Source organism: Labeo rohita, chromosome 11 (genome assembly GCF_022985175.1).
Source record: "Labeo rohita strain BAU-BD-2019 chromosome 11, IGBB_LRoh.1.0, whole genome shotgun sequence".
Lineage (NCBI taxonomy): Eukaryota > Metazoa > Chordata > Actinopteri > Cypriniformes > Cyprinidae > Labeo > Labeo rohita.
In genome coordinates, this window is record NC_066879.1 from 3797951 (window position 1) to 3870039 (window position 72089).

The 72089-nt window shown below is 33.3% G+C and overlaps 3 protein-coding genes across 6 annotated transcripts in view; 2 read left to right on the plus strand and 1 right to left on the minus strand.

Annotated features, from left to right (window-relative positions):
- Positions 1 to 3300, minus strand: part of magi1b (membrane associated guanylate kinase, WW and PDZ domain containing 1b) — a 181387-nt gene extending 178087 nt beyond the window's left edge. Inside the window, 1 exon segment of the mRNA XM_051122511.1 lies at positions 2452 to 3300. Within this exon segment, the coding sequence (XP_050978468.1) occupies positions 2452 to 2749 (298 nt within the window). The 5' untranslated portion in view covers positions 2750 to 3300.
- Positions 3301 to 21459: 18159 nt separating this feature from the next.
- On the plus strand, positions 21460 to 37426 carry phtf1 (putative homeodomain transcription factor 1). The gene is made up of 17 exons (XM_051122514.1): positions 21460 to 21795; positions 21992 to 22087; positions 22179 to 22235; positions 22341 to 22410; positions 25263 to 25421; positions 25630 to 25810; positions 27150 to 27273; positions 27359 to 27535; positions 27610 to 27858; positions 30362 to 30490; positions 30748 to 31017; positions 32510 to 32641; positions 33713 to 33799; positions 34351 to 34506; positions 36247 to 36342; positions 36424 to 36549; positions 36813 to 37426. The coding sequence occupies exons 2-17, from the start codon at positions 22058 to 22060 to the stop codon at positions 36831 to 36833; spliced, it is 2064 nt and encodes a 687-aa protein (XP_050978471.1). The 5' UTR covers positions 21460 to 21795; positions 21992 to 22057; the 3' UTR covers positions 36834 to 37426.
- A 2546-nt stretch (positions 37427 to 39972) lies between these two features.
- Positions 39973 to 58593, plus strand: pfkfb2b (6-phosphofructo-2-kinase/fructose-2,6-biphosphatase 2b). Of its 4 annotated transcripts, XM_051122515.1 has the most exons (17): positions 39973 to 40244; positions 40602 to 40748; positions 43180 to 43305; positions 43642 to 43738; positions 45599 to 45665; positions 46519 to 46593; positions 46689 to 46745; positions 47931 to 48055; positions 48193 to 48400; positions 48479 to 48625; positions 48712 to 48816; positions 48936 to 49065; positions 50152 to 50214; positions 50301 to 50365; positions 52889 to 53080; positions 54284 to 54306; positions 57094 to 58593. In XM_051122515.1, exons 2-17 carry the CDS (start codon positions 40661 to 40663, stop codon positions 57161 to 57163), a joined length of 1638 nt encoding a protein of 545 aa, XP_050978472.1. In that variant the 5' UTR covers positions 39973 to 40244; positions 40602 to 40660; the 3' UTR covers positions 57164 to 58593. The 4 variants fall into 4 exon arrangements, with proteins under 4 accessions (XP_050978472.1, XP_050978474.1, XP_050978475.1 ...); XM_051122517.1 differs by lacking the exon at positions 54284 to 54306; XM_051122518.1 differs by lacking the exon at positions 52889 to 53080.
- Positions 58594 to 72089: the final 13496 nt, after the last annotated feature.

Consider the following 72089-nt stretch of genomic DNA (forward strand, 5'->3'; position numbering starts at 1 on the left):
GTGCCACAACTTTGCTGACATTACCGATAACACTGTTTTCTCAGCTGAAGAATAAGAGGCTTATACCATCAATCAATACAACTGCGTTGAAAGGTATTCCTATTACATATTACCTCCAGAGAGAGCTGCCAGGGCACAGACTGTTAGTGAGGTCACCACAGGACTGAGCGTCTTAATGTAAAAATCAATGAAGATTAATGAGTGAATTTGTTGTGCGCTGCATTAACTGTGCCGAAGGTTATGGATGGGCTGTGTGCTCATTATTAGACAACGTATATAATAATGGCCCACACAAATTAAAAAGGCCACATGACTGGCGGCGTAAAGACCCACAGGTGCTTGTATGAACGAGAGCGTACGGACCACGCAAAATGCACTTCAAGCTCAGCTTAATGCATTTCATATCAATAATTCATCCTACAAGTCTGAAGCATGGGGAGCTTGAGATCATCAGCTTGTTCGAGACAAAAAAAAGGAAGACTTTGTTCACAAACTCAGAAACACAGATGGCATTTGTTGCCAAAAACATTTTCATAATTAAGACTGGTTACGACAAAAAAAATTCCCAGACAGCACGATAGATTATAAACAGTGAAACTCAACACCAGAATGTATATGCAGAGTGTACGAGAGAGAGAGAGAAAAAAAGAGAGAGAGCTGGAGCTGGGCCCAGTAGTGCTCTGGGAATGCAGTCCAAGTTGATTGGCTGGTTTCCTGATATTGTCTGAAGTCATTTGGTGAAATAGGCATAAGCATACAGAGCGGGGAGAGCGGCATAACTCAAACCATGTGATGAGGCAGAGCCCTGTGGGGAGTCACCACAGCTTCAGCACAATGGACAGTCTGTAGTGCCTTTACCTGGGAGTTACGGCTCACTCATCAACTCCTCATAAAGGATAAAAGCGAAATAAATGACGAACGGCCTTAGAAACGTGAAGAACAGCATCGCATGTGATTTTATTTAGGGAGTCGTGCTTTAAACTTATCAAAGAGCGTCTACAAAGGGTCTTCGGCATATCTGACCTTGCGTGAAATGGATTTTGTCAAATTACACTTATTTCAACTTGACCTAACCTGGGGTAAAAAGTTTCACAATGCTCACTCGTAACTGAGAAATGCATTACATGAAGTCCAAAACAAAGATGAAAATAAATGTGCAAAAACTTAAAAATAAAAAAATAAAACTTCTAGTACTGCTGCTTGGGCCCTTTTTTCAGGGACAGGTCCTGTGAATTGACCCATAATTTTTTTTTTTTTTTTTTTTTTTTTTTAATTATATATAACATATATAATTATATTATATATATAAACAAAATATAAAAAAGTTTTTGAACAGTAAGCTTTTTGCTAAATTTTCTTCCATCCACCAAGCCTGCATTCGAAATACAGCAAAAGCAGTAATATTGAATTTTGAAATATTTTTACTATTTAAAATAACTGCTTTCTATTTGAATACATTTTAAAATGTAATCATTTCTGTGATCAAACCTGAATTTTCAGCATCAGTACTCCAGTTTTTAGTGTCACATGATCCTTCAGAAATCATTCTAATATGCTGATTGGCTGTTTAGGAATTTTTATTATTATTATTATTATTATTATTATTATTATTATTATTATTATTATCAATATTTAAAACAGTTGAGTCAGTTGAGCTTGGAGTCTGTATAATTTATTTAAATAATGTATATAATAAATGCAATAATATAATAATGTATAATTTATAAATATAAAAATTAATACTTTTATTTAGCAAGGCTGCTTTAAATTGATTAAAAACAATGATAAATACATTTATAATGTTAAAAGATTTCTGTTTCAGATAAATGCTGTTCTTCTGAACTTTCTATTCATTAAAGGAACCATAAAAATTCTACTCAGCTGTTTTTAAAAAATGTTTTTTTGAGCAGCAAATCAGAATATCAGAATGATTTCTGAAGGATCATGTGACTAGAGTGACCATACTAAAAATCAGCTTTTAAATCCCAGGAATAAATTACATTCTAAAATACATTAAAATAAAAAACTGTTATTTTAAATAGTAAAAATATTTCAGATTTTTACTGTTTTTGCTGTACTTTGGATCAAATAAATGCAGGCTGGGTGAGCAAAAGAGACTTATTTTAAAAAAAAAAATAATCTTGCTGGTAGTTTACATGCATACTTTTGAGTTACTATTGTTGCAGTCTAATGTTTTTACAAGGAAACCATTTATAACGCAATAACTAAAAATCACTTCTGCATATCGGTTATCAGACACTTAAAAATCAGTGGGTCAAAAACCAGACAAATAATAGGCCTGTCTCTACTCAGCCAAGTCACCCAAGTGGTAGGCTAAATTATGCAATATTTCCATGCATAGCTAGCATTTGTTAAACAATGAGAATGATTTGTTTACAGGAAATACCTCACATGGGCAAAAGCAAGGTGGGATTAAAGCACTCTTCTTACCTTGCCTCACAGTTTTCAACCTTATAGGTCCCTTGCAGTTCTTGATCACTGTCAGCACATCATAGAGCGGCAATCCAGAAACAGAGAGCGTCTCCACTTCCAGCAGTAATTCCCCCTCGGACACTTTCCCGTGTCTGTACTGTACGGCATTCCCGTTAACGTGTCCGATATAGGCGAACTCCCCTTTCTCCGCGCCGCCGAGCAGCTGCACGTTGAGCTCGCCGCGGGCGTCCTTAGAGATCGCGCACTCGTTAACTTTGGTGGTCCAGTGATTCTTCTTCTGTACCACTTTGGACATGATGAATCAATAAAATCCGTCCAGAAACAGGTGGTTCCACTGACAGACGACAAAACGAAAGAGTTTCATAGAATGAAATATCCCACGCACACGCGGTAAAGTTTCTTTCCCGTCTCGTCGGTCATGAATGCAGCTTCTTCGCAGCCCAAAAAAGAAAGAAAAACCAAATCAAGCCATTGTCCGGCTGATCAGCAAAAGAAATTCCCACTCCGAGCGCTTCTCTAATTAGCCTGTATTGTTTTCCTCATCTTCTTAACATGTTTCCTCTTTAATCCTCTTGGTTGCGCTCATCTGCGCTTGTTTTAATTTCATAAACCTCCCTAACTACACTTCTTTAAGTCTTGAGCTGTTTCCAAAATAGTTAGTTTGTTCCTAAAACACTTCTAAGTAATTCCCCCAGCTTTCCTTTGGCAAAGACTGTGTTGGTGAAGCCTTTCTCCTGGTTCACGGCTCCTTTAAACAGGTACAGCGTTGACGTCTGTTTTGATACATTTCATCCTGTTCTGCCTGCTCGCAACCAGGGATGGAGCGAATGTAGCGTGCGCGCGTGCGCACTTTTTCCCTTCGGACTCTTGATGGGAATCCTCCCTGCGTCCGTCACCAGGTCCTAAAGTCCGTCATTTGGAGAATAACAATAATATTTACGAACCTAAGCCGATTTCTGGAAACTCCTGATTAAATGTCTCTCACATTCTAGTGCTGTAATAAATAAATGCAAACATAACCATGCATGAATAAGCGCACCTGGAATTTAAACGAGGCTATGGTCAGCGTCTAAAAACGGGTTAATTGTAATGAGATTAATTGAAAACATCTCCTGAATTACTATACTGGGCCTGGGCTGTTAATCATGAAAGATTTTCAAACGTAGTTTTGTCTTTGTTATGTTTAAGACTTGCTGTTTAAAAGACAGGAATTTGTTTCCTACGCTCTTGCACAACCAGTTTTATCTGTTTGCCAGGAGTGCTGGTCTGTGTAGAAATTTAGCCTAGCATAGGGGTTCATCCTTGTTATTCAGGCTCAGCCTGACTAACATGTCTGTTGTCCCATTCTTTTCCAAAATGCTGTTTATAGTGTCTGCGTATTTATGCAGTAGTAGTTCTCACATAATGTTCATATTACATTCGCAGATGAAGCAGTATTTAATACAAAATGTTTGTTAAATTTAATATTTTCACTTTATAAAATATTCTATACTTTTATGTATAATATATAATGTTATTGTTTTATAATTTATATATTTTATATAATATTTTTGTGTTTTGTTTTTCTGTTCTCTTAACTTATAATGAGTCAAATTAATTTAACTGATCAAGAAAAAACAGTATTGGTTTCGGATTGGCATTGATATCTGTATCAGACATAAAAAAGAAGCAGTGAGTTATATACTTATTTTTTATAAATGTCAATATCATCACGATCAACCATTACATTGCTATTTATTTGTAAATTGAAATATTTTAACATAATGTATGCTACCAGTCAAAAGTTTTTGAACATTTTTAATGTTTTTTAAAGAAGTTTCATCTGCTCAGCAAGGCTGCATTTATTTGGTCCAAAGTACAGCAAAAGCTGTAAAATTCTGAAATATTTTTACTATTTAAAATAACTCTTTTCTTTTTGAATATATTTTAAAATGTAATTTAAATCTTGTGATTTCAAAGCTGAATTTTTAATCTCATTACTCCAGTCATAAGATCCTTCTGAAATCATTCCAGTATATTATTATTATTATTATTATTATTATGTTAAAAACAGCTGAGTAGAATTCTTTCAGGTTTCTTTGATGAATAGAAAGTTCAGAAGAACAGCATTTATCTGAAATAGAAATCTTTTGTAACATTATAAATGTATTTATACTTTTGGTCAATTTAAAGCATCCTTGATAAATAAAAGTATTAATTTCTATAATTATACAGACCACAAGCTTTTGAATGGTATAGTGTATAATGTTACAAAAGCTTTTTATTTCAGAAAAAAATGCTTTAGATCTTTCTATTCATCATCAAATCCTTAAAATAAAATTACTTAACTGGTTTTGTACTACTACTACTACTACTAATTATAATAATAATGTTTCTTCTTGAACAGCAAATCAGCATATTAGAATGATTTCTGAAGGATCATGTGACTGGAGTAATGATGATGAAAATTTAGCTTTGATCACAGGAAAAAAATATTTTTTAAAATACATTTAAATAGTAAACATTATATATATACATATATATATATATATATATATATATTAATTGACTGTTTTTGCTGTACTTTTGATCAAATATAGTAAATGCAGGCTTGGTGAGCAGAAGAAAATTCTTTAAAAACATTAAAAATCTTACTGTTCAAAAACTTTTGACTGGTAGTATAAGTCTCTTTTCAATTATTTCCTCTGTCACTTTCTCACATGTGTCATTCATGTATATTTTTCCTGCATGTGTTTGTCAGACAGCATGTCACAGCCTGACACGTGAAGGGCCGTCGTCGGGATCAGATGGGCTTCGCTGTTCACCTTGGGAAAAGCAAATGAGCTCTCTGATCCTAAAAATAACATTCAAAGTACTCCTTCTCCCTGGAGACGCCAACCATTGGCCTGGATGGGACAGGAAACAGAGTGCTTTTAAGCTTAAACCGTGCAACTTCTCCTCCAATCGTCAGACGCTCGCTGCGTTCACGCCATGCCAGCCTGCTGCATCTGGGATCTTTGAATGGTGATGTAACATGTCTAACCCGATTTCACTCCTGGAATAATCATGAGCAATTTTGAAGTAGTAACTAAATGCTGTTTGGCTTCATCTAAAATCTGATGTCCCTCTTGTTGATGTCGCCAGCCTGTGCCAGCTGAGTCCCAAACCTCAATACGCTTGCGTGATACAAAATGCTTCAGTGCTGTAGTGAGCCTTCCTGTTTCAGAAAGAAAGTAAGGAAGGCATTCACCTGATGTGGAAGTAGACGTGTGCATATATTTGGGTGTGCAACAACGTCTCTCTCTCATTTTGCCAGTCAAATCCTCTGTGACCTGAGAGTGGGCAGGACTTTCTCACTGCTGGCCTTCTACCACAAACCTCCCTGCCAGAACACGTCATTTAAGTCCGAATGGCTGATGCACAGTGACTGTGACCCCTGTTTCTCCTTTTCATTTGATTCCATCTGCCTTTTCATTCCTTCCCGCAAGCAGCCCCTATTGCAGAGGGCAAACTATCTATATTTTTCTCTCCCATTCCTTCTTCGCTCTCAGTCGATGAACACACGATAAACACGTTGGCACATCACGCAATATGTCAGTCAAATGCATTTTTCATTCTATCTGAAATGCATTCATTTAGAAATCAGTATGTATGACTTTAAGCATTCTGAAAGCCTATGCAGATTTTGTAGCACATGCCATGATGTTGACTAGTTCAGTGCTTAAGGTTTTGGCATTGCAAGCAGTATGTCCTCATCTATAACAACGATATGACCTATTGACCTCTTTTTCCAAAGAGAGAGCGAGATAGAGTGAGGAAAAACATAAAACCGTGACCAGTTTTGTGTAATCTCCTTTTCCCCTGACTCAGTAAATCTCTCATAATATGCAGGGAAATACATATGTGGTATAGTGTAAGTGTAAGTATAAATTATATCAGCAAGTACAACAAATACAAAAAACATTTCATTAAATGAAATAAGGCAAATATAAATATTATAAATAAGGCAACATTAATGTAATACTTAGAGCCTCCAAGTAAACACATGAATTCAGTGATGTCAGCCTCACTCCTGCATAATCTTCATTTACTAAGTGTTACCAGCTGTCATCTGGGCGATATACTGGTTCAAGCGGTAAACCGGTTTGAATTATGCAAACCTTATGAATTAAAAACAAAAAAAATGCATAAGCAATGTACACAGTGTCATTAAAGGATTAGATCACTTCCAGAATAAAAATGTACAGATAATATACTCACCCCCTTGTCATCCAAGATGTTCATGTCTTTCTTTCTTCAGTCGCAAAGAAATTATGTCTTTTGAGGAAAGCATTATAGGATTTCTCCCCATGTAATGGACTTCTATGGTGCCCCCAAATTTGAACTTCCAAAATGCAGTTTTGCAGTTATGCTGTCTAACTGTTTTAGTTTAAATTACGTCAACACATAGAAAACCGCTGTGTGTTTCAAAGCACTTCAATGGACCTTTAAAGGCACTGCCTTGCTTTGTTTACAGCAGTAACCAAGGAAACACTGAGTAGCTGCTGTTCCATAAGTGCCACCTGCTGTCAGACAGTGAATTTGCGTCTCCTTCAGCCCATATGCTGTTTTTGTTTCATGCAGATAAATCTAATTTGACAATCTACTTTACATTAAAAACTGTTCATGCTATCGTGATTCAACTGCTGTGGTTCTGCAACTGTTTCATGCATTTTGATTAAAATAAATGCACATTCAGGGCTAAACCGTGAACCGCCAGAATCCTAAAAAAAGACGTGATACAGATTTTTGGTCAAACCGCCCAGCACTACCCATTGACTAGATGCTCAATTTGAAGCCCAATCTCTCTTTCTTTTTACTTCCTCTGTCTTGTTCTTTGTCTCTCTATCTCTGTGGCTGCAATCCTTTTTCATTATCTTAACATGAATGCATTCTGAGTGCTATCCAGTTGCTGGAAAGTACCATAAAACCCTTCAAACATCCTTTGGTCAGAATATGATCCTCTAAAGCTCTTCAGTGGGTGGATTAAAAGAATTAGCTTTTTTTAAAAAGTCCAGTTTGATTTTCGGATTAGTTTAAAATGTTTCACTGTAAAATCTGAAAATGTATCCTTCTTTGAAAGCACGGTTAAATCTAAAAATAAATTAATAAATAAATAAATCCCTATTGGAATTCATTGCCGACTAGATGAAAAGAGGTGCATGCAAAACTTTTCTATTAAACACAAATGGTCTCTTCACAGCGATGTGTGTGGTATTCTAAATAAACTTTCACTCAAAGAACAAATGGATATTGGAATCAGCCTTGATAAGCTACACCAGACAAACAAGATGAATAAAAGCCTTTTGTTCGGTTTTAATTTAACTGCTGTCCTTGACCATACTGTTTGAAGAGGAATGGTAAATGCCTATGAGAAATTTGTGACCTTGCTTAGCCTTTTGACCCTGAGAGTGTCTAATGTGCACAAAAAGTGAGAAGAATATTTTTGCCTGGTTTCCTGAAGCTTACACTATCAGAAAAAGGTACAAAATTGTCACTGGAATGGTGCTCTTAAAGGGATAGTTCACCCAAAAATCTAAATTCTGTCATTAATTACTCACCCTCATGTTGTTCCAAATCCTTAAGACCTTTGTTCATCTTCAGAACACAAATTAAGATGAATTCCAAGAGCTTTCTGACCCTGCATAGAGAGCAACGCAACTGACACGTTTAAGACCCAGAAAAGTAAGGACATCATTAAAATAGTCCATGTGACGTCAGTGTTTCAACCATAATGTTATGAAGCTACGAGAATTTATTTGTGTGCTAAGAAAACAAAAATAACACCTTTATTCAACAAGTTCTTCTCTTCCGTGTCAGTCTTCGACGCGTGTTCACGACAGTACCTTAAAGTTACATATAAAGTACACACAGTGGCATGCGAAAGTTTGGGAACTCCTTGCAGAATCTATGAAATTGTGAATAATTTTTTAAAAATAAGAGAGACCATATAAAATGCATGTTGTTTTTTATTTAGTGCTGTCCTGAGTAAGATATTTTACATAAAAGATGTTTACATATGGTCCAGAAGACAAAAAAATACCTGAAATTATTAAAATAACCCCCTTCAAAAGTTTGTGAGCCCTTGGGTCTTAATACTGTGTGGTTTCCTGGATGATCTACGATCATCTGTTTTTGTGATGGTTGTTCATGAATACCTTGTTTGTATTGAACAGTTAAACTGACCACTGTTCTTCAGAAAAATCCTCCAGGTCCTGCAGATTCTTCAGTTTTCCAGCATCTTTTGCACATTCGAAACCTTTCCAGCAGTGGCTGTATGATTTTGAGATGCATCTTTTCACACTGAGGACAATTGAGGGACTCAAACACAACTATTAAAAAAGGTTCAAACGTTCACTGATGCTCCAGAAGGAAACACAATGCATTAAAAGCCGGGGGGTGAAAACTTTTTGAATTTGAAGATCAAGGTAAATTGTACTTCATTTGTCTTCCGGGAAACATGCAAGTATCTTCTGTTGCTTCCGAAGGGCAGAACTAAATGGAAAAAAATGATATTTCAACAAAATAAGAAAAATCTGGACATTTTTTTTCATTCTGTTCAAAAGTTTTCACCCCCAGCTCTTAATGCATCGTGTTTCCTTCTAGAGCATCAGTGAACGTTTGAAACTTTTTTAATAGTTGTGTTTGAGTCCCTCAATTGTCCTCAGTGTGAAAAGATGGATCTCAAAACTATACAGTCACTGCTGGAAGGGGTTCAAATATGCAAAAGATGCTGGAAAACTGAAGAATCTGCAGGACCTGGAGGACTTTTCTGGAGAACAGTGCTCAGTTTAACTGTTCAGAACAAACAAGGTGTGGTGTTTTCACACTTTTAACAGAACACACTCCACACAGTGTCTCTCTAGATTCTCCCGTTTATTTTTTCTCGTTGCTCTCATTACTCAACACAATTTACCACTAGTGGTGTCCCTAGTGGTGCAATTCCACTTTACATGTATTATAGTAAACAATTACTATAAACTGAACGTAATGTATTGTATACTTCTCAACACAACACAAGGGACTCATGAACAACCATCACAAAACAAAAAAAACAGTCGTAGATCATCCAGGAAACCACACACAGTATGAAGGGTTCACAAACTTTTGAAGGGGGTTATTTTAATCATTTCAGCTATTTTTTGACTTTTGGACTATACGTAAACATCTTTTATGTAAAATATCTTACTCAGGACAGAATAAAAAATAACATGCATTTTGTATGATCTCTCTTTTATCACAGATTCTGCAAGGAGTTTCACTGTGTTACTACTGAAAGTGTTTATATTAGTACCTTTGGAAAAGGTTCCGCCACGCTGATAGTTTTGCATCTTTTTACGTGTAACTCGATCATGTGACATCCTCTATTTGCATATTTCTTTGATAATCAACTGTCAGGTTTTTCATACTATTTATGTATTAATTTATTCATGCTTCCATTTTGATGTTTTGCTTTGTACCTTTTGTCATCAGTATCAATGACGAATTCAATTTAACATGTGAAATTTGTTCCTGCATGTAAATGTTGACGGAATGTTAATTTGGGGGGGTAAACAGTTCTCCTTTTTGCTCCTCACCGCCCACTTTATGTGGCTTCATGTACAGATTCAGTAAACCACAGCTTTATAAGAGCACCTCCAGCTCTCTATGTGTGTCGTATGTCTACATGTGTGTTTCCATGTAACCAGCGAGCTCTTGGAACAGCTCCAAAACATACCATGCAGCGTGGCCTCTGTATCTCTTTATATGGTTCCAGTGTCAGCTTCCTCTGAGACTGCAGGAATGCTTTGAAAGTGATGTGGAAGGATGAGCTCCCTTCTGCTGTGATCAGTTTCAATAACAACATTACCCACAAATTATACTGCATTTTTGATCCTTTCCTCCTCTTTCGGAGCATGAGTGGGTGAATGGATTACAGTAAGCGCACAACCTTGACTGACTAGACACAATATGCTGAATGTGAAAATGCATGACGAGGACTTTGTACCCTTTAAATGCAAATTTTGCAACCTTATAAAAAATGATAGGGGAGATTTTAGGTGTGCCACACACACATAAAGTCAATATAGGCCACACTAAAGTAAATGTGACTATGAAACACATTTGTTGAAAAGAAACCTGAGATCAAAAATCCCACTCTGATCACTTGTTTTCCACACTTCTGCCCCTAGTGGCAAATCTCTTATTTTATGTTAAACAACAAGGGTGATTTGGTAAAAAAAAAAAAAAAAGGAAACTGTTTAGGTAGACTAACAATAGACAATATATAATCTTTTAAGAGTGACCCTATTGTTCATTTTGTAAAGAAATGGAAATGCTCTATGCGCCAAGGATTTCCGCTTGCGCTCATTGATTCTGGATCTGGATTTTATCATTTTGAAAATGATGGTATTGTTTCTGACATACTGTGTATAGAAACTTAAAGTCAACAAATGTGTTGTACTGACTATGGCTCAGTAAAATAAAAACAAGATATTTTATGTTTGATAGTTTTTATAAATAGTTGAGCAAAGGAAAAAGGAAAAAATCTAAAAGATTTACACACCGCATATGTATTTTAGGCTTTCAGTGACTCCTAGACTTACAAACTTAGTCATTATTTTCCAAATTATGACATTTTTTTCTTTAACTATACATATATATATATAGCAAAAGCAGTAAAATTTTGAAATATTTTTATTATTTAAAATAACTGCTATCTATTTGAATATTTTATAAAATTCAATTTACTCCTGTGATTTCAGTGCTGAATTTTTAGCATCATTACTCCAATCACAACATCCTTCAGAAATCATTTTAATATTCTGATTTGATGCTCAAACAAACATTTATTATTGATATACATTGAATATATATTTTTTTGTTTTCTTTGATGAATAGAATGTTTTTATTATAAATTATAAATGTCTTTATCATCACTTTTAATCAAAAGCATCCTTCCTAAAAGTTTTAATTTCTATAATTTCAGCATATTATTAAATCAGCATATGTGACACTAAAGACTGGAGTATCGATGCTGAAAATTTTGCTTTGATCACAGGAATAAATTACATTTTAAAATATATTCAAATAGAAAGCAGTTATTTTAAGTAGTAAAAATATTTCACAATATTACTGATTTTGTATTATATAAATATATAAGTATTCTGCAAAGACATTCAATTAATATTAAATGTATACAAAGTGTTAAAATAAATGCTGTTCTTTTGAACTATCAAAGAACGCTGAAAAAATATTAATATTAATAACTGTTTTCAACAGTCAAAATGTATTTATTTTTTTTCTTAAGCACAAATTCACCTTATTTAAAAGAATCTACATATTAAAATAAAAAAATAGATATTTTAAATTGTAATAATGTTTCAGAATATTACTGTTTTTACTGTGAGGCAACCTTCAAATGATAATATAATACAATATAATATAATATAATATAATATAATATTAGTATGTAACTCCACATACATGCTAAGAAAAACTGAGATAAAAAAGAGTTACGTGCTCTGTTCATAATCCATTAAAGGTCCGGATTGCCTCAAGAGAATAAGCTTTAAACTTTTTACGTAACTTTTGAAGATAACCTCTAATTGCTGGCCCACATTTATTAGGTCTTCCTGTACAAAAGAGACAGAGCCATTATAAGTGCTAATTCAGGATAAAGGATTAGCCAGCTAACGCTAGCACTCTAATTTATGCTAATGTCTCTTGCGTGTGTTAAAATGCACTTTGAGTCTCTGTGTGGCACAAAGTCTTTACGTTTTTTTTTTCGCATGTGCTGTGCTCAATGCAGTCTTGGCTGAAATCCAGATGGAAATAAGGAAAGTGAGCATGTATCACACGAATAAAGGGGCCGCATAGCTAATCGTTAGAGTGCCAACGAGCATATAGGTCAATTCAACATGTATAAAGTTTCAAGCAGGCCAAGCCCAGAATAATTCAATACAGTGCCTTTCCAAAATAACTTTCAGAAGATGCATGTGTTACGGGAATGTGGCTATATACGCACAAGGAAAATATTGTTGAAGTCCCTTTAGAGCCTTGCTCTCATTCTTTCTCTCGCTCTGCTTTGCTACATAACATTTGCTCTCTACCTCAGGCTTGACATGGCACATTCAATTACATCTCTCAGTCCACATGTATGTCAGTTTCTGCTCTGTGATGAGATTTGGGGAGCACAGAGTAAAATACAGGTTGTAAATATACATAGAGAGAGATTATATGTACATATATGCCATTCATTTTCAAACTAATTATGGAAAATACCATATGGACTTGAATAGATGTTTTTTTTTTTACTTGCTGAAGAAAACCGAGGAACAGGAATAGTTAAGGGAATAGTTCACTCAAAAATGAAAATTTGTTACAAAAATGTACTCACCTTCAGAGTCAGGCCATCCCATATGTGAGCACAAAACCAGTCATAGGTTGAAGATTCATACATCGCATGAAAGCTGCATAAATATGCTTTCCATTGATGTATGGTTTGTTAGGATATAGGGCAATATTTTGGAATCTGAGGGTGCAAAAATCTAAATATTGAGAAAATCCAAATGAAGTTCTTAGCAATGTATATTACTAATCAAAAATTAAGTTTTGATATATTTACGGTAGGAAATTTACAAAATATCTTCATGGAACATGATCTTTACTTAATATCCTGATGATTTTTAGCACAAAAGTAAAATAAATAATTTTGACCCATACAATGTATTTTGGCTATTGCTACAAATATACTTGTGCTACTTATGACTGGTTTTGTGGTCCAGAGTCACATATGTATATGAGTTTGTTTCTTCATCAGAGCAGATTTGGAGTAATTTAGCATTACATCACTTGCTCACCAATGGATCCTTTGCAGTCAATGGGTGCTGTCAGAATGAGAGTTTAAACAGCTGATATAAACATTACAATAATACACAACAAATCCACATGCTACCAGTCCTTCTGTAAAGTGAAAAGCTGCATGTTTGTGAAAAAACATTTTTTTTTTTTCATTTCAAACTCTTGCTCCCTGCTTATGAGTCATATTGCTTTATCCAATGAAAAAGTCTTCCCATCTGAATCAGGAGAGAAATATGCACATGTATCATTTGAATGCGTTTTAAAAGAATAGTATTTGTTTTTTGATATTGACACTGATGACAGGAATTTAGAAACTTTTATGGTGTCATCATAAAGACCTTATTTAAAGGAGAAATCCACTTCGAAAACAAAGATTCACATATAATGTACTCACCCCCTTGTCATCCAAGATGTTCGTGTCTTTTTTTCTTCAGCTGTAAAGAAATTATGTTTTCTGAGTTAAACATTTCAGAATTTTTCTCTATATAATGGTCTGATATGGTGCCTCAATTTTGAACTTCCAAAATGTAGTTTAAATGATTCAAATGATCACAAATGCGGTTGTAAACGATCCCAGTTGAGGAAGAAGGGTCTTATCTAGTGAAACAATCAGTTATTTTCATTTAAAAAAAATCATTTTAAATACTTTTTAATCTCAAACGCTCGTCTTGTCTTGCTCTGCCTGAACTCTGTGTATTCTGGCTCAAGACAGTTAGGGTATGTCGAAAAACTCCAATCGTATTTTCTCCCTCAACTTCAAAAATCATTTCAAAATCATCCTACATCGCTGCAGACCCAGTCTTTGCAAAGTGAACATGCAAAGAAGATCAAACACCCTTAACAAAAAAGGTAAAACAGTGATATAGGATGATTTTGAAGTTGAGGGAGAACATGAGACGGGAGTTTTTCGACATACCCTAACTGTCATTGAACCGGAACAAAAACAGTTCAGGCAGAGTAAGACAAGACGAGCGTTTGACATTAAAAAGTATATAAATTGTATTATTTTTATGAAAATAACTGATCGTTTTGCTAGGATCGTTTACAACTGCATTTGGGATCGTTTGAAGCCGCATTTAAACTACATTTTGGAAGTTCAACCTCGGGGCACCATATCAGTCCATTATACGGAGAAAAATGCTGAAATGTTTTCCTCAAAAAAACATAATTTCCTCTCCTTTAAAGCAAAAATATTGTGATACACACTGTTACCATGAAATTAAATGACTCACATCGTGATATAAGATTTTGGTCATATCGCCCACCCTATTTTAACAAGCATTTCTATTCCTATTGTAGATACACACATGTGCACACATTCCTAGTGTTTATGTAACTCCGGAAACAAAGTGATCCATTTCAGTGAGCAGCTAGCAAAGCGTGAGCTAGCTTTGTGGGCCAGGGTGTTGTCAGCACAAAACACTCCGTGAGTTGGATCATGTTTAAGAGAGAAAGAGAGCAAAGGGTGGCAGAACATTCATTTTTTCCTGTCTTCCTGTCTCATCCTCTGTATCATCTGTGAGTATATGTGTGTGTGTGTGTGTGTGTGTATATGTATGTGCCCGAGGCAAGTCAAGTCAGCTGTACCTGACAAGCAGATGTAGAAAATACTGAAATTAGGGAGGTGAAATACAGCACGCTAAACAAATCCGTACAGCCAGCTTGTCAAATTTGTTAAAGCAAGTAAACATATCATATCATTATTTCTGTGCGAACAAAAACTCCAGTCTCCAGCCTCAGTATGGTTGGCTACACCGTTTCTTTGTCTTGGACTGGGATGAGAGAGAGTTTAAGTGTGTACGTAACATACTTATGAGATGACCAGACCTGTGGTCGACCCACAGCTGACAGCCATGTTTAATTAATGTAAGAAAAGCACACTGAGTTTTAAAATCACTATTCCCACCTCTTACTTCACCGTGCCATGAATAATAAAAACCCCCTTTTGATGGTGAGGTCTAAAAGCACGGGGCAGATATACATGACAACTAGGACATGCAGTGAAATCATCTATCTTCTCCAAGCGCTGGAGGTGAGATCTGGCTTGCATATGAGTCTCATTAAGAGGGGTCTCGTAGGACAGATGAAGTTCCCCAGGTCCAGGTATTAGTGGACTGAAAAATCGACTGAGACGTTTCATATAATGCCAGTCAATAATAACCTCCTACTGAGGCAAGGGAAATCAGAGGGAAACCTCACAAAATGAAATCTATAAGCAGTATACACGTATACGCTCCCACAGAGGCCCGGGTAATTACTCCTGGACAAAATAGCAGGTGATCTATGGGTATATTCAAGGTAAGAAACCATTAGTGCATTCAAATGAGAAAGCGCATGTAAACAATCTGAGTTTCCCGCTTGGAACTTCCACTGTAAATTCATGACTAAATTTACATCAGTCGATTCAAATTACACAGATGAAAGAGCAGCATGTCATCAAGTAACAGTGGTAGACTGGTATATTTTAAAAATAATCATACTTTTCAGTTTAATTATCCTTTTTAAATGAAAAAATAATAACACGCATACTAATAAATGGCATAAATATACTATTATTAAAAATATTAATACTACTGGTAATAAAAAAGTGAAATACAAATAATACAATTAAATATGATATTTATAAATACAATAATTCTTAATAAATAAAATAAGAAGTACTTAGTATGAATAGTACTGTTAATACATAAAAATAACTATAAACATATTTATAAATATTGTACATATTAATAAATAAAATAATTCTTTATAAATAAAATGTTAATAATAATTTTAATAAAAAAATAATTTTAAAAAAGATTACACACATTACCAGTAAATGGCATATATATACTATAACTAAAAAATAAATAAAACAAAAAAAAACAAACAATACAAACAATAAAAAATAACAGTTATAAAAATACCAATACATTTTTATAAGTAAAATAATTCTTAATAAATGAAAAATTTATAATAATTGTAATACAAAAAAAAATGGCATGAATATACTATTACTAAAAGTATTAATACTATTGGTAATAATAAAAAAACAACAATACAAATAATGAAATTAAATATTATATTTGTAAATACAATAATTCTTAATAAATAAAATGTATAATACAATACTTCTTAATTAATAAAATAATAAGTACTTAGTATTAATAGTACTGCTAATACATAAAAATTATAATAATAATAACAAATATTTATAAATGAAATAATTCTTAACGAATAAAATATTTATAAGAATTTTAATGAATAAAATAATAATAGAATACACACATTACCAATAAATGGCATAAATATACTATTACTAAAAGTATTAATACTACTGGTAATAATAAAAACAACAACAATACAAATAAATAATTTGTTACAAATAAAAAATTTATAAATACAATAATTCTTAATAAATAAAATAATAAGTACTTAGTATTAATAGTACTGCTAATAAATAAATAATAACATTAAAAACATAATAATGATAACAAATATTTATCAATGAAATAATTCTTAATAAATAAAATATTTATAAAATTTTTAATGAAAAAATAGAATTACTACTACTACTAATAATAAAAGTGAAATACAAGTAATACAAATAACAAAATTAAATATAATATTTATAAATACAATAATTCTTAATAAATAAAATATATAAAACAATAATTATTAATAAATAAAATAATAAGTACTTAGTATTTATAGTACTGCTACTAAATAAAAATAACAATAAAAACATAATAATAATAATAATAATAATAACAAATATTTATAAATGAAATAATTCTTAATAAATAAAATGTTTATAATAATTTTAATGAAAAAAAAATCTAAATAGAATACACACATTACCAATAAATGGCATAAATATACTACTACTAAAAGTATTAATACTACTGGTAATAATAAAAAATAACAATACAAATAATACAATTAGATATGATATTTATAAATACAACAATTTTTAATAAATAAAATGTATAATGCAATCACTCTTAATAAGTAAAATGAGTAGTATTAATAGTACTGCTAATAAAAATAATAATAACAAATATTTATAAATAAAATATTTCTTAATCAATAAAATATTTATAAGAATTAAAAAAAAAAATAGAATACAAACACACACACACATATTACCAATAAATGGCATAAATATACAATTCCTTAAAGTATTAAAACCACTGGTAATAATAATAATAATAATAATAAAAACAAATAATACAAATAATAAAATTACATATGATATTTATAAACACGACCATTCTTAATAAATAAAATGTATAATATAATAATTCTTACATAAAATAATAAGTATTACTATTAATAGTACTGGTAATAAATAAAAATAACAATAATAAAAATAATAAAAAACATTCGTAGATAAAATAATTCCTAATAAATAAAATATTTATAATATTATATTAAAAGAAGCTGTGATTATTCTATTATGTTAATATCTTAAGGGTTACAAATGTTGTAAAATCTACTAATTAAGGATAAAAACTAATAGATTAACTTTAAATATAATAATATATAAATACCTTTGATTTGTCTTAGTGAAAACATGTAGCAAATCACAATAAACTGGCATTATAAATCTATGACAAGAATGAAAAAGTAATTATTATGATTTATGCTGACTCCATGCAGTAACCAACATGTCCATGATTTGGTCAAAGTCAAAGCCATTTCTGTTTAGTCTATTTGGTTAATCATTAAGTGTTGGCTTTTAGGCAGTGCAGCCCTGCAGTATGGTCCAGATAATAACCACTGTCAGTTATTTGTCTCAATCACAACTGCTTCATGCAATTTCTTTTTGTTCATATGGTGACATTATGATGTCAGACTAGCACTTGCACTGATTACTGTGATTATTCTGCATGTCCTTCATTACATGTGGCTGTGAAACTATTCAAAGCATTGTTCAAAGAAGGTGACATAACCCATCCAAAAGAGTGTGGGTGTGTTACAGGATATATATTTATACCGAAAGCTCTGTATCCAGTCATCTCAGTACCGCAGAACTTGCTGCAAGCAGCGAGTAACAAATATCATCATAAAATTATTGTTAGCAGCAAACATTTGTATCCAAAAAAGTTCAAGATCACAGTGACAAAGTGTGTTTGTCTTGATCACAGCCATATGGCTCAAATTTTATGCTGTAAACAAATAAAAGTCACAAAAGTCTACACACATCTAACGATTTATGGTGTTAATTAGGGTCATAAGATTGCGATTGATTACTGCAATCATTTTATTCTGTAAGAGAGGAGTAAGCATATGAATTCAATTATAGAAATGAGGGCTTTATTTTCTGCTTGAATAGTGAGAACAAATATTATATTAAAAAAGGGAATGGAATTTCAAATTACAGTTTCAGAAGTTCAACAGCTCTGTAAATAATCTGCTTTATTTCAGGCAAAGCCAAATGAATAAATAATGTAATGTGTTGGGATGCAATCTAATATAATTAAAATGCTGACATCTAGTGGTGAAAGTCTGGCAGTACGTTCTTGTGGCACTACGTTTTAGTGGCAGTAGAACTGTTACTTTTCTCAGCGATGATCACGATGGACCAATCACAGTCGTTGGTGAGTACCAGCGTTATCTCAAGCGAATACATATACAACAAATACGTAAATAAATACGATAATACATTTAATATAAAACGTCACCTAACATAGGTTTAAAACACAGAGTTAAACGGACTGTGAAAACCATGTGCCATTACGTTCATACCAAAAGGCCAAGCCAACATCTGTTAACTTTCTTCTAATTTAAATCATTAAAAAGTACCTAAAAAGTGCTACACATAAAGAAATTAAAAGCGCTTTTGGAAATACGTTTAAAAATACTCACATGAGCTAAAAACGTAATATTTATTATTGATTTACCGTTGATTCGAGGACCGCTTAAGTGAATCGGTTCAAGTGATTCATCGTAAAGATCCGACTCAAAAGAACGATTCATTTAAGAACCCATAAATCTAAGACAACATATATAAGTTATTCCCCATTTTTTCTCACTTTTAAAACGATTTAAGAATTTATATTAAATCTTTCCACCTCATGTAATAAAGCTTTGAATATACACTACCAGTCAAAAGTTTTTGATTTTCAATGTTTTAAAGAAGTCTCTTCTCCTCAACAAGCCTGTATTTATTTGATTCAAAGTACAGCGAAAGCTGTAATATTGTGAAATATTTTTACTATTTTAAATAACTGCTTTCTATTTGAATATATTTTAAAATGTAATTTATTCCATTGATCAAAGCTACATTTTTAGCATCAGTCTTCAGTGGCACATGATTCTTCAGAAATCATTCTAATATGCTGATTTGCTGTTCAAGAAACATTTATTATTTTTTTATTATTATCAGTATTTAAACAGTTGAGTACATTTTTTTCAGGATGAATTTTTCATCATTTTCATTGCTGAATAGAAAGATCCAAAGATCAGCATTTATCTGAAAATAAAGTGCTTTTGTAACACTATACACTATACCAAAAGCTTGAAGTAAGTATTTTTATTTATTTATTTATTTGGAAAAAATATGTAGAAATCAATACTTTTATTTTAGCAAGGATGCTTTAAATTGATCAATAGTGATGATAAACATTTATAATGTTACAAAAGATTTTTATTTCAGATAAATGCTGTTCTTCTGAACTTTCTATTCATTAAAGAAACCTGAAAAAATTATACTCAGCTGTTTTTAACATAATAATAATAATAATACATTTTTGAGAAGCAAATCAGAATATTAGAATGATTTCTGAAGGATCATGTGACTGGAGTAATGATGCTAAAAATTCAGCTTGAAATCACAGCAATAAATTTCATTTTAAAATATATTCAAATAGAAAACATTTTTTTAAATACTAAAAACATTTCAAAATTTGACTGTTTTTTACTGTACTTTGGATCAAATAAATGCAGGCTTAGTGAGCAGAAGAGACTTTTTTAAAAACATCTTTAAAAACAAAAAAATCTTACTGCTCAAAAACTGGTAGTGTATGCTCTCACTTTGATATTTTTATGTAAGTTTTCTTGTTTTTCTTAACCTTCCCACCTGGCTTTATATTAATGTTGTTGTTGTTGTTGTTGTTGTTGTTGTGTTTGTTTGTTTGTTTGTTTCTGTATTTTTGTCAGATCTACTATAGGTTTGTTTGTGTTTTGGCTCGGTTGTAATTGTTCCAGAAAAAATGATTAATAATAATAAAACAAATTAACAAATAAATAATAATAATTGCATAAACTTAACTGAAGCATTTTTTACTAACAATTATTTATTTATAAATTTATAAATATAATTTTTATTTATAAATTTATTATAGTCTCTTCTCCTCAACAAGCCTGTATTTATTTGATTCAAAGTACAGCGAAAGCTGTAATATTGTGAAATACTTTTACTATTTTAAATAACTGCTTTCTATTTGAATATATTTTAAAATGTAATTCATTCCATTGATCAAAGCTACATTTTTAGCATCAGTCTTCAGTGGTCATCTCCAATATTAGAATGATTTCTGAAGCATCATGTGACTGGAGCAATGATGCTAAAAATTCAGCTTGAAATCACAGGAATAAATTACATTTTTAAATATATTCAATTAGAAAACATTTTTTTTAAATAGTAAAAATATTTAAAAATTGTACTGTTTTTTGCTGTACTTTGGATCAAATAAATGCTTTTTTAAAAACATTAAAAATCCTACTGTTCAAAAACTGGTAGTGTATGCTCTCACTTTGATATTTTTATGTAAGTTTCTAGTTTTTCTTAGTCTTTTTCTTTCTTAGTTTCTAGACACTTTTCTTAACCTTCCAACCTGGCTTTATATTAATGTTGTTGTGTTGGTTTGTTTCTGTATTTTTGTCAAATTTACTATAGGTTTGTCTGTGTTTTGACTCGGTTGTAATTGTTCCAGAAAAAAATTATTAATAATAATAATAAAAAAAAAAAAATAAAATAAATAATAATAATTGCATAAACACATTATACTCAAACAAACATTTTCTCTATTTTTTTTTTTTTTTATGTTTTTTTTTTTTTTTTATTTTATGTTACTATTTTATTTTATTGTTGTTCTACACCAGTTACTGAAGTTTATTTTGTACGACATGTAGTTCCGCCTTTTACATTTGACGCGCCGCTGTCGTCGGTTGCTTCACGCACTTGTCGTTCCTGCCAGAAGGCGCTGATGAGAGTGGGAACTTTAACAATCACTTCTCTTTTACAACAACAACATTTTATCGTCGTTCAGATGTAACCGAATTAATGCCAGGGAGGTTTGACAGCAAATACAGTTAGCTCACAACTTCAGACGGCTGTTTTAACATCTTAATAAGATGTTTACGATGTAGCGTCAGATAGTTTTGCTGTGGGGGGCGAGGTTTGTTTCAGCTCCAACATAAACATCTGACAATGTTGACAAGAACCAACACGAAATTTTGAGGAATCGCAGCCAGATATCGTTTTTCGGTCTTCGGGTAAGTTTAATATTGTACTGTTGACTAACAGCGAGCAACTTTATCAAATGCAGTCTAGGTAGGCAGCTGACTAGGTTTTGAAACACAGCCGCTTTCTTTTATTTGTACTTGATGAGTCGCTTCCTACGTAAGTTACCTTCACCGTCTTGTTTTTACTGTAAGCGATGACATAACCTGTATTTCTGACTCTTTCGAGGAATGAACTCTTCTGGGATTGTCACTACCTATTGTCTGAGATGACCTGACCTACTGTATTTAAGACATGGCAGGAATAGCATGGTATCAGAAAAAGGTGAGCCTCACTAGATCTGTTTTACAGTAAATACAGATTGCGATTAGAAAGGGATTAGGGGTTGACAGTTCTCTCATGATCTTGTGTCAAGATTGGCGCTTATGATCAGCAGATTTGGGAAAAGTCACTGGAACAGACTGAGCTTAAGGTAATGTGGCACAAAGTGGCAGTTTGGGTTTGCAACACAGATGTGGTTTTTAACATTGTGTAAACTGTATGTAGTCAGACTTGTGAAACTGTTCTGTATGAACAGGGCTTTGGAAGCAAACCTAAGAGGACTGGCCATATCAAACCAGACCTCATTGATGTTGACCTAGTGAGAGGTGAGTTAAACATTCAGGTTTAGCATCTGCATCTGTTGTGTATCTATTGTTATAGGCAAAAAATAAATACATACATTTTTTTGTGCATGTGCACTGCTGTTTAAAAGTGGGATCAGTCTCTTATGCTCATCAAAGGTGCATTTATATGATCAAAAATACTGGTAAAATATTGCAAAATGTTATTACAATGTAAAATAATGGTTTATTTTTTAATATACTTTAAAATATAATTTATTCCTGTGATGCAATGCTGAATTTTCATCAGCAATGACTTCAGTCGTCACATGATCCTTCAGAAATTATTCTAATGTTGATTTATTATCAGTGTTGGAAACTATTGTGCTGCCAAATATTTTTTGCAACCTGTGATACTTTAATAAAAATTTAAAAAGAACAGCATTTATTTATAATATATCTTTTCTATCTATCTTTTTTAATATATATTAAAATCAAATTGAGTAAATTTGATTTTAATATATATTAAAATAGAAAAAAGTTATTTTATATCATAATATTTCACAAATTTTTTCCTGTATTTGTGATCAAATAAAAACAGCCTTGATGAGCATAAGAAACTTCTTTAAAAACATTAAAAATACAGGTAAAAAACTGTAATATTCCAAAATGTTATTACAATGTAAAATAATGGTTTATTTTTTAATATACTTTAAAATAGAATTTATTCCTGTGATGCAACGCTGAATTTTCATCAGCAATGACTCCAGTCGTCACATGATCCTTCAGAAATTATTCTAATATGTGACCCAGGACCACAAAACCAGTCATAAGTGTCAGTTTTTCAAAATTGAGCTTTATACATCATCTGAAAGCTGAATAAATAAGCTTTCCATTGATGTATGGTTTGTTAGGATAGAACAATATTTGGCCGAGATGCACCTATTTCAGTATATGGAAACTGAGGGTGCAAAAAATTCTAAATATTGAGAAAATCGCCTTTAAAGTTTTCCAATTTAAGTTCTTTGCAATGCATATTACTAATCAAAAATTAAGTTTTGATATATTTACAGTAGGAAATTTTACAAAATTTCTTCTTGGAACATGATCTTTACTTAATTTCCTAATGATTTTTGGCATAAAAGAAAAATCTACCATTTTGACCCATACAATGTATTTTTGGCTATTGCTACAAATATACCCCAGCGACTTAAGACTGGTTTTGTGGTCCAGGGTCACATATGTTGATTTATTATCAGTGTTGGAAACTATTGTGCTGCCAAATATTTTTTGCAACCTGTGATACTTTAATAAAAAGTTAAAAAGAACAGCGTTTATTTATAATATATGTTTTCTGAAAGTATTTTCTATCACTTTTAATCAATTTATCACATCCTTGCTGAATAAAAGTTTATTTTCTTTCAAAAAGGGAAAGAATAAAAATGTACTGACCACAAGATTTTGAACAGTATTGTATGTTAGAAAAGACTTATATTTTAAATAATTGCTTTTCTTTTGCACTTTTTATTCATCAAAGAATCCTGAAAAAAGCATCACAGGTTTCAACAAAATATTAAGCAGTGTAACTCTTATCAGCATTGATAATAAATCAGCATGTTAGAATGATTTCTGAAGGATCATGTGATACTGGAGTAATGATGCTGAAAATTCAGCTTTGATCACAGGAATAAATTTGAATGTATATTAAAATAGGAAAAAGTTATTTTACATCATAATATTTCACAATATTACATTTTCTGTATTTTTGATCAAATAAACACAGGCTTGATGAGCATAAGAAACTGAGAACTGATCCCAATCATTAAATTACATAATGTTACCTAAATCTGAATAAGAAATATGACTATAAGAAGCAACACGTACGTAAACTAAAGATAATCAAATGTGATGTGTCATACAGGAGCTACTATTTTCGCTATACATTACTCAGAAGCAAAATAAATAGCCAAATAAATGTGTATGGATTGTTAAGTATAGTTTTCCTCCAGAAATTTAGATTTCTTTACTTAACCTATAGTAAAATTACAATACTGTTTAAAAGTCTGAGGTCATTAAGTTTTTTTGAAGAAATTAATTGATTCAGCAAAGATACAGTTGATCAAAAAACATTTAGAAAGACACTAATAAATGCTGTTCTTCTCATCTTTCTATTTATCAAGGATTCATTAAAAATGTATCTCAGTTGTCAGTACAAATTTTCTTGCCTCAGTTATGTTATTTCTTTAGTTATTATAAAATAATAAAGGGGAACAGTTATTTTAAAAAGTCAATATTAGAATATTAATGTTTTTACTGTATTTTATTGATAGAATAAGATCTTTGTGAGCATAAGAGATTTTTTTTAAAAAACATTAAAAATCTTACTGACCCCAGACTTTTGGTAGTGTGCATATTTAAAAATGTCACTGTATAGGGTTATTTCACCCAAAAATGAAAATTTTGTCATTAATTACTCAACCTCATGTCGCTTCAAAACCATAAGACCTTCATTCATCTCAGAGCACAAATTAAGATGTTTTTGATGAAGTCTGAGAGCTTTCTGACCATGCATAGACAGCAACGCAAATGACTTGTTCAAGGCCCAGAAAGGTAGTAAGGACATCGTTAAAACAGTCATAAAATTATGGTTGAACCACTGATTGAATCACTGTCCTTTCTGGGTCTTAAACTTGTCAGTTGCGTTGCTGTCTATTCAGGGTCAGAAAGCTTTCAGATTTCATCAAAAATTTCTTAATTTATATTCTGAAGATGAACGAAGGTCTTACAGGTTTGGAACGACATAAGGGGGAGTAATTAATGACAGAATTTTAATTTCTGGGTGAACTATCTCTTAACAGCTTTTTTGAAAAATTAAAATAGCTTCTTTACAACTGCAGGTTCTACATTTAGCAAGGCCAAACCAGAGAGCCCATGGACCGCTCTGACTCGTAAAGGCTTGGTCAGGGTTCTTTTCTTTCCTTTCTTCTTTTATTGGTGGATCCAGGTTACATCTAAAAGCATTTCCACCCTCATCTTAATACTCTACTTTCTTCAAGGTATGCAGTTTTTCTTCTTTTCAACAAAGCACAGTCATGTGAACATGAATTATGCATTCAAGTGTTTAGAATAGTGATCATTCTTTGAATATTTCAGATTTTGCTGAGAGATACGGTTTAGTGATAATACCTTCTACCTCGTTTGAAAATGAATGAAAAGTCTCAGTGTGGGATGGATTTTGAGCTGATGGATTTGTGTTCATTGCAGTGGCTGGAGCTGTGTTGTATTTTGAGGTACCAGCAGCCTGTGCCAGTGAGGTTGTGGGTCCATTGTGTCTCATGCTGTTGTTGGGTACAGTGCACTGCCAAATAGTATCCACAGAATCCTCCAGAAGCCCAGACAACAGCCCTTTCCCCAGTCGGTCGGCCAGCCCTGTTCGCAGGAAAAGGTTAAGCAACTGCTGTGTCAGATTTGTGAGACAGACTAATCTGAGAGCCATAAAGGACCAAGTGTTTTTTTTTTTCTCTCTCTCTCATCAAATGGTCAGTACAGCTAATGTTCTGCAATGCTTGCAGTTTAATCAGTAGTGCCAGTGCTCAGCTGATACTAGTGAGTCAGCGACAAATAAATGAAGAGAAGGAAATAGCTAGCTTAAAACACATGTGACAAGTTTTTAGAAATGTACTTATTGTATTCATGTTGGTGTCATGTTTTTTGGAAAATGTGGAAAATGTAACTAAATTAAAACTTAAAAAAATGTTTGCTGTAAAAATATTTTTGTCATTAATCTTGTAAAAAAGGGTAATAACATGTTTGTCTTACACTTTGAGTAAACAGTTGTAAAAATAAATAAATAAAAATGTATTAAAATGTAATTAAAAAATAAAAACATGCTTATAATAGAAGAGCTGTATTCAAGTCATGGTATGTATTACATTTTAATGTGTTTTTGAATAAATTAATTGATTTAAAATAAAATTGATTGACCCTAATTGGCATCAAATTTAATCTATCATATTATAACAGATATACACGGATACGCTGCTGTTGAAAAGCTTGGGATCAGTAAGATTTTTTATATTTTTAAAGAAGTCTTTTCTGCTCATCAAGGCTGTGTTTACTGGATTAAAAATACAGAAAAAAACAGTAATATTTTGAAATATTATTGCAATTTAAAATAGGTTTGTTCTATTTTAATATACTTTAAAATATAATTTATTCCTCTGATGCAAATCTGTATTTTCTGTACAAAATATGTACAAAATGTTAAAAAGAACAGCATTTGAACATCAAGAGTGATATTAAAGACTTATATTGGTAAAAAAAAAAAATCTATTTTGAATAAATGCTGTTCTTTTAAACTTTTTATTCATCGAATAATCCTGAAAAAAGCCACAGGTTCCAAAAAAATATTAAGCAGCACAACTGGTTCTAACATTAGTTATAAATCAGAATATTAGAATGATTTTTGAAGGATCATGTAACACTGAAGACTAAAGTAATGGCTGATAAAAATTCAGCTTTGCATCACAGAAATAAATTATATTTTAAAGTATATTTAAAAAATAAAGATTTTAATTGAAATAATATTTCATAATATTACTTATTTTTCTGTATTTTTGATCAAATATTTGGAACTTTGATCAACATAATGCACATCTTTAAAAAACATTAAAAGCCTTACTGATCCCAATGTAGGTCCGGGCTTGTGATTGGTCAGTACTTCATTCTTTTGATGTGATTTGATTTTGTGTCATGTTTTAAATTATTTTGGTGTTTATTCATAGACAGAGGAAGAGTAGAAAATCAAAGAGGTCTGATGATGAGAGCAGCAGAGGGGGAGGGATAATAGAGCCCAACACCTGGCAACCTGAGGACAACCACCGACTCCACAGATCAGAGAAGAGACTGGTAAAACATTTTCATTAGAGCAGTACATTTTGAAGTGTCATGAACATTCATGGTTGTGTTGATCGAGTTCCTGTGGGCTTTGCAGAACTCCCCGAGGAGGCCTCTGTATGGAGCTTCTGAAGATCTCTCCAGTGAGGAAGAAGCTGATGAAGCAGAGTTGCAAAAAGAAAGACTCTTCTCATCAGCACCTCCCAAATACGCCCGTGCGCTCAGAAATAGACTTCACAACGTCCCCAAGAAAAATCTGCCATCCCAGATTCAGGTGAGTGTCTATGCAAAACCAAAGTAGATGTCTGTAAAATAATACTGAATATTTATACGTGTGAATGCATACAGGGAGACGGTAATGGCGAGCCAGCAGATCCCCCGATGCTGCCACGTGAAGTTGAGCTTCTGCGGCCTTCAGAGGGCTCACGTCCTGCCTCTGACACAGATGATATGTTATGGGAGGAGCTTCTACAGGATCCTGACTCCGCCTCCACAGGCAGCAGTGAAAGTGAAGAGGAGGAGCCTCACAGTCATAACCACTCCATCCCTCTGCCCAACATCAGTCTGACTAGTGATGAGGATGAAGCCTTGCCGCAGGTGGGTTGTGGCTTTGCTGTAATAAGTTTGATGTGAGTTTTTAATCTCTTTTAAAGAAATAGTTCACCCAAAAATGAAAATTTGCTGAACATTTGCTAACAACTTACTCTTAGGCCATCCAAGATGTAGATGAGTTTGTTTTTTCATCAGAACAGATTTGGAGTAATTTAGCATACACTTGCTTACTAGTGGATCCTTTGCAGTGAATGGGTGCCGTCATAATGAGAGTTCAAACAGCTGGTAAAAACATCACAACGAACAACGAACGGCTCCTTTGGACTACAATGTTTGTTTACCGCATGCAATGATGTCACAACGTGGTCCATTAGAACATCATTAAATTAAATCCCGCCCACGGAATTGTTGGAGGGAGGGTAGAGACAAGGTGGGGGATTAGCCTAACTTTAGCGATGCAGCGTGGAGAGCTGATTTAATGAGCCACAGCGCGGCGGGTATAAACACAAGCATTGACTATAGTGGCTGCTTTAGAGCAGTAACGCACCGCAGACATGTACAATGTGTGGTAAGAGATTTATTCATCATACAGTGTAGATAGCTTCACTTATGACGCAAGTGTTTTTTAAAATGCATAAACTTGCACTAGAATAGGCTAGGCTAATCAGTGATGATGTTCTGTGATAATGTTAGGCTGCTTTTAGCCTTATGCTGGAGCTGGTTTCAGGCAATGAAACTAAGTATGTAAATAATTAAATAAATTAGCAAGATAATATCATGTATTGGCGATCTCGCAGGCTGACGATAGAACCCAACACTACTGTAGCGCATTATTTACTCACCCTCCATGCATCCTAGATGTACATGACTTCCTTCTTTCAGACGAATGCAATCGGAGTTATATTAAAATTTATTCTGGCACTCCCAAGCTTTAGAACGGCATAGATGGGTGTTTCTCCTCATCAGTCCAAAACAAGTCTAATAATGTGCATCCATCCATAATAAAAAGTGCCTCACATAGCTCCGGGGGGTCCATAAATGCCTCCTGTAGCGAATTGATGCGTTTTTGTAAGAAAAATATCCATATTTAGAATCACTTGAATCTAGTTTGCGCTAACAGTTGTGCACAGAACTTGCTTCTTTGAAAAGGGGTGTGTCAGTACTGAATCTAATCTTATGTGCCAGGCTGGGAGAAATGTATTGTAATAATGTAAATTATGTTAAAAATAATGCATTTTTCGATCCACCAAGCATGAAAGCATGTTCTAGTACACCCCCAAAACAAAATCAAGACTTTGTAAAAGAGCATAATAGCACCCCTTTAATATATATGGGTATGTGTGTATATTATTATATATATATATATATATATATATATATATATATATATATATATATATATACATAATAAATATACACAGTACACACATATATAGTATGTAAACCATTTTTCATTTTAAATCGATTAACCGACTATAATCGATTAATCGCGACTAATCGTTTTGCAGCCCTAGTGTATTTATATATGCATATAAATATACACAGAACACACACATATTACGTAAACACAAACTTTGTTTGAAATGTGATTAAAATAAATTCATTGCATTGTTTTTTAATTCAAACCCTTGCTTCCAGCTAAAATACAAGTTCTCTATCCATAATAGTGAAAAATTTGTTTAGTCTGAATCAGGATAGAAATATGCACAATTTGGTATTTTGGCAGGAAACAACAGTTTAAGTTAAAACATCTTAATGATAGGATTGGTTTCATACAAACACAAAGCTTTTTATGTGGATTACATGCAAATTATTCTGATTTTTATCAGCTGTTTGGACTCTCATTCTGTCGGCACCCATTCACTGCAGAGGATCCGTTGGTGAGCAAGTGATGTAATGCTAAATTCTTTCAAATCTGTTCTTATAAAGTAACTCATCTACACCTTGGATGACCTGATGTTGAGTACACTTTGATTTTGGGTGAACTTCTTTCTTTTTTTTTTTTTTTTTTTTTTTTTTTTTTTTTTAAACCCCTAGTAAAGGCAAATTTAACTCCTCCAGTACAAATTAAGATTGCATTGTTAATTTAAGCTGCACTCGAATGTTGTACAGACAGACGACCAATCACAAACTAAGCGATAATTACCCTTTTAAATATTAATGTGCTTCAGTTTGTACAGATACTTTCAAAGTCTGTGTTTAAAAAAGAAAACTGTCAAACCGCAACAGCAGACTCATTATTTAATTTCCATCATGTCATTTCCATAGATTGATAAGCAGTTATAGCAAGTTGTGGGCTTTTTGCAGGTTGTGCTTAATTTGTATATTTTAGGAAATGTACTGAACTTGACACACAGTCATGCGGGTCTGCGGGTTTTGTCGCAATATTTAAAAAAAAAAACTAAAAACATGCTCATCACAGAATATGCTTGAGTAACCATTAAAAGTGTGAAACTCATCTCTTTCCTATGGTTAACAGACTCCCCAAACATGATAAAAGAACTATTACGCACTTTGAATGACACACATGACTTCTTTTTCCCTTCAGCACCAGTTTTCATGGCTGCAGGCTTGTCACCCCTCCAAAGATCGCGTCAGTGCCATTATCTGGGAGCAAGGAGAGTGTAAGAAAGCTGACATGTCCGTGCTGGAGATCAGTGGTATCATTCTCTCACGAGTAAAGTTCTTCTTTCTCTGCCCTGTTTGCCTCTACATTAGTGGTTTAAATTGCTTAAAACAAGAAGGGAACTGTTGACTTCCTCTTTAAACACAAATTATATTCAAATTCATTGTAAACTCCTCTGTAAGCATTTGAACACTGACTGTTTGGGATGTTTGCATTGATATTTGCCTTCGAGATAATTGTAACTGACCAGAAAGTAACAGGTCAGCGCTGTTGGTGTGAAATTATGCTGAAGGACTTCTGTTTTCCAGGTGAAGGTGGTCGAACAAGGGATGGGTTATCTGATCTTTGGCAGTCTGGTCACTGCCACGCTGGCTCTGCTGCCCTTCTGCTTCAGACTGGTACAGAAACTGGACGTTGGCAATATCAATTTGGTTTCGCTTGAGGAACTGCCCGCCATGGTCATCGGCCCACCTTGCGCCTCATCCTGTGCGTTCTTCATCATCACCGCATTGGAAAGACTTTTCCTCTCTGGACTCTTTTTCTTTATGATGTGTGTGGCTGAGCGGACATATAAACAGGTGAATATGAAAATGCCTTGTGTTTGTATTAAATGCATTTTTAATGTCTTTGTTGGCACCTTTATGCTAAAACATTAACTTTGTTATGTTTCTGTATCCTTATACATTTCATGTTGTATAAATTAAAGGGATAGTTCACCAAAAAATGATAAACATTCTGTCATTACTCACACTCATGTCGTTCCAAACACGTAAGACCTTCGAACATCTTCGGAACACAAATCAGGATATTTTTGATGAAATCTGAGAGCTTTCTGACCCTGCATAGACATGTGAACACGTTCAAGGCCCAGAAAGGTAGTAAGTACACAGTTAAAATAATCCAATATCTTAATTTGTGTTCAGAAGATTAACAAAGGTCTTACAGGTTTGGAACAACATGAGGGTGAGTAATTAATGACAGAATTTTCATTTTTGGTGAACTATCCCTTTAACAGTTATTATATTATTGTGAACTAACATGCATTAATGGAGAAGTCCACTTCCAGAACAACAATTTACAGATCATGTACTCACCCCCTTGTCATCCAAGATGTTTGTTTTTCTTTCTTCAGTCGCAAAAAGAAATTTTTTGAGGAAAACATTTCAGGATTTTTCTCCATATAATGGACTGATATGGTGCCCCGAGTTTGAACTTCCAAAATGCAGTTTAAATGCGTATTCACACAATCCCAAATGCAGTTGTAAACGATCCCAGCCAAGAAAGAAGGGTCTTATCTGGCGAAACAATTGGTTATTTTCATTTAAAAAATACAATTTAAATACTTTTTCATCTCAAACGCTCGTCGTGTCTTGCTCTCCTTGAACTCTGTGTATTCTGACTCAAGACAGTTAGGGTATGTCAAAAAACTCTGACTGTATTTTCTCCCTCAACTTCAAAAATCATTTCAAAATCATCCTACATTACTGCAGAAGTACCGACCCAGGGTTTGCAAAGTGAACATGCAAAGATCAAACACCCTTAACAAAAAAGGTAAAACAGCGATAAAGGACCATTTTGAAGTTGAGGGAGAAAATACGGTCAGAGTTTTTCGACATACCCTAACTGTCTAGAATACACAGAGTTCAGGGAGAGTAAGACCAGACGAGTGTTTGACATTAAAAAGTATATAAATTGTATTATTTTTATGAAAATAACAGATAGTTTCGCTATATAAGACCCTTCTTCCTCGGCTGGGATCGTTTGAAGCCGCATTTAAACTACATTTTGAAAGTTCAAACTCAGGGCACCATATCAGTCCATTATATGGAGAAAATCCTGAAATGTTTTCCTCAAAAAACATAATTTCTTTCACCTGAAGAAAAAAAGACATGGATGACAAGAGGGTGAATATATTATCTGTAAATTGTTGTTCTGGAAGTGGACTTCTCGTTTAATTAATGTTTTCAAATTGAACCTGATTGTAAAGAGTTGTTGAGATCTCAGTGCCATAAAATCTTTATAAAGCTAGACAGGATTTTTTGTTCTGAACGAATGTGATGTCATCTACAGCGCCTTCTATTTGCAAAACTCTTCAGTCATCTCACATCTGCACGCAAAGCCAAAAAATCGGAGATTCCTCACTTTCGGCTGAAGAAAGTGCAAAATATCAAGATGTGGCTTTCACTTCGATCATTCCTAAAGGTATCATCTTTCCACTACATTGATATGTAGGGATGCACTATGTTTGTTTTATATAATATGTAATATTTATTTAATTTTGCATGCTAACGTTACTTTCTTACATTTTTAAATCTAGATTACCTTTGCTATCAGCTAATGCTCACATAAAGTTAATCTTTTAATTTAATCTAATAATTTATTAGCATTGTTGAATATACACTGCCCTCCAAAAGTTTGGAAACGCCCTGGAAAAGTGGAGTTTCGGACAATATTGGCATGAATCCTTTTTAATTTGTGATAACTTTGCACTGATAAGGGACAACACAAACTATGAGAACATATTTTATTACATAAACAGTTTATACATAAAAAACTTAAATTTTCGATTCATCAAAATATCCAGCATTAGCAGCTATTACAGCTCTGCATAATCTGGGCCTAAATTCATTGTATTCTAAACTTAATTGGCAATCCATTGTTGAAGCTATTAAGGTGTGCTGACCCAAAAATCTTTTAAAAACCTGGGCCAAGTTTAAACCAGTTACCAGGCATCACAGCTGGCAAAGAGGCATGTCTGACTTTGACATGTATATATTGCCATTATCATGTAATCAAAATGAAAATGATTATTGCTGGTCTTCAATGATAATGTCAACTTACTTAAATGTATTTGCACAAAAAAATGATAAGGATTTATGCTGATGTCATCCAAAACCACAGGGTGTTTCCAAACTTTTGGAGGGCAGTGTAAGCTTTAGTACATCTCAAAATTGTACAGTTTTTATACTGTATATAACAATGTTGTGATTTTTAAATGCTTAAATTTTAGTTTATAGTTTTTTAAAATGTATTTACACAAAATAGTATAGTTTAGAATTTTAACCCTAACATATTTTGTATGTTTAATTAAACCTTTGAGACATTTTACCACAGCTTTTTAGTTGCTTTTTAATGTTAATCAAACTTGCTTAACCTCTGTTTAAATAAGCACAAATTACAGTAAATGAGTGTGCTTTTTTCAGACAGTGACATTTGTATAGTCCTGTTTATATGAAGATATCAGTTTAATAATTATTTTGTTCCATTTAACAGAGACGAGGCCCTCAGCGATCCGTCGATGTCATTGTATCATCAATTTTCCTGCTGGCTTTGTCTATTTCCTTCATCATCTGTGCCCAGGTTAGCTATTGTTCCATCATACAATGTTTTTGACACACCCTTTAGACATGTCTTTTCAAGGTTGGCCTTTAAAAAAAAAAAATCTAATCCTGTTTACATATATACTTTACCTTCAATGTCATTGTTCTGTAAAGTAGAAACGCTGCCTATTTCTAGAATCCTGCCCTACAAGGACACTGGTGTACTGTTGATGCTACAGTAAATGTAGCATTTAACTTGTATTATAACTTAGAGGACAGTAATTAACGCTTCAGGTTTATCTAGTGCTAGTAGTCTTTGTTGCAATTACAGATTCAGTTGTGAAACTCGTATACTTTGCTGTCCACTTAGCAGTGTTATTGTTTGCTAAAACTATTAAAGATCGCACATGAGTAATACTATAACACTGTCACTTAGGTTTTAAGTGTGTCACAAAGTCCTTAAAGTCAAAGTAAAACCAATTGTTTATATTTGGTTGAGTAAAGTATCATATTACTTCATTTGGTAAATCTATTCACGGTTTGAAGATATGACTGTCTAATAGAGCGAAGGAAACTGGTATTGTGTTTCAGCTTTTGCACAGTCATCACACTTTTCTGGACTCAGAGACCAACTGGGAGCTGATGGTCTGGTGTGCTGCTCTAATGGTTTTCCTCTTACGCCTCGCTACCCTCGGAGCTGAGACCAACCGAAAGTATAGCAATGCTTCTGTGCTTCTAACCGAACAGGTAAGATAAAAATCTCAGCCGTACAGAACAAAGAAGGCAGTATTATTCAGAAACAAGTGAACCATTCACACGTGGACGCTACGCAGGCGCAAATGAAAGGCATCAGCATTGCTTACAGCTGAGTTTTGTGTTTGTTGTTACCTTTTCTGGTAACATTTTACAATAAGATCCCTTTAGTTAATGTTTGTGAATGTATTGACTCTCATTAACTAACAATGAGCAATACATTTGTTGCAGTAGTTGTTATTCTTTGTTAATGTTCGTTAATAAAAATACAACTGTTCATTAGTTAGTTTATGTTAATAGAAGCCTGTTTTTGCCAGGGGATGAAAAAAAATTAATCTCACAGGTCTGACTTTTTATCCCAGAATTCTGACTCAGAATTGTAAGATATTGAATTGCAAAAAAAAAGTTTTAATTGTGAGATATACATGCTGAATTGTGAAAAAGTCTAAATTCTAAGATATAAAATAATAATTGTGAGATATATATATACTCAAAATTGAGACATAAAAAGTTGCAATTACCCCTTTCATTTTTTATTCTATGGCGGAAACAAAAAATAACCGAATTGTGAGATGTAAACTCAAAATTTCAGAATTCAGTTTTTTTCTCCACTTGAAACATAATTGTGAGATGTTCTATTTGTTTGTTTGTTTGTTTTTTTTTTTTGTAGTTTTTTTTTTTTTTTTTTTTTGCCCACATTTTTCTCAGAATTATAAGAAACAAAGTGTGAATTATTAAATAAAAAGTTGCAATTACCTTTTTTATTCCGTGAATTGTGAGATGTAAACTCAAAATTTCTGAATTATTTTCTCCAAAGTTTTCTCAGAATTACAAGAAACAAAGTGTGAATTATGAGATAAAAAGTTAAGGAATTCTGTTTTTTTTTTTCACCCTTTTCTTAGAAATACAAGAACCAAAGTGTAAATTATGAGATAAAAAGTTGCAATTACCTTTTTAATTTTTTATTCCATGGAGGAAAAAAAAAATAACACTATTGTGAGATATAAACTTAAAATTAAGAAATGTTGGTTTTTTTTTTTTTTTTTTTTTTTTTTTATTTTTTTTTTTGGATTTTTTTTCCCCCACACTTTTCTTAGAAATATGAGAAACAAAGTGTGAATTATGAGATAAAAAGTCACAGTTACCTTTTATATTTTTTATTCCGTGGCAGAAAACAAAAAATTTGATATTTTTTATTATTATTTTATATTATTTGATATTATTTAGTGGGTTCATTTATGTAAGTGAGGATAGCAAAACTAAACTGTGACATATTATATTTAAAAATTTTCATCAGTAAAACTGATAAATTTGGGACAAAGTTTAACTCTTGAGTTTTTGTCATATTTTATTACCATTTTCTAAACTTTAGCGAATAAACTGTGATGATGTGAGAAATATTCAAAGTGTCTGAGTAAATTTTGGTTTGACTGTAAACTCAAAATTACAGAATTCAGTTTTTTTTCCCAAACTTTTCTCAGAATTACGAGAAACAAAGTGTGAATTATGAGATAAAAAGTTGCAACTATCTTTTTTTTTTTTTTAACTCTGTGGCAGAAACAAGTTTTTTTTTTCAGCTTTTTATTTTAATGATGTATTATTATAAAATGTTGAAATTAACATTAATTAAGATTAACAAATGTTCATAAGCATTTTTCATTGTTCATGTTAACTTGTGTAAGTAATGTTAGCAGATGGAGACTTACTTTAAAGTTATATCTATTTTTTGTTCAGATAAACTTGTATCTTAAGATGGAGAAGAAACCCAACAAAAAGGATCAGCTGAACATAGTGAACAATGTGCTGAGGCTGGCCACAAAATTACTGAAAGTAAGACCATCAGATAATTACTAATCAGTGGAAAAAATAAAACACGCTGTGCTTGCATTGACAATCATTTGCTGCTTTTAGGAATTGGACACTCCGTTTCGTCTGCTCGGCCTGACGGTGAACCCGCTGATCTACAATATCACGAGAGTGGTCATCCTGTCAGCCATCTCAGCTGCCGTCAGCGATTTACTAGGGTTCAACATCCGGGTGAGCAGAACATTTGTGCTCTAAGTACAGTGGTTATCTCCACCTGTATCCTGGGTCTGTTTTATTGCCCCAATGAAATGCAGATGAGTTAGATCCGATGATCTGTGTTTTTATGACTCTAAAGTCATAGCTGCATTTGTACTTCTTCCTATTATCAGCATAGTGGGAGTTGCTCTCTCTTTGTAGTATGTGACTTTTATTATCCAGCAGTGTGACAAGTAATCTTTAACTAACAATATGTATCATACTTCTTTTTTTAACAGCTCTGGAAGATCAAACCTTGATGTGATGCCTTTACACTGCCAGCGTCTTAACACTGAGGCCAGAGAGACTCTTAAATGTGCTTGTGCACAACCTATCAGATGACCAAGTTATCTTTTAAAAACTGTGCGAATCTACTGACCAAACTTATGTGATTTTTATATATTTTTTTCTCCATACCCTGTGCCTTCGGCCAGTCTGTGCAAACCTGTGTTCAGCTCAACTTTGTTGTTGAGCTCTCCTCGTATTTGATTTGTAGAGCTGTAAAGCACACCCACACTGCAGTGGGTTTTATTGATGCACTTGCTTACTGTAACTACTTATATTCCAACCAGTGACCGCTGTTTCCCATAAATGTATCATCTGCAAGTGTATTATCTAGTCTGGAAGCAACCACTTAAAACAGAACCACTATGTGCCTTGTGAATAATTGCATATAACAGTACTTTTAGATAAACTATTTATGAGACGTAGATTTGACAACTGCTGAATGGGTAATGAAATGAATGTTTTGAGGTTTTAGAAAAGGGTACTGAAAAACTTGCACACTGAAGCTCTTGGAGGGAGCACTTTCTACTGGCATTGTATTAAAATAAACAAAAAATTAAATCCTCAATCAGTCCTTAACTAAATATTTGATTATATTGATTATATTGTGAATGTTACTGATGACTCATAATTTTGTTAGGGGTCTCTTCTTCTGCTCTGGGAGTCTATGGTAGCCCATAGAACCACTGGCGGGAAAGTTATGAAATTTGGCACACAGATAGAGGACAGTCTCAATATTAACCATAGCAAATTTGGAGTCTCTAACTTAAATGCTGTAGCGCCACCAATAGGCCAAATTTGCACTTAAATTATTGCTAATAACTTTGACCTACTGGTCAAAAGATATAAAAATTTGAACATTTGACAGCAAAAATCAAGATCTCGTTAGATTTGGAGTGGCATACCAAATCAAATAATACCCAATTTTTCCTATGTCAGCCATTTGAGTGTGGACCATTTTGAACTTTGTGGTAAAATGCTGGGTTTTTTTTCAACTGCTTTAACGTATTGTTATGAATCTTATAAAATCGCTTGCGAGAAAGTTATGAAATTTGGCACACAGATAGAGGACAGTCTCAATATTAACCATAGCAAATTTGGAGTCTCTAACTCAAACTCTCTAGCGCTGCCAACAGGCCAATTTTCCACCTATATTTCTGCTAACAACTCTGATCAGCTGGTCAAAAGATATAAAAATTTGGCATTTGACGAATTTAAAAATTTGACACCAAAAATCATAAGAGTGATCTTGTTAGATTCAGAGTGGCATGCCGAATCAAATGATACCCAATTTTTCTATGTCAGCCATTCTGAGCATGGACCATTTCAAATTTTGTAGTAAAATGCTGTATTTTTCAAATGCTTTAAAGTATTGTTATGAAATCTTATAGAATCGCTTGCAAGAGAGCTATGAAATTTGGCACACAGAGAGAAGACAGGCTCAATATTACCCATAGCAAATTTGGAGTCTTTAACTTAAACGCTCTAGCGCCACCAATAGGCCAAATTTGCACTCATATTTCTGCTAATAGCTGGTCAAAAGATATAAAATATTGACATTTGACAAATATGAAAATTTGTAAAATGCTGTATTTTTCAAACACTTTAACGTATTGTTATAAATCGTATAGAATCACTTGCGAAAAAGTTATGAAATTTGGCACACCGTCTGAAGGTCTAAAAGCTAAATATTTTTTATTCTGATTCCTTGGCTCATATAGAGTTGAATGCATACCAAATTTTTATTCCTACAAGTCAAGATTTTTCGCAATTTTGAATTTTAAGAAAAATCTACTTTTTCGAACTCATCCTAGACGGTTTGTCTGATTTTCACCAAAATTGGCTCAGATCATCCTCAGAGCATTCTGGCAAAAAGCTATAAAAAGCTTTTTGATATACCAAACCATTTTTGTAAAGTGCGCTATTTGACGAAGTTTGTGCAAGAAAGGACATAAGGTTGTATCTGCAACGCTTTAGCGGATTCTGACCAAACTTGGTATGTTATAACAAGCAAGACCTGAGAGCACATAAGTAGTTTCGGCACAGCATCATCTACTGGTTAAAAGATATAAAATATTGACATTTCTGCTTATAACTTCTGACCAGTTTGGCTAAAATCATAAGACATCTTGTTATATGCAGAACGGCATGCCAAAGCGAACAGTAATTCTGTATCAGCAAATGTCTTTGATAGGGGTCTCCAACCCTGCTCCTGGAGAGCTAGCATGTTGCAGAGTTCAGCTTCAACCCTAATCCAACACACCCAGACCAGCTAATCAAGGTGTTCAGGGCTACAGGTGGGCTGAAGCAGGTTCTGCAGAAAGGTACCTCTCCAGGAGAACCCTGATCTTTACAGAGTAATTAACGAAAGCTCCTTAGCTTCTTCATTTTACCTCTGTTTTACTGTTCTACCTGGCCCCTTAATTGCTGCTTGCAGCTATATTTAAATCTAATATTAGATTATATTATATCTTATTAAGTAAAGATCATGTTCCATGAAGATATTTTGTAAACTTCCTACTGTAAATCTATCAAAACGTATTTTTTAATTAGTAATATGCATTGCTATGAACTTCATTTGGACAACTTTAAAGGCGATTTTCTCAATATTTAGATTTTTTTGCACCCTCAGATTCTAGATTTTCAAATAGTTGTATCTTGGCCAAATATTGTCCTTTCCTAACAAACCATACATCAATGGAAAGGTTATTTATTTTAATACTTATGACTTGTTTTTGTGGTCCAGGGTCATATATATATATATATATATATATATATATATATATATATTTTTTTTTTTTTAATTATTTATCATATACAAAATTGTGGGTTGAGTGTAATTTAGTTCGTGAACGAATCATAAAAGCTAATAAAAAAATTTGCCCTTTTAAAAATGACGTATGGACGTTATTGAAACGTTTTATTACTCGTTTATGATATTATATGATTGTAAATAATTATTTAAATATTGTAATTATTATTCAAAGCTTTATAGCTTTATAACAGTCGATTATGACTTTATGATGTAACGATACAAATGTCACTGAACGAATCCGTTCAGAATCAAAAGAATGGATGATTCAAAAGAGTCGACTCAATGAGATGAATCAAAATCCCCACCACTGACCAGTACGCTGTAATGTTTGGTGAAAGTCCGCTGCTCACATCATAGACCGACGCGGTGTCATTTTTTCTCAGGTATTACGGTAAGTAAACAGTGACGTCGAGACACACCTTCACTCACGCGGTTGGCGCTAGTTGCCATGGAAGGTTATCAAGTGCAAAACCGGCTGAGGCAACAACACCCTCCGGAAAGACGTTGAACCTGCCGGTAGCACCGGTGGAGTACGGACCCTTACGGTTTAAGGGACAGCGATTAGGAAACGGTAAGGTCTTACGTTTTACGTATCTCGTTAATGATCGCGGTGCTTTAATGTGTTTATTTAATCTATTCATACTATGATGTAACAGACGCGTGGATTAGACCCTAGTAGACAAACGGGTATGACGTAACATCCTCGGTATCCTCAGCATCCTCTTCTCTGTTGTGACTCTGTTTGTTACCGCGCTGCGGGTGATTGAGAAAATGACGACGTGGCGAGAAACTACAGTGTCACCGAATAGAGGATGTTGTGTGACAAAAATGTTTCAAATTGTCATTAGTTATTCTTAATAGAGCAATAACGTTGTTTCCATTAATGTAAGTTGAGTGTATTGTGTATTTCGCCCCTTTTTCTCTGTAGGTGCACTATGTTTTTACGGCAGGCAGAGTGAGTGAGTGATTAAGTCTGTCAGATTCAGTATGTCTGCATGGGTGCAGCAAGAGGCTGGTCCAACCAGTTCTGCTGAAGCCAAAAAATCAGAGCCCAGAGGCCAAGAGAAGAAATGCTGTAAGTACACACACTCTAACATCCCACAGATCTAAGAAGTTGTTATGAATGCTTATTTAAACCAGCCTAAGGTTGTCAGCTGGTTGCGACGGTCTGTTTTCATGGGTGTTAGAGAGGTTCGGGCTTCTTTTCTGCTTTAACTTTTCTGTCCCCGCCCCAGTGAATTTTAACAACGACTTTTAGTCGTAACACAGTTGCCCTTCTCATAGTGTCCCATGTCACTGAGGCCGCTAAGCAGAAGTTTACTGTCAGTCAAGATTAGAAATAATTCGCTGTGCTTGCCTTTATTTAGATATGCATTGTCTGTTATGCTGGTTTCAAATTGCGGATCAAAGTAAAGGCACACTTGTTTAGGGTTTGTTGTAGGTTTTTTATTTTCTCCCCAGTCTTTATCAAATTGCTGACCTGAGGCAATGTTTTCTTAATATCTAATATGTGACCCTAGACCACAGAATCAGTCGTAAGGGTCCATTTTTTGAAAGTGAGATTTATACAGTAAGGTTTCTGTTGATGTATGGTTTGTTAGGATAGGAAAATATTTGGCTGAGACGCAACTATTTGAAAATCTGGAATCTGAGAGTGCAAATAAAAAAAAACAAAATATTGAGAAAATCGGCTTTAAGGTTGTCCAAATGAAGTTCTTAACAATGCATATTAATAATTAGTAATTTTTTTATATATATATATTTTCAGTAGGAAATTTACTAAATATTTCCATGGAACATGATCTTTACGTAATATCCTAATGATTTTTGGCATAAAAGAAAAATCGATCATTTTGACCCATACAATGTATTTTTGGCAGTTGCTGCAAATATACCCATGCTACATAAGAGGAGTATCACTTATTTTCCTTATTTTAAACAAATGTGCAAGGATTTCATTTGCATTTGGTGTTATAACTAAATAGACACAATACTGTTTTATACATAGTCTACAAATTCAAACATGAAATGTTTCTTATATAAAAGACAAAAACTGATCAAAACTGACAGTAAAGACATTCATAATGTTACTAAATAATATATTTCAAATAATTCCTGCTCTTTTGAATGTTATACTCAACAAAGAATCGTGAAAAAAAAAAAAACGTTTTTTACAAAAAAAATTAAGCAGCACAACTTTTGATGATCAACAAGGATAATAAATGTTTCTTGAGCACCTAATCAACATATCAGAATGATTTTTGAAGGATCCTGTGACACTTAAGATTAAAGCAATGACAAAGAATTTGCCTTATGCAAGCAAGGATTAGAAATAATTCGCTGTGCTTGCCTTTATTTAGATATGCATTGTCTGTTATGCTGGTTTCAAATTGCAGATCAAAGTAAAGGCACATTTGTTTTAGGGTTTGTTCTAGGTTTTTTTTTCCTCCAAAGTCTTTATCAAATTGCTGACCTGAGGCAATGTTTTCTTAATACCTAATATGTGACCCCAGACCACAAAACCAGTCATAAGGGTCCATTTTTTGAAATTGAGATTTATACAGTAAGGTTTCTATTGATGTATGGTTTATTAGGATAGGAAGATATTTGGCCGAGACGCAACTATTTGAAAATCTGGAATCTGAGAGTGCAAATAAAAAAAAACGAAATATTGAGAAAATCGGCTTTAAGGTTGTCCAAATGAAGTTCTTAGCAATGCATATTAATAATTAGTAATTTTTTTTTTTAATATATTTTCAGTAGGAAATTTACTAAATATTTCCATGGAACATGATCTTTACGTAATATCCTAATGATTTTTGGCATAAAAGAAAAATCGATCATTTTGACCCATACAATGTATTTTTGGCAGTTGCTGCAAATACACCCATGCTACATAAGACTGGTTTTGTGGTCGAGTATCACTTATTTTCCTTATTTTAAAAAATGTGCAAGGATTTCATTTGCATTTGATATTATAACTAAATAGACACAATACTGTTTTATACATAGTCTATAAATTCAAACATGAAATGTTTCTTATATAAAAGACAAAAACTGATCAAAACTGACAGTAAAGACATTTATAACGTTACTAAATAATATATTTCAATTAATTCCTGCTCTTTTGAACTTTATACTCGTCAAAGAATCGTGAAAAAAAAGTTTTTACAAAAAAAATTAAGCAGCACAACTTTCGATGTTCAACAATGATGATAAATGTTTCTTGAGCACCTAATCAGCTTATCAGAATGATTTTTGAAGGATCACGTGACACTTAAGATTGAAGCAATGACAAAGAATTTGCCTTATGCAAGCGAGGTGTTAACAGTCACTGAGTTTCAGGTCCTAATTTGTAGTTTGTTTGTGGAAAGTACCATAAACCACAAGTGCAAACATATTTGTTGTTGAAATTTACATTTGAAAAATGTTATAATTGTTAGTACTATAAATTGTAACTTTCTCCAGCTCATGATTCTGTCTTTTCCATGTCTGTCTGATCACAGCATGGGCGTCTTACATGACAAACTCCCCCACCGTGATCGTCATGATCGGCCTCCCAGCCAGAGGCAAGACTTACATGTCAAAAAAACTCACACGCTACCTCAACTGGATAGGAGTTCCAACAAAGGGTAAGTGGGCGGCTGAATTTAGACAGTCGTGACATATCAAATGACACTCACTATAAATATCATCTGTCTTCAATTTTAAATGGACTTAGCTATCAGCTGACCATTCTGACATAATGTTCCATCAAGAGGCTAAATATGAACTTGAACTAGATAACCAACATATTTAAACTCAAACTCTAAGTACATCTTGACCCACAATGCAAGTGTTTTAATCACCGTAAATGCTCTGCCTTTGCACGCAAAGAGATATCACCATGATGCATTACAATTGTGCTAAAACTGATAATAAAAAGTAAAGATTAACCATAATTTCTTATTTTTTGGTTTATCATGCAGTGTTTAACCTGGGAGTGTATCGGAGGGAAGCAGTTAAAGCGTACAAGTCTTATGACTTCTTCAGACATGACAATGAGGAAGCCATGAAGATACGAAAGTATGATTATATCTTTACTGTCATCATGACTCACCCTTGTGAATTTCCAAACCTTATCACTTTCTTCTGTGGAACTTGAAAGAAGATATTTTGCAGAATGTCCAAGCTGCTCACTTTCATACAATGTCCTGTGTGGAAATGATCAGTTTGGATATATTTTTTAGTGCTGTCAAAATTAGTGCATTACATTACTACAAGCAGTTAAGCAGCAGCTCTTAAAGTAATAGCAGCCAAATAAGCTAATAACCCAGCTGCTGTGATGTCTGTTAATCAAAGAACAAAATAAAAAGAGGAAATCACTTTTAACTTTTGTAGCTTTAAGGATTTGTCTATATTTAATTTAGAATTTAGTGTTTGATAACTTTATTAGGGCCCTATGATTTCCGTGATGCGGAAAACACAGACTGAATCGTGGCATTCAGTCATAAAAACGGAATTTACTGTATAATGCGGAATGTCACGGAATTTATCAAAGTTTGGATTAATCAAAAGTAGGTCATTACACTTAAATCATATCGCAATATGAACTAGTATCTGTAAATATTCAGCTGCAAAAATCCTGCATGTTCTGCATGTCTCCCAGTCTGAATGAACGAAGGAATGGCACAGACATACGGTGTTGTTTACTACAAACATACTGAAGCGCACGTGTTGCTTGTGGTGATTTTAACGTCTGCCGTCTTAATTTATGAAGACATAAAGCCATGCACATCATCTCCAGAACTTCTCTGAGAGTCACTCAATGGAGCATTTTGCCGTTTTGTTTGAGTAAAACTAGCATCATATATACACACAGAAATTGAACGGAATTCACAGCAACCCGTCAAAAAAAAATTTTGGTTTAACTTAAAGGCATTGTGCCAGAAATAGTCCTATATTACTACTTTTTAGTAGAATGTACGTGATACTACTACTGCTGTTGAAAAAAAATAATAAAACTTTATTTTTTAAGAAATAATCACACAATATTTCTTACATGTTTTTATTTTAATAGTAAATTCCTGTTACTTGCCCAAAAATAAAGTGTTTAATTTTCATTAATTAAAAGATAGATTAAATCAATGTTTTATGCTTTCATTAAACATTGATTTCAGTACACAACACAGAATTTCTGAGGATGAAAATGGAGAATGAAAACATTTCATAAGGCTTTTTAAGAATACATTTTTTGAGCTATTTTAAGTTGTTTTTATTCATTCAAATAATTAGACATGCTAAAACATTAATAAAACACAAGGTGAGAAAAAAAGTAAAACATTTCATAGGGCCCTAAACATGTCATTTTTGTTCAACTTTTAATAAATTGATGTTAAATTGTATACATTTCATGATTTTAATTAATTAGACATGCTTTTCTATTAATAAAATTTTAATTTAACCATTAAAAAGGAGTCCAGAAAAATTAAAACTGAAAAAAATTAATGTGGGAAAAAATAAAACTGATTTCATAGGGCCCTACTTTATTAAGTTCACAATTTTTTTAAATCTAATAATTGTTAATATTTCTTAGAGACATCAGTAATATTGGTATCAGAGATACTTGCCTTCAGCCATAAAAAAAATATACCATATAACAAATATTAAAAATATACTGTCTTTGTTGTTTCTACATTAATTTGAAGAGTGAAAGTGAAATTATTGCAATACAAAAGTATATTAAAAACCTTAATGTTAGGTGGAATTAATAACGATTTAGTTAAGTTAATTTTTTTTTTTAATGAATTGACAGCACTAATTTCTGAAGGTTATATTAGTGCACTTCTGATAGGGCAGGTCATGTTTTTCCTGAGAAGTGAATTTACTTAAATGTATTTACTTATGCATGTCTGTTGTTGCATTTTGTCATTTTTTTCCAAATAGACAGTGTGCCTTGGTGGCCCTGCAAGATGTAAAAATCTACCTGAATGAGGAAGGTGGACAAATAGCTGTAAGGTTTTACCTTTTTCTCAGTTCACCTCAGTTATTTAATTAAAAGTGCCCCTATTATAGATTTTTGAATGCAGTGTGTAACACAGCTCTAAGTAAATGGAAACATCCAGTGAAGTTTTAAATCTGAAAGTGCTATAAAGTTATTGCCTCTCAAAAGAAAGAGCCGACTCTGAGTCATTTAAACGAGTCGTTTTTTAAAACGAATCTCAAGCTGTTTCATGTCACCAACCCAGTGTTTACAAAGTGTATGTGCAAGGTGGGTCAAACAAATGACGCGACGTAGGACAATTTTGAAGTTGGAGGAAAAAACAAAGGGAGTTTTTCAACACACCCTAACTGTCTTGAACTGGAGTGCACAGAGTACGCATGCACATCACAAAACTAGACAAGCATTTGTGATTTAAAAAGTGTATAAATATTAATTTAAGAAAATTGCAAATTGTTTCGCTAGATACGACCCTTATTCCTCGGCTGGGATCGTTTAGAGCCCTTTAAAGCTGCATTGAAATTGCATTTTTAACCTTTAATCCATTGAGCACCATTGAAGTCCACTATGTGACATGCATGGGTCACAGAATGGGTCATCGAACCAATCAATGCAAAGCGTCATGAAAAATATATTGTTGAGAGAATTGTTTAGGAGTCATTGAGCAAATAAGGGAAAAAATAAATGCATTTTATAAGACAATGAAAGTGTTGCGTGCAACCTGTTGTTGGCAACTCCCAAAACCAAATTATGAACCTTTCATAATTCATAATAGGGGCACTTTTAATTTGAATAGGTGTGGAGTGTTTAAGAATGTTAACACTTCCTCCTTTACATTTTATATAATCTGGTTTGTCTGTTTAAGGTATTTGATGCCACAAACACAACCCGGGAGAGGCGGGATCTTATATTAAATTTTGTACAGGAGAATGCATTCAAGGTATCATTGCCAAATGTACAAGTTACACTTCCTGAAGATGAGTTACCTTTTGTAGAAGTGATGTGTTATCATTTTCTGTGTGTGTACCTTTGCAGGTGTTTTTTGTGGAGTCAGTATGTGATGATCCAGAGGTTATTGCAGCTAACATCCTGGTAAGTTGTGATGTTTGGATTGCATTTTCTTTTACTTAACCCTCTGGCCCTCTTCGGTCAATTTGGTTTTGGAGGTGGGATCGGGAAAGGTCCACGAGGCGGGATTCGATCTCGGGGCGCCCTAGGTGCAATTGCGCCATATGTCGGCGCACTGCCACAAGGCTATCAGCGCCAACCTCTTCAGTCAATTTTTACCCAAAAAATTTTATATTTTGAAATTTAAAAAATCGTAGCTTCGTTGGAATGAGATCACACTTAGTGACTTTTGTCACATTAGCAATGTGAACACACAAAAAAAATCATGGACATGATTCGGATGTGTTAAAGGGCAAAAAAAAAAAAAAGTCACACTTGCCGCCTTCACGGTCAAAAATGACAGACATAGGAGATGAATGGGAAATATGAAAAAATGTTAGAACTCAGAGAATCTTTCGGTGGTACAAACTACAAATCAGCCACTGTTCAAAAAAAAAAGTGCACAGCAATCAAGGCATGACACTAAAATATCAAGAGTGCAAAATTGACACCCATGCGTACACACACACACACACACACACACACAGAAATAAACTGTCTCTCCCTCTCACTCCCAGACACACACACAGAGATTTACTGAAAAATCCTTCAGTGCTTCCCTTTCTAACAAAATTTTAATGTCTGATTGTAATCATAATGCAAAACCTGATATTTATCTAACTAAAAAATCTAAAAATTAAAAAAAAGTAGTTGTCTTTTAGAATGTCTAAATATATTTCTAAATGCAAAACCTAATAAAATGGGAATGGGAAATCAAAAAGTCTCTGTATATATGTATATAGGGAGCTATACAAGAGGTTGCATGACATTACGCAAGTTTTTATTTTTTAATGCCACCAGATGGTACAATTCTCAGTTCAAAAAATGAATTTTAAATGCTTTCACTCTATTTTAAAATGAAAAAAGTAGCTCATTATAATTGTATAAATATTGCATAGTATCATTAAAATCTCCTCAAAATTCTAAATTATAATAAAAAAATATTATTGAACAAAACTGTGTTACATTTTCCTAGAAAAAAAAGAAACCGCAAAGGAGGGAAGTGTGACTAATAAACGAAGAGGGCCCGAGGGTTAAAATGAAGTATGGCAACATACCATAGTTGTTTTTCATGATCTTCTTAACAGTTGTCTCTTATGTGCTCTTCAGGAGGTCAAGGTTTCCAGTCCAGATTATCCAGAGACGCACAGAGAGAGAGTCATGGATGATTTCCTAAAACGCATCGAATGTTATAAAGTCACTTACCAACCACTAGATCCTGATGAATATGACAAGTAAGAATGCTTAGAAAATAGCCACATGATAGCATTGTTTGCATAAAATGTATGGGATAGATTTCACACTAAAGTTGAATTGTGTATTATAATAGAAAAAGACTTTCTTGATCATAGCATTCACTTATTTTCTGCAGAGATTTGTCCTTCATTAAGGTGATGAACGTGGGTCGTCGGTTCCTGGTGAACCGTATTCAGGACTATATCCAGAGCAAGATTGTCTACTACCTCATGAACATCCACGTGCACTCGCACTCCATCTACCTGTGCAGGCACGGAGAGAGCGAACACAACGTCCAGGGCCGCATCGGAGGAGATTCTGAACTCTCTCCCCAAGGGCGACAGGTCTGGACTTATTTAGTGCTGCCTTTATAGCGTTTATTCATTATAAGATGCTTGACTGTTTCTCTCCTTTTCAACTAGTTTGCAAGTGCTCTGCGAGAGTTCATTGAGGAGCATAAGCTGTTTGACTTGAAGGTTTGGACCAGTCAGTTAAGGAGAACCATCCAGACGGCTGAAGAGCTGAGAGTTCCATATGAACAGTGGAAAATCCTCAATGAGATAGATGCTGTTAGTATGCTCAGATCTCAGCGGTGATTGCATGCAGTTTATATGCATTATATGTTCATTCATAAGCGTTTATTGCTCCCACACAGGGTGTATGTGAGGAGATGAGCTACGAAATGATCCAGAACACATTCCCAGAAGAGTTTGCATTAAGGGATCAGGACAAATACCACTACAGATATCCAGGAGGAGAGGTACGGCACATCTTCAACGTATCTTTTTTTTTTTTTTTTACAGTTTGCATATGTTTGCATTGATATCTGGGTTCTTGTGGGAAGGTCAGACTATTTTAAAAGGCTCTCTTTTCTTGTAGTCGTATCAGGATCTGGTTCAGCGACTGGAGCCTGTGATCATGGAGCTTGAGAGACAAGGCAATGTACTGGTCGTCTGCCACCAGGCGGTTATGCGCTGCCTACTAGCCTATTTCTTGGACAAGAGTGCAGGCAAGAAGCACTTTCACTTAAAAAACAACTACCCTTCTGATATTTTCACAAGTCTCATCACAAAAAAAAATATATATATTTTTTTTTTTTTTTTTTTTTGTTAATTTATTTTTATTTTATTTATAAAATAAATAAAATAAAAATTAATTCATAATTTTTTAATAAAAGTAGTTATTACACACTGCCATTCAGAAGTTTGGAATCAGTAAGGTTTTTAATGTTTTTTAAATAAGTTCTGCTCATCAAGGATGCATTTATTTGGTCAAAAATACAGAAATATTGTGACATATTATTGCAATTTAAAATAACTGTTTTCTATTTTAATATACTGTAATATATAATTTATTCAAGTGATGCAAAGCTGAATTTTCATCATTCATTACAACTGTTTCAAACTTTCAGGCTAGGCTTTCTTAAGCCAACTGAAAGCTTGTTCTCAAACTTTACTCATCTAGTTTAAATAAATGCTGTCAATAAAGAATCGTGAAAAAAGTATCAAGCAGCAGTTTCCAATACTGATAATAAATCAGCATATTAGAATGATTTCTGAAGGATCATGTGACACTTAAGACTGGAGTAATGGAGATGAAAATTCAGTTTTGCATCAGGAATAAATTGTTTTAAAGTATATTAAAATAGTAAACCATTATTTTAAATTGCAATCAAATTTCATAATATTAGAGTTTTTTCTGTATTTTTGATCAAATAAACGCAACTTTGGTGAGCATAGGGACTTCTTTAAAAAAACATTTAAATCGTTCTGAGCCCAAGCTTTTGAACGGTGGTGTATGTATTATAATATCACTGTATAAAAATACATTTTAGCAATGTATTTTAATGTGCTTGAAAAAAAATATGTAGTGTTAATGTTATATTTTTAGTATAAAAAAAAAACATTACTTATTGCTTGTAATTTTTTTCACCCATTCGAGCTGATTCTCTCAATTTCAATAAGACCTCATCTATATCAGCCAGCTATACAGATAACTAATAACTAAGCAATACGTCCTAATAATGATCAATACATCACAGAAATGTTAAAGCAAGACTGTCAACTAAAACGTTTTTTTATTTTTTCTCTCATAGATGATCTCCCCTATTTGAAATGTCCCCTTCATACCATCATGAAGCTCACTCCTGTTGCTTATGGTGGGTTGGACAGTTGTTTCCTCACCTTTGTTTATTGTTAAACCTGCACAGATTCTGCTCACAGGTCATTCTGCTTCATGTTTTAGGCTGCAAAGTGGAAATGTTTCATCTGAATGTGGAAGCAGTGAACACACATCGGGACCGACCGCTGGTGAGTCCTCATCTGTCTCTGTGGTGTTCTCTCCTGGAGTGTGAAATATTAATGGAGGATATTAAATATTCATTTTAAAATAATTGGTGCCACATTTATCTCATAAATTTGTATCTTTTTTCACTGATGTTTTTGAAAGCATGCTATGTTTTCCTGCGGTTCAGCTTAGGATATCTTATGGGTTTTATTTTGATCTGGAATTGCAATTTCATCACTGCATGTTGACGTCTGTGCTGCTTGTTGCTTTTCTCAGAGAACCCCCTGGACAAAATAGCTTTTCTGTGACATGCTGTCAGTTACCACAGAAAATAATTTTGGCTCTAATTGCTTTGTCTGTTATTAAAGATTCTTTAATATACTGAGTATTTATGCGTTTTGACCTAAATCACAGCAGCGTCCATCTACGAAGGAAGCAGGCTGTTAGTCAATCATAGCAGTGGGTGTTTACTTGAGTCTACAATTAAAAACAGGACAGAAAATAACCTATTACTTCTAAATTATAATAACATTATAAGTAACCTCAGAGAACAATACAACATAATAAAAAAGGCAGTTCATGACTCCTTTAACATATATTAACTATAAACTAATACAATGAGAAAAGCATGTAGCAAAATTACTCAAACTAAAATCGAATTGAAAACTGAAAATATTCAAATAATAAAAAAGCAATGCAAAATATTGTTGATACTATAATAGCATATACAGTTAAGGTCAAAAGTTTACATATACCTTGCAGAATCTGCAAAATGTTAATTATTTTACCCAAATAAGAGGGGTCATACAATAATGCATGTTATTTTTTTTATTTAGTACTGACCTGAATAAGATATTTCACCAAAATTATGTTTAAATAGTCTGCAAGAGAAAATAATAGTTGAATTTATAAAAATGACCCCGTTCAAAAGTTTACATACACTTGATTCTTAATACTGTGTTGTTACCTGAATGATCCACAGCTGTGTTTTTTTGTTCAGTGGTAGTTGTTCATGAGTCCCTTGTTTGTCCTGAATAGTTAAACTGCCTGCTGTTCTTGAGAAAAATTCTTCAGGTCTCACAGATACTTTGGTGTTTCAGCATTTTTGTGTATTTGAACCCTTTCCAACATTGAGTGTATGATTTTGAGATCCATCTTTTTTACACTGAGGGACTCATAACTATTACAGAAGGCTCAAACACTCACTGATGCTTCAGAAGGAAAAATGATGCATTAAGAGCTGGGGGGTGAAAACTTTTGAAAAGAATGAAGATGTGTACATATTTCTTATTTTGTCTGCGTATCATATTTTTTTCCATTTGGTACTGTCATTCAGAAGCTGCACTTTTACACTTCCCACATGTTTCCCAGAAGACAAAATAAGTTAAATTTACCCTGATATTCAAATTCCAAAAGTTTTCACCCCCCCAGCTCTTAATGCATAATTTTTTCTTCTGGAGCATCAGTGAGCGTTTGAACCTTGTGTAATAGTTGCATATGAGTCCCTCAGTTGTCCTTAGTTTGAAAAGATGGATCTCAAAATTATACAGTCATTGTTGAAAAGGGTTCAATTACACAAAAATGCTGAAAAACCAAAGAATTTGTGGGACCTTAAGAATTTTTCCGAAGAACAGCAGTCAGTTTAACTGTTCAGGACAAACAAGGGACTCATCAACAACTATCACCAAGCAAAAAACCATCCACAGCTGTGGATCATTCAGGTAACAACACAGTATTAAGAATCAAGCGTGTGTAAACTTTTGAACAGGGTAATTTTTATAAATTCAACTATTGTTTTCTCTTGTGGACTATATATAAACATCTCTTATGTGAAATATCTTATTCAGGTCAGTACTAAATAAAAAATAACATGCATTTTGTATGATCCCTCTTATTTGGGTAAAATAACTAACATTTTGCACATTCTGTGACAACACTGATTTTAAGTGCATCACTGTAAATGTACTGTAATTGTCATTTTTAACTAAATTACAGATCAAAATTGTTGTCTGTGGTAACAGCTTAACTTGTTAACCCCTAACTTTCCTTTAAGATTTGTTCTCTATAGTTTAATCAAACTGTCAGTCAAACGTTTGATTAAACTCTAATCTTCTTCCTCTTGTGCTTATTCACCTCATCAGAGTGAGGTTCACCCTACCCCCTTATTTGTTGACTGTCAATAATATTTAGTACATTTGTGATACAGATTTATGTGTTAATTGTAGTTCTAATGTGCCAGCAGCCTGTGGTTGTTCTATAACTGTGGATTTGTCTTGTGAGTTGCGCTTTTTTCGCTCCATTGAATAACACTGTGTTGTAGTGATGTGCTCTTCATCACTGTATTGACACGTTTGATGTTTTATAATGTTAACCTGGAGAATTTCTTTTTTTTATACTTTCAAGTCTGTGTATGGATAAATATGGATTAGCTTTGGGAATACCATGTCATTTGATAGTTTTGTGGAGACGGAAGACTGAAATGATGAGCGCTGTGTGTAGGCAGTCTCTTTTTTTTAACCCACCCAGTCTCTTCCATCTCAAACCAGGGGAAAGTCAGGCGAGACTCCGCCCCTCTGCTAAGGCGGAATAGTTACACGCCCCTCTCCAGTCACGACCAGGTTAAGCGGCCCCGCCTCTACAGCGCTGGCAACCGGCCCTGGCTGCCCCTCACCCCCTCCCCCACAACCCTGCACTTCCCCGACACGCCAGAAGGGGCGCTGCTGCTTCAGCAAAGCCAAGTTAGTGGTAGAATCCATTAAATGGACTCAACTGACCCAGTGTTGTCCTGACCCTAACCCACCCTCACCCTGGTGACCTGAATCACCCCAAATGTCACACCCAGTAACGACTGTGCTAACTGCATGATGGATTTCATCTCCAAGCGCATGTTCTTTGCTAAATCCTTATTCAGTTTGGGCTCCTTTTTTGTTATTCTGTATGGGTGCTCATCACAGTTCATACAGTAACAACAGTAATTAGCATTATCTTACTTGTATAAATAGCAACGACGTATGCAAATCTAATTGTTTTCCTTCCTGATTCTTTTTTTATAAATTAATTTTTTCTGCATAAGACCAGATCAAAATCAGTGAGTTATTTTCTTGTTGCCGGTTTATTTCATGTGCACCCCAAAATGAAAATTGTCATTTACTAACCCTCATGGTTGTTGCAAACTTCCTTCCGTGGAGCATAAAAAGTGCTCTTTTTTCATGCAATGAAAGTGAATGGTGACCAAGAAATTTAAAGGAATAGTTCACCCAAAAATTTAAATTTGCATTAAATTTGCTCAACCTCAGGCTATCCAAGATATAAATGAGATTGTTTCTTCATCAGAACAGATTTGGAGAAATGTCGCGTTATGTTAGTTGCTCACCAATGGATCCTCTGCAGTGAATGGGTGCCATCAGAATGAGAGCTGATTAAAAACATCACAATAATCCACAAGTAATCCACACGACTCCAGTCCATCAACTGTGAAACAAAAACATGCATGTTTGTGATAAACAGTCCATCATCAAATCTTAGCTTCTCTATCAAAAATGTTGCATTCTCCAGTTAAACTGTTGTCTTGTGCAAATTAGGAGAGAAATATGCACAGATCAAGGATTGTTCACAAATGAAAACCATCCAAAACAATTCTAAACAAATATGCTGGTGGATTTTTAAACCTGATTCTGATCACCATTAGATTTCATTGTATAGAAACTAGCAGCATCTCCTTTTGCGTTCTGCAGAAGAACAAAAATGTTTGTTTGAAATGACATGAGGGTAAGTAAAGGATGATGGTTTCTCTCTTCAAAGTGATTCAGTAATGAGTATTCCTTGTCCATGTTTTACTCTGAACATGCCAATTTGTCCTCGGGCTTCAATTCTCGTCTCCATATTTGTCTCCCCTCTTTCTTCCTCCCCTCCCCTTCATCTTCCTGTCTCTATTTTCACAGTCTCATGTGGTTGGCAGTCATCTGTGAGTATCCCATGAGTTTGAAAGCTGTTCCACCCCATTGCATTATTAGAATGTTGTTTTCGGTATATGTGTGATGTTACAAACCATGTGCTGTGATTAATGATTCTCAGTTGTCTTTTCAAGTTTAAATTTGTATATTGTGGCTTAATTGTGCTGAGTGACTAAATTATGCTCAGTGCTCTGAAGCAGAATGCAGGAAACATAAGTTTTCCGGTGGTGGTTGTGACATTATATTTTTACAGAGAAACCTATTTACCCTTTCTAAAGCTTTCATTAAGGGAATAGTTCACCCAAAAATAAAATTCGGTCACTGATTACTCACCCTTATGTCGTTCCAAACCTGTAAGACCGTTGTTCATCTTCAGAACACAAATTGAGAAATTTGAATGAAATTTGAGAGCTTTCTGACCCTGCATAGACAATGACGCAACTGACACATTCAAGACCAGAAAGGTAGGACATTGTTAAAATAGTCCATGTGGTTCAACCTTAATTTTACTCTTGTGAACACACAAAAAGAATTTCTGAATAAAGTCGTTATTTTTGTTTTCTTTGCGCACAAGTATTCCCGTAGCTAGCAATCATCAGACCAATATCAGAATCAGCCGATAATGGCTGTAAATGTAAATATCGGCATTGGCCCGATATGAAAAATTATGTGGATATGTCTTGCTCTTAAGAGGAATAACTTGCATGTGCTCAGGGTGTGCTAGCAATTGGATCACGTCAGAAGTGTGGCTCATTCTTGAGGCAAAGTTTTGCCTGAATGATGATTAAATTCAGTGTTTTGGATTGCTGCATTTAATCTGATAATCCAATACAGAATGACGCATTCAGCGTGTGATAGAGTAAACAGTAATAGCACCTGCAGTGGTGGCAGCGGTAAGGAGTTTTAATTCCGTAGGGGGCGCTGTTGGCCTACTTCTAATAAAATAACAGTAAAATACACAAATAACATTTGTGATGCAATCTAGGAAAACCCAACACATGGTGAAATTTGACCTTTTTTATGTTTTGATACCATATGAAAGCTGGGTTCAAGCCCTGTCCAAAACTTTTTATTTTGTCCATAGTTTGAACGTAACAAAGGTTATGGCTATCTTAAGTTGGCTGACAGCTCTGATTTTCAGGAATGGAATTCCTGAAGTGAGACAGGCCATAGTTCATACAGGATTGGCGGGGAATGTGCATTGATACACCTTTATTAAACATGTTACGTTGTTTATTTTGATAGGTTAACTGTTTTGTGGTGTTAAGAGAAAGCTACGGAGTGCGTTCTTAACATAAGAGAAAGAGTAATTTCTACAACAAATCGCAATTTTTCTGCACTAAACAAGTGAATTTTGGCAAGATATTTTCAGATATAGACAAGATGTTGTAGAATAGTAATTTATTGAAAAGCTGATTTTGACAAAAACAAAGTTACATTCGACCTGTTTTTTGAATTTCCTGAAAATGTCCCAGCATGACATCCGACGGGTGTTCCCAGATTAGATCACATTTAGACTTTGTTTCTGCTTAAATAAACTAGTAATCAATGTCTTAATCATGAGTTTGTTTGGATTTAAAGGTCAGAAGCTGTAGCTTACATGAATTAAAAAAAAAAAAAAAACATTACAAACATGACGCTTGCGAATCATTTTATACATGAAGAGTTCAGATGCAAAACCAGCTAAAAGCCATCTCGGTCAAAAATGAGATAATGATACTGAGTGAATGCTCCTGACACATAGTATACATCCATCAAATACTTTTACTTCAAACTCGCTAATTTCCAGCCTCAGCCCAATCAGAAGTTCCAGTACTTACATAGAAACCTATACAAAGTAGCCAGAAAGAAATGCTCATTTTAAAGAAAAAGGTCAGATGGATTTAGAGGCTTTTGCATCTTCATATACTGATTTATTCATTCGTGTGTAATATGTTATATTTTTTTAAACAAATTATGAGCTCTAAAAGATTTTCAGAATTATTACAACGCTTTTGCTTTAGACCATCTACAAATGTGAAATCTTAAAATAAAATGTTAAGGTTACCACTGCATTTTTCTATAGTTAATTTATAGTTATTTTCTTTAATGTACTGTCATTATAAAAGAACTTCATTGTTGTTTATTTAATTCTAACAAACCAAATTAAAAATAGTTTGCATTTAATTTCTGCACAAGAGAGACTTGGTGTTGTTTTCAAACAAAAGGAAATATATTGATATCGACATGAGCTATTGGCCAAAATGAGTTGAAAAATATTGGCATAAATCCAATATCGTGCATGCCTCCTCATAGCTATACAACATGATGGTTGAAACACTGATGTCACATGGACTATTTTAACCATGTCCTTACTACCTTTCTGGGTCTTGAACGTGTCAGTTTCGTTGCTGTCTTTGCAGGGTCAGAAAGCTCTCAGATTTCATCAAAAATATCTTGATTTGTGTTCTGAAGATGAACAAGGTCTTACGGGTTTGGAACGACATGAGGGTGAGTAATTAATCACATCATTTTCATTTTTGGGTGAACTATCCCTTTAAATGTTACACTAATTTTGAATACATTTTTATACAGTGTCTTGATCAAGTGATCACTTAAAGTTCAAAGAAAGGCCTTTTTTTAGTATTTTTTTTTTTAAAAAGTATTTTTTAATTGTTTCAAATTGAAAATGTGAAGTTGTCTAGATACTTTCTGGGGGAAATATTCTGGTATGTATGATAGAACTTAAAGATCCTTAAATATACTTTCCTTATGTTGAAGTTTAACTTTCTCATGATTTCTTTTTTCTATTTTTTGAGGACTCCTTGTGTGAAGGAATCAGCTTTGACTGCACAGACGAAGTTAATGACTGTTTCCGCTTCTGAATGAGATGGAGGGAATTTCCAAAATCCTGCATGAAAATGAAACTCTGCTTTTAGATTCTCCCACTCCCCACCTCTGCTTGCTTTATCGGTGACAGAACTACATTTCCCATCAGGACCTTGCATGACAGATCACCACTGCTATGATTACAATGAATCCTATGCTTTATCATCATGAGATGTATATTTATGACTTCAATATTTTTAGTTACTTTAAGTGCTGATGCCTTATTGAAAACTAAACAAAGGAGATCCTCTCCTTGAACTGAATGTGATCTGTTATAATTTGGACACAACTTGGGTTGTGTAAATGATGATAAACCCCATACACAGTGTTGCAACATGTTTGCGGCAATGCACTTTCACAATCATAACGATTACAACAGACAGTAGTCAGTTGTCGGAAAAGAAGAAAAGCTTCTTTCAGGGAATCAATGAGAGATTTAACACAGATAAAGGAACTGTTTAATAACAAGTAGGTTTAAGCAGATTGTGGCTTGAAATGAATGCACTTAATGAGAGATTTGAAATGACAGTGAAATATTTTTTGTCTTGCACATTTTCTTAAGAATGAGACTCTTACGGGATACTGTACAAAGTTTAAGCTAGTGATGTAATATTTTTATAGAAATGTATTTGTGTGTCGCATCATGACAAGGATTTGTAGGTTAAAAGAAGTATATTTTATAGGTCAGGTCACCGCTGGAGATGCTAGCAAATATAGTTGTTTTTATTAAGGATTTGAATGTAGTCTATGCTCTTGAAGCAAGAAATGTGTTCTCTGGTTATGTGATCGGTTAAACTGGAAATACTAGCTTAACAAGTCCGCTTATATTTTTGTGATGAGCTGCACTACTCAAACACAATCCACATCTGAATCAACAGCATGTCATCGACCAACAACAGCAGAAAAGTTAAATAATGTGCCCTGTGACTTTCTAATGGTTGAATGTTTAAAGAAAAAACATTTGAATCACATTTTGCCTCACTGTTTGCCTCGGTACAAGTACAAATATTCCATGTCATCTCTAAATCAATGTTCTACATGCTGCATGCATAACACTAAATTATGAATACATTAGCAAAATGCTGCAGACTTACACAGTCCAGTATAGTGTTTCAGACTGTCACATGTCCTGTGGAACATGTCAACTTTTCAATTTCATTTCAACTCACTATGATCAGTGCTTCTGCATAAAACTAGCATTTTCCACTACAATCAAGCTGCAGTTGAGATATCCAAGCATGCATTGCCCTTAAGTAGTGACTGGTGTGATGGCACAAGTATTGCACACAATCTGACTTTATAAATTATACCTGCTGTTACAATGCCAATGACACAGAATATAAAATATATGATTCATTGTCTAATCTTGGAATATTGCCTGCAATGTTTTGCAACATCCAAGTACATACAATTAAACATCTGTTATGTCAGACTTGCATTAATGTGTAATTTTTATCCTGTGTTGTTATAAATGCATTGATGTATGGGCCTTTCTACAGAGTTGGTGCAAATTTCTGTCCCACAACCAAAAAAAAATTAAAAAGCATTTAAGTATTCAAATCTTAGATCTATTATCTACTAAAACCCACAATAATATTTAAAATATCAGTAAGCTTAATATATATTAAATAATCATTTATTTGGTACTTTCAATTAGGAGGTGGCTATCCCGAACTCTAACCCCTAAAATTCAACTTCGACATTATTATTCCATTATTGTTTTTTTTTTTTAAATATCTTTTTGATTTTTTTTAAAAAGTAAAGTTCTGGAAATATTTATGTGTCACACTCTCACAGCGACAGTAAGTAAAGCCCCATCGTTTTGAGGTAAATGTGTTCAAAAATCTGAAAAATCTGCGTAACTTTAAATAACGTCACTACCAAACACCATTTTTCTGTAATTAAGTTATTCCATAACATTTAGTTTTTATATGTGTACAACTGTTCAGAACTGTGCTAGCTAATATTATCAGTCATGACCGAAACATGTCATCATTGTTTCAGTAGTGACAAAAAGGGAACAATAAACAATTTAAACAATTTTAATACAGTTATGCAAATTTTATTTTAGTGTTTTAGTATTAAAATTCTGTAATGTGATGTAGTCGCTACCAAAACATTACTGTCACTACTGAAAATGTGCAGTCATGACTGAAACATGGGATGTTTTGTCAAAAATAAAGTATACTGAATTATCAACTAAGATGTTATTCTGGTTCAAAACTAATGAATCCTTAACTTTGAAATCAGTATGATCAACTTTTTGCCTTTTACAAAGAAAAATTGGATTCAAAATACAACAAATTTCATAAATCACACTTGAATATATATATATGAAGAGTTCAGATGCAAAACCAGCTAAAAGCCATCTCGGTCAAAAATGAGATAATGATACTGAGTGAATGCTCCTGACACATATTATACATCCATCAAATACTTTTACTTCAAACTCACTAATTTCCAGCCTCAGCCCAATCAGAAGTTCCAGTACTTACATAGAAACCTATACAAAGTAGCCAGAAAGAAATGCTCATTTTAAAGAAAAACGTCAGTGGATTTAGTGGCTTTTGCATCTGAACTCTTCATGTATATATATATATATATATAATTTTATATTATATATAATTAAATAAGAAGGGTTGTATTTACCTATTGTGATTTTGCTCACATCTTCCTTGTAAATATATATATTTTTCTTCATATATATATATATATATATATATATAGAATATAATTTATATATATATATATATGTATATATACATAAAAAATATATATATATATATATATGTGTGTGTGTGTACTTGTTTTTGCTAAATTGTGGGAACCAAATGTCCACACAAGGATAGTAAAACCTGAAATTTTTGACATGCACAATGTAAAAAAATGATTAAAACTAGTAAATGATGTTTATTTGAAAATGTAACGATGCAAATATGTTTTCTGTTAGGGGTAGGTTTAGGGTTAGGGGATAGACAATATCGTTTGGTCAGTATAAAAACTATAGAAGTCTATGGAAAGTCCCCACAATTCACAAAAACAAACGTGTGTGTGTCGGTCGTAACAGAGGACAAATATTCCAGAACTTTCTGAAAATACAATATGAGAATTAACTGTACAATTACTAGAAATGTATACCTTGGATATTATACGATTTGCATACATACAAAATTGGTAGAAAAAGACATTTTTTCAAGATGTTTCCAACTCTGACTTTGCACCAATTCTGTAGAATGGCCCATATGTGGTTAACAGGTGTAACAGTAACATTACGACCACCAGATGGCGCCAAAAGACTTGTATTTGTAGCAACAGGCTCTATGAAGTCTCTAGTTTTTGTCACGGGTGATGAGATACTACAGACTTGGGATACTTGGATTTTGAACTTTGTCGCAGCTAAAATGATCATAGTCTGAAAATGCCTTGAAAACACCTCAAAAAGCGTACTACACCTCATAATAAAATATTAAGAACACGAATGTGCATTCAAATATTATTATATGAAGCCAATTCATCCACAAGAATTTAAAATGTATGAAATGTGAATGTTGCTACGCAAAAAATGTTGTTGTCCTAAACAACAGTTGCCAGTAATATCAAGCATGACCACTGCATTTCCTCTTTATCATATCATAATAGTGTGACTGACAGAAATGAATGGCTGCACCTGGAGCACACCCACACTGCCCTCTTGGTGTTACATAACCCTAATGGAGATAGTGGAGAACCACAAGAGAAGTATTAACCTCTGAGTCACTGCAGGTGGAGAAAGCAATATGCCCTGATATGTACAACTGCCATGTTTACAATGTCAAATGCGTGCGAAACCAGATTTCGACCTGCCTCTTCCTCTTGTTTGTCAGCTTAGATGCTAAACGTGTTGTCTTTTTGAGTGTGGTGCAATGAATCTTTCGACTCTGTCTTCAAAAACAAAGTGTTGACATCGTTTCACGGTTCAGCGAGAGATGAAAAGTGCAGGTGCTTTCTCACTGAGTGCTGTAAGAGCATGTTAAAGAGCCCTTGAAAACCTTTTGAGGTTTCACCTCAGCACAAGCGTTCAGACTTGACCACAATAGCACGGTTGATTATATAGATCAGCTTTCTGTTATTAATTTTTGCTCTTTTCCCACTTGTTCTGATTTGTTTTTCCATCACTGCTGTTGACTTTTGAATCTGTGGTTGTTGCAGACAGGTAATAATATCTTGGTTCCTTGAGGAGCACGTTGGAATCTTTTGTTGGTCTTTGGTGTGTAGTAGGTCTTTTACTGTCTTAACTACCCACTGAGATCCTAGCAGGACTGTTTTTTCTCAATGTGTCTTTTAGATGAATGTGATATAAAAATAATATTGTTATATCAATACCACTAGTGCAGATTACATTGGCTCACAATGAAGCTAATATCAAGTTCCTACTAAAGCATAAAGCTATGCTAACTAAAGCATACTTTATATTATTGATCAACATATTTCCAACATGAGGTCTTTTTAAGTTTTATCTTAATAATATCAATTGTACTGAAAATGAAACTATTAATATATATGAGTTTGGGATCAGTAAGATTTTTAATGTTTTTTTAAAGATGTTTCTTATGCTCATCAAGGCTGCATTATATTTGATCAAAATACAGAAAAAAACATGTAATTTTGTGAAATATTATTGCAATTTAAAATAACACTTTTCTACTTAAATACACTTTAAAATAGAATTTATTAATGTGAAGCAATGCTGAATTTTCAGCATCATTATTTGTGGGTTTGGGATCAGTAAGATTTTTTATGTTTTTTTAAAGACGTTTCTTATGCTCATCAAGGCTGCATTTATTTGATCAAAAATACAGAAAAAATGTGTAATTTTGTGAAATATTATTGCAATTTAAAATAACACTTTTCTATTTAAATATACTTTAAAATGTAATTTATTCCTGTGAAGCAAAGCTGAATTTTTAGCATCATTATATGTAAGTTTGAGATCAGTAAGATATTTTATGCTTTTTTAAAGACGTTTCTTATGCTCATCAAGACTGCATCTATTTGATCAAAAATACAGAAAAAAAAAAATGTAATTTTGTGAATTATTATTGCAATTTAAAATAACACTTTTCCATTTAAATATATTTTAAAATATAATTTATTCCTGTGAATCAAAGCTGAATTTTCAGCATCATTACTCCAGTCTTCAGTGTCACATGATCCTTCAGAAATCATTCTAATGTTCTGATTTATTATCAATGTTGGAAACAGTTGTGATGCATTATATTTTTGGGGACCTGTGATTCTTTGATAAATTAAAAACAAAACAAAAAAAAAAAACATTTATTTAAAATAAATAAAATATTGTGTTACAATATACACTACTATTCAAAAGTTTGGTAACTGTAATTTTTTTCTTTCTTTCTTTCTTTGAAAGAAATTCATACTTTTATTCAGCAAAGATGTGTTAAATGTACTTAAATTTGATATTAAAATCAGAAACCAATATTATAGAAATTGCAATAATATTTCACAATATTACTTTTTTTTTGCTTTAAATATTTTTATTATTAGAAATTTTAACAGACTTTTTTTTTCAATAAAAAAAACAATAGTCATGAAGATAATAACTGAACAAAAAAAAGGACTATTACTGTTTTTTCAGTGTTTTTTTTATCAAATACAGCCTTGATGAGCATAAGAGAATCTATTAAAACATATATTATTTAAAAATAATTTTATAAAACAATATTGTTTACCAAAATGCATAAAGTATTTCTATTGTATTTTAAATAAATGCTTTCTTTTTAACTTTCTATTCATCAAAGAATCCTAAAAAATATTAAACAACACAGTTGTTTACAATATTGATAACAGATGTTCTTGAGCACTGAATCAGCATATTAAAATTATTTCTGAAGGATCATGTGACATTGAAGACTGGAGTAATGATCACAGAAATAAATTACATTTTAAAATATATTAAAATTGCTATTTTAAATTGTAATAATATTTCACATTATTACTGTTTTCACAGTATTGATCACATAAATGCAGCCCTGGTGAGCATAAAAGACTTCTTTTAAAAACCCCAAACTTTCAAATGTCAGGTTTTTGCACAAAACAGTTTTGTATGATCATGTCAGAGCTATATATAAGTATAATGCAGTGTAATTTAAAACTGTTGGCTTTAGTGATGTATGATACTCAGTGACAAGTGAAACAGAATGATGTGTAAGGATCACACCTGTGTGTGTGCAGGCAAACGTGTGTAATCGAGAACAGCAGGGAGTTGCAGTTTAGCACCGTAATGTGAGAGATGGAGGTCACCCAAAGCAGCGCTCACCTGTCCGAGAGCTTTCAGGGGAATTTGATATCCTTCACTCACAGAGTGTCAGGCAGAAATACAAAGAAAAGAAAGAGAAAGCAAGCAGGGTGGGAAAGAACCCGAACTGCCGCGACCCTCGGAGAATTCGCTAAAAATTGAGAAAACTTAGACCAGATTTGGAGAAATTTAGCATTACTTCACTTGCTCGCCAGTGGATCATTTTTGGTGAATGGGTGCCGTCAGAATGAGAGTCCAAATAGCTCTGAGGCCGCTTTCATTCATGTGACTGATTTTAATACCCACATGTAATTCTGACTTGGTTATGGTTAATTCAGGTCGTTTTAGATGCCTGACCATCATGCATTAGATGGCAAATAGGCAAAGCCAGCTGTCTGAAACCGCATCACGCTGGGATCAGGAGCCGTGGAGTTGCATCTGTGTGACTCAAGCGGTTGTGTGGCCAGTTTTTTATGAGCTGTTTAATAGCAGTGAGCTGAACGAGGCCATTTAGTTGCGACTCAGTGCCGCAGTGTGAATAGGGTTTGGTCTGGTACTCTCGTAAAAACACCGTGTCCATTATTATGGGCAGAGAAAGGAGAGAAGGGGTGAACATGGAAAAAGGAGGGGCTCTACCTAAAGACGGGCTGTAAATCAGGGGTTCATTTATACCTTCTCTCTCACTCACTCTCTCTTTCACTCACAAACACACAAAGATCATTTCAACCAGATTTTCCATCATTCTGAGGGTTTGAATACAGAACTAGCTCTCTGTGAGGGCCGTTTGGAAAAATAAACCAATGTAAAAACTAGTAAGAGTATACTTTTTTCTGCAAGGTTTTCATATAAAAAGGCAAATATACAAACAGCAAATTCCCTAAAATACTTAGGAAACATCTTGGATATTTTCTTATATGAATGTACATAATGATTTAAATTCTGTATGTAATTTCTTACTTATTTAATTAATGTACTGCATAATATAATCTATTTATTAAAAATAGTATTTTGTCATGTTTTCAGAAAAAAAAAATACATTCTTAAAACAAGGTACATTTAATTATAAAAACTACATTACATATATATATATATATATATATATACTACACACACACTACCATTGAAAAGTCAATCAGTTTTTCTTTCAAAGAAAATTGATCAAAAGTGACAGTAAAGTCTTTTATTTTAAATAAATGCTGTTCTTTTAAACTTTCTATTCATCAAAGAATTTTACAATTTTTAAAAATATATTAACACAGAAAACATATATATATATATATATATAGCCTTAATAAGACACTTCAAAAACATTTTAAAAAATGTACCAACCCCAAACACTTGAAATGTATTATTAATTATTGATAACACAATATTTGTTTATATTATTTTTAATATTATTTAGAATTTTTTTTAATGTTTATTTTCCCAAACTGACAGCTTTTAACCGAATTTAATAACTATTTAATTTTATTTAACAAATAACTTTGCTATTTGGGTAAACTAAGTTCATATAAAATAAAAAAAAGAAATTAAATTAAAAAAAAAAATGATTTGCACTTTTGCATGATGTTACATTTTTGCATGATTTTACAGTTTTTTTAAATATATTTAAATAGAAAAAAGTTATTTTAAATAGTATTTTTTTTTCTTACTGTATTTTTGATCAAATAAATACAGCCTTGATAAGAGACTTCAAAAACATTTAATACAATATAATTTAATATAATGCCAAACACTTGAATGGCATTATAAATAATTCATAATGTAGTACTTTTATAAATATTTTATTTTCCCAAACTGACAGCTTTAAAGCAAATTTATTAACTATTTGATTTTATTTAATAAATAACTATTTGCTATTTGGTGAAAATAAGTTCATAATAAAATCATTAAATTAAAAAAAATAATAAATAATTAAAAATACCTGCAGTTTTGCATGATGTTTTAAGAATGACTATGTATTTGAATTAAATATAGTTACTTTTTTTAAAGAAATGAATACTTTAACCTAGCAAGGACACATTAAAATTGATCAAAAGTGACAATAAAATCTTTTACATTTATTTTAAATAAATACTGTTCTTTTGAACTTTCTATTCATCAAAGAATCCAAAATTTTGCATTTATATTAAAATAGAAAACAGCTATTTAAAATAGTAACATTTTTGTTGTTATTATATTTTTAATCAAATAAATACAGCTTTGATGAAAATAAAAGTCTTCAAAATCATTTTAAAAACTGTACCAACCCCAAACACTTGAATGGTATTATAAATAACATTATATTTTTATATTTATTTACTACTAAATTCATTAAATTTAACTACATTTATTAACTATTTAATTTTATTTAATAAATAACTATTTGCTATATTCGGGTAAACTAAGTTAATATGTTTTTAAGAATGATTATATTTTTTAATTAAATACAGTTACTTTATTTTTTTAAGAAATTAATACTTTTTTTTGCATTAAAATTGATCAAAAGTGACAATAAAGGCTTTAACATTTATTTTAAATAAATGCTGTTATTTTGAACTTTCTATTCTTAATACATTTAAATAGAAAACAGTTATTTTAAACAGTAATATTTTTGTTTTTACTGTATGTTTGAGCAAAAAAATACAGCCTTGGTGAGACTTCAAAAACATTTTAAAAATTGTAACGACCACAAAAACTTGAATATATTATAGATAATTGATAAGATAATATTTTTATTTTCCCAAACTGACAACTTTAAACCAAATTTAATATCTATTTAATTTTATTTAACTATTTGCTATTGGGGTAAACTAAGTTCATATAAAATAAAATGATGACATTAAAATGTGAAAATAAATTATTTGCAATTTTAATTTGTTTTTTTGGCAGTGATAAATATGCGGTGGATAAAATGTTTCACTCCATTATATTCCATACTGTTGCTGCATGAGCATGATGACTTCAGCAGTTCAACACAAATTCAAAAGGAGGACAGAAGAAGCCGGAGAGCGTCTGTAAAATAAACTACTGTCAAGTTTTAGAGCTCTCAGTGTATGAGCTATAGAGCGGGTAGGAGGGGATAAAGAGATTAACAGGTAAAACAGACCTCTCAACCGCACAAACCCACACGGGCATCCGTCATTACACCGCAGCTAACAAGAGCCTTTGTGCGACTGTTTTTGTAAACACAAGGATGCATTAAGGAAAATATATGGCTCCTCTCCGTCCAACAATTCCAGTGATAATCATATTGTTTCTCTCTCGCAAACACAGATGCTCTCGGGCCGGTTTGCGTAAGTCTTCGTAATAATATTTCTCACTGTGCGTTTCGAGGACACTCGGCTCCAGTTACTTTGTCCTTCATCGCTAGAATCAATTAAGCACTTGAAGGGGGGCAACTTTAATTTAAATTAAACACAAGCAGCTATGCAAACAGTGGACAGCGGCGAGAGAGAGGAAGAGAGCGAAGGAGTCTCAGTCCTGTAGAGCCGCTGAGTCTAGACTCCAGATGTGCGGAGCGGCCCCTGAGGTCTTCAGTAAATATCAGCAGCACATGTCATCACAGTTACAGCACTACCAATCATGACTGCGAAAGAACAACAGGCGTATCATTTCTACAGATCTCGGCAGCACAACATGCAATGGACTGGTGAACACACGCCAGTGTCTCGTTTGTTTTGTACTGTAAAGACTCTAGTATCTGTTACACTTTTGCCTTAAGACTCTGTGTGCGTCAACATGCATGTACGGACAGTCATCTGTCAGCCTGACAAGTTCATGCTGCCTTCCTCAAACAGAAACTAATGACCTGTGGAAATCTGAGCAATCCCTTATTAAAATTAACCATGGTTTCACTACAAATAAAACAAAAAAAAGCATAGTTAATAATAGGGCTGACACGATTCAATTCGAAGACTCGATTATGAAAAATCCTTGATTGCATTTAGTAACCGGGTAACCGGCAAAATACTGGAAGTGGCACATTTCAGACGAGAATTCATAAAACGCATTATTATATCATTTTCCGAGGCTGCATGATATACCAATTTCAAAATCATAATAAAGCATAATGCTACTGTGAATTCACAAATGCAAAGATTCAAATAAGTGCCTCTCAGAATGGCTCTGTTTATAGCAAACGCTGCTCCACACAAACTCTATCATTTATTACATGTGTGGAGCGTCTACCTCCATGTGGAACTCCATTTCTGTATATTGCTGTGAGTTTGGGTTTATTCTAACTAAGGCTGTCAGTTTAACGCGTTACCTTAATTAATTAGTTAATAAAAAATAACGCGATTAAAATATTTTATATAGTTCACTGCTGACTCCACAAATGCAGCCATGCCCTAAATTTTAAGATACTGGAGCAAAAAATGCACCTCTATGTGTTTTGTCTCATATTTATATATATCACATAACACAGGATTAGGGCCCTAGGAATGCGCAATCCAGTCTTAAAAACGGAATTTACTGAATAACGTGGAATGTCACGGCATTTGTCAAAGTTTGAATGAATTAATCAAAAGTAGGTCATTACACTTAAATCCAACCGCAATATGGACTAGTATCTGTAAATATTACGCTGCAAAAATACCATTTAAATGTGAATCCTGCATGTTCTGTGTGTCTCTGTTTTAATAAATGGAGCAGACCAGCGGTTTTGTTTACTACACACACTGAAGCGCGCGTGACGCTCGCGGTGATTTGAGGACATAAATACATGAACAATATCTGCTGAGAGTCACTTAATGAGCATTTGACCGTTACATTTTGGTAGCATTTACACTTTTACATTTACACTAGCATTATATCATACACACACAGAAATGTAAAGGTAGACACAGCAACTCGTCAAAATAAAAGTCCGGTTTAACTTGAAGACATTGTGCCAGATATATATTACTACTATTACTTCTACTACTAAAATAAAACAAACATTATTTTTAGGGTATAATCACACATCATTTCTTCCATCTTTTAATTTTAATAGTAAATTCCCCTTTGTTTGCCAAAAAAAAAGTTTGCTTAATTTTCAATAATTAAAAGATAAATGAATTTTAAATACACAACAGAATTTCTGAGTGTAAAAAAAAACTTTCATAAGGCTATTTTAAGAATAAATTTGAATAAAGTATGCATTCAAATAATTAGACATGCACAGAATTTGATAACAATAAAACATATGGTGAGAAAAAATAAAACCTTGTAATTTTTGTTAAACCTTTATTAAAAATTGATGTGAAATTGTATAAGTTTCTTGCTTTTAATTAATTAGACATGCTCTTTGATTAATAACATTTAACTGAACCATTGAAAGAGTTGAGAAAAATTTTAAAAAAAAAAGTGTAATTAAATCACAGTTATTAATGAAAATGTTAATGATTATGAAGGGGGGGTTACATCTGAAAACTTCTTGTATTAATATGTACCATTTCTTGTTATGATTTTAAATCAGTATTTAACCTCAGAATGATTTTTCCAAGTTAAAAGACATGCTAAAGTCAGATTCTGTGGTGGCTGTGCTTTTAAAATTACTATAATCTTAATTCAAGAGATGAAGGATTTTGAAAGTTGTTCTTTCTGTTGTCCTCATTTGTAATCGCTTTGGATAAAAGCGTCTGCTAAATGACTAATTTAAGTGTAAATTTAGAAAAGTAATCTAAAAGTAATCAAATGTAATCAGTTACATTACTTTTATAAAGTACTTCAAATAGTTACGCAACTTGTTACATTTTAAATAAGGTAACTTGTAATGTGTAACCTATTACATTTCCAAAGTAACCTTTCCAACACTGGATAGTGGATAACCACAAAATAACCATGGCTTTGCTATAGTTGAACCATGGTATTTGTAGTAAAGTCATGGTTATACACATGGTAATCAATCCACCAAAAAAACATGGTTACTACTATAATTTCGATTTAGAAATAGATTTTCTTACATAAAAAATGTAAGTGGTGTTTAACACTAAAACTCTCCTTCATGTTGATAATCTGTTGTGGATAGTCGCCAGGGTGTTGCTATGTGGTTTTTAGTATGTTACTATGCATTTACTATTGTGTTCTGGGCGATTTTAGCGTGATACAATGTTGTTGCTACAAGCATATTATGTTTTTAGCTATCAGTGTTGCCAAATCTGCAGTTTTCCTGCAGAATTGGGCTACATGTACACTGTTGTCGTGGGTTGTTTTTTTAGTTATTTTAGCATGTTGCTAAGCAGTTGCTAAGGTGTTCTGGTTAATTTTACTTATGTTATATGGGTGTTAAAGGGATAGTTCATCCAAAAACTAAAATTACCCCATGATTTACTCACCCTCAAGCCATCCTAGGTGTATATGACTTTCTTTCTTTTTCGGATGAATACAGTCAAAGTTATATTTAAAAAGTCCTAGCTTATCCAAGCTTTATAATGGCAGTGAATGGGTGTTCAGATTTTGAAGTCCAATAAAGTGCATCCATCCATCATAAAAAGTACTCCACACAGCTCCGGGGGGTTGATAAAGGCCTTCAAAATCTCAACAGCCATTCACTGCATTTGTCTTAAAAAATAAAGTCATATACACCTAGATTGGCTTGAAAGTGAGTAAATCATGGTGTAACTTTCCTTTTTTAGTGAACTATCCCTTTAAGATGTTTTTTTTTTTCTATAACAGTATTATTTGCATTAACAAACAAAAATATGTGTTTGTAAAATAAAAAACATTGAGAGCCACCTTTGTGTGAGATAGTATTCAATCACATCTTTGTTAAAAAAATATTCTCTAGCTGTGTTTGATTTGCAGAATATAGTAAGTACACACACCTGAAGCACACGGAAACACAGCGTCCAATATTCGTTCGGTAAACAGGCCTGGAGGAGGAAATATTCAGCTGTTTAAACTGTGAGACATGAGCAGTACATGAGAACTGTGTGTGTGAGTGATGTTTGAGCTGACCAGGGTGAGAATATGTACTGAGCAAACAGGAGTATGGGACTCGAGTATTGTACCAATACAGTTGTGAGACAGCTGCTTCCGCTGCCTGGCTTTTGTTAATGTGTGTGTGAACAGGTGAGCAACAATTCATTCCCCCGATACAATACAGAGCACATGCACACAAGAGAGAACAAATATGCAGCAAACACACACTGTAACAAGCACAAGCTCATGCACACTTTGCCTTGCTGTCTCTTTTCTCAAACACACACACACATGCTGTGGAGATTTTGACATCTCTTGAGTGTGTCCCAGGCCAAGCAACCTCACACAGAACAATTCTCACCCCATTATTGAGGGTTAGGTTCAAGCTCTTTTTCTCCTCACCTGTTGCAATCTAGGCCAGGATTGCAGTGAACAGTAAAACACACAAAAAAGTACCACAGTATCATGAAGGTAAGCACATAATCAAAATAATAATATTTACTCACCCCCTTGTCATCCAAGATGTTCATGTCTTTCTGTCTTCAGTCGTAAAGAAATTATGGTTTTTGAGGAAAGCATTTCAGGATTTTTCTGCATATAATGGACTTCATTGGTGCCCCGAATTTGAACTTCCAAAATGCAGTTTAAATGCAGCTTCAGAGGGCTCTGAAGGAAGAAGGGTCTTATCTAGCAAAACAATCTGTCATTGTTTTCGAAAAAAAAAAATTTGTATACTTTTTAAGCACAAAAGCTTGTGTAGCACAGGCTCTGGGATGCACGTCCATGGGTTGTTCTTGAACGATTCGTTCATTAATTTGATTCGTTATTCGTTAAACGAATCTTTAATGTGACTCGGGAAGAATGAGTTGTCTCGGGGAGTGATTCGTTCAGTCATGCATGCACAACATCCTATTAAGGCCTGTACTGGAATTAGTTCACCTGTTTCGAGTCGTTCGTTCATCTTATGGGGCTGTCACGTGCTGCTGATTTTGCTAAAATTAACGAAATGACTCGAAAAAAGATTCGTTCATTTTGCTGAACGAGACTCAAAGGTCTGAGTCGGTAAAATGATCCGAACTTCCTACCACTACTACGAATCACGTCTTCGAATCACCACAAGTTCATCGTCTGTGTACTCCGGCTCAAAAAGGTTGAGTATGTCGCAAAACTCCATGTTATTTTCTCCTACAACTTCAGAATCGTCTGACATCGTTGTTTGTCAACAGCATTTGACTTACTTGCACTTTCTTAGTCTTTGCGCGTTCGCTTTGTAAACACTGAGTCTGTGGTTTCGCGTGACCTTTCGACATGACTCAATAGTACGTGAACGCCCATCCCAGAGCCTGTGCTACACGGGCTTTTGTGCTTAAAAAGTATACAAATTTTCATTTTCTGAAAAAATGACTGATTATTTTGCTAGTTAAGACCGTTCTTCCTCGGCTGGGATCGTTTAGAGCCCTTTGAAGCTGCATTTAAACTACACTTTGGAAGTTCAAAATCGGGGCACCAATCAAGTCCATTATATGGAGAAAAATCCTGAAATGTTTTCCTCAAAAAACATAATTTCTTCAGGACTGAAGACAGAAAGACATGAACATCTTGGATGACAAGGGGGTGAGTAAATTATTTGTGAATTGTTGTTCTGGAAGTGGAGCTCTCCTTTAAATATGAATCGATTAGTCTAGCCTTTTTTCAGTTAATGAAAGGAACACTTTAGAGCGCCTCCCGTCCAATAAATCGCAATAA

Coding starts and splice junctions, on each gene's coding strand:
- phtf1 (XM_051122514.1), top strand. CDS start 22,058: ATGGCAGGAATAGCATGGTATCAGAAAAAG. Junction 27,536..27,609: donor ATCTGCCATCCCAGATTCAG/GTGAGTGTCTAT, acceptor GAATGCATACAG/GGAGACGGTAATGGCGAGCC. Junction 34,507..36,246: donor CTGTGCTTCTAACCGAACAG/GTAAGATAAAAA, acceptor TTTTTTGTTCAG/ATAAACTTGTATCTTAAGAT.
- pfkfb2b (XM_051122515.1), top strand. CDS start 40,661: ATGTCTGCATGGGTGCAGCAAGAGGCTGGTCCAACCAGTTCTGCTGAA. Junction 46,746..47,930: donor TTATTGCAGCTAACATCCTG/GTAAGTTGTGAT, acceptor TGTGCTCTTCAG/GAGGTCAAGGTTTCCAGTCC. Junction 48,817..48,935: donor ACAGATATCCAGGAGGAGAG/GTACGGCACATC, acceptor CTTTTCTTGTAG/TCGTATCAGGATCTGGTTCA.